At 41.5% G+C, this 72,089-nt stretch overlaps 1 long non-coding RNA gene and 1 pseudogene across 3 annotated transcripts; both read right to left on the reverse strand.

Moving 5' to 3' along the window:
* Nucleotides 1-22,530: 22,530 nt before the first annotated feature.
* Nucleotides 22,531-32,907, reverse strand: LOC131919341 (uncharacterized). 3 transcript variants are annotated; one of them, XR_009381230.1, is made up of 4 exons: nt 32,822-32,907; nt 29,712-30,470; nt 26,626-27,905; nt 22,531-24,435 (listed from the first exon to the last, which is right to left on the reverse strand). It is a non-coding gene; the product is annotated as an uncharacterized LOC131919341 (long non-coding RNA). The 3 variants fall into 3 exon arrangements; XR_009381224.1 differs by having other exon boundaries at nt 26,626-27,908; XR_009381229.1 differs by having other exon boundaries at nt 22,531-25,863; nt 26,626-27,908.
* Nucleotides 32,908-47,085: 14,178 nt separating this feature from the next.
* LOC131902313 (ubiquitin-conjugating enzyme E2 N-like) lies at nt 47,086-47,567 on the reverse strand (annotated as a pseudogene).
* Nucleotides 47,568-72,089: the final 24,522 nt, after the last annotated feature.

Below are 72,089 nucleotides of genomic sequence, written 5' to 3' on the forward strand. Positions count from 1 at the left end.
TTGGCCAGCCAGCCCCCATGGTGGCTCAAGGACAAAGCCTGGGACTTGTGCTGGACTGCTCCCAAAGTAATAAATTGTAACCACCAACCAGTAAATTCAAAGGTTATGTACCCTCACCCAATTAAAAGAGAACAGAGATGAAAATAAACCCCCTGAAGGGCTTGTGGATTTTGCCTTTAAAAAGCTAGCCACACAAAGAAAAAGCAAGTTCCTCCTGGCCTCACGGTTACTATGAGTGAGTGCTTTGGATCAAGCTTCCCTGCCCGCGGCTTGTGAACAAACAGAAATAAACCATGCTATTGCATTCTGTACTTAAGGTCTGTGGTGATGTCTTTGGGGTCCTAATCTGGGCATAACATTTGGTGCGTTGGCCGGGAACCCCAGAGACCCCACCAGGACCCTCAAGGGTCCAGAGGTTTATTGACATCTACCGGTAAGAGCGCTCTCTGTCTTGTCTGTGTCTGTCATGTTACTTTTGTTTTGTACCGGTCGATCGATTTGTACTTTGCAGGCTTGATTTGTACTGTGCAGGCTCTCACTGGGGCAAACGTGTCAGGACAGTGAACCTGGAGGCAAAGGGAGACATCCCAGAGCCCTAAGGCCACCTCAGAGGTGACCATTTGGTTTAGGAGCATCTTTGGGTATCTTCCCCCATGGTGGGAGGAAGTGCCACTTTGTATTTTGTCCTGGGAATTTGTCAGAGCCATTTTGTGGGTTTTTTTTGTATGTGTTTTGTTGTGATCATTGTTACTTTACTCTCTCCTTCTCTTCCAAGAAAAAAAGGTGCATGTCTAACTAACAGGGATATGGAAGCCCCTGATGTCTGTTTGATCAAGGACAGAGATCCTCGAGTCTGGATTGTTTTTGATGTGATTGAGCCTGGAGGGTCACTCCCCCCAGAGCACATCAGGCTGTCATTGTTCTTGGAGCTTTGTTGGTTGTCTTGTTGGGGCAAAGTTTTTTCATGTGCCCTTGGTCTTGTATGTAATATGTTAACTGTTCTCATTGTTGACTTGACTGTGATGGACGCTATGGGACAGTTCCCTTCTTCTCCACTAGACCTTTGCCTAGCCCACTGAAAGGATGTGTGAGCCACAATAGAGGGAACTGGGTCCCCCACTCCCACTCCCCGACTGAACTGAGATAAACAGGTAGCTCCTGCCAGGTGGGGCTTGCATACTGCAAGAGGGGCTCACTAGCTGTGAATGAGGCCATCGTCTCAGTGCTGATGTTCTGGTTCTTGGATTGTCTGTGTAAATGTTATTTGTTTCTGTCTACTAACCTCCCTATTTTCCTAGAGGAAGAGGAGGAGAGAGAGGCATAACAAAGGCCACCTCCCTCCCTCCCTAGCTCTCTTGCTATCAGGACTGCAGCCAGCTGGCTGCTCTCATGAGGGTGGGGGTGTGTGCTCTCCGTACAGGCGGGCAAAGACAGGAGCTCTGGACAGGGCAATGGGGACTGCCTGCAATTGACAAAAACTGTGTGAACACTGAGCAGAGAATCTGACTTTAGTCAGAGGAGTTAACAAAAACTTTTTTTTCAGGAACACTGGCAGCCAAGGACACACTCTAGGCCCACTGCTCCCCCTCCCTTCCTTTACTGTGATAACTTCAAGGTCTCTTCTGCTGGCCAGCAGCTTCTCTTGTTAACCCTTCTCTGTCCAGGTATTGCTTAAAAAGAAATGTTAAATTACCAGTTCAAGATACTGGGAAAATTATGCTTTTTTTTTTCCACAGGAAAAATAAAAATTTACATGGGTTTTGGTCGTTTGAGTTCAATGGGTTACAAATACTTGCCATCATTTAAGAGAATTGGTTTCAAATTATTGTTGGTTTGTAGCTTAAGTTTTCCTGCCTGGCCCACAGTCAGGGCAAATCTCTCTCACCCTCCAGCCCCACAGCCTCTCAGACCCGACCAAGTAAACACAGAGACTTATGTTGCTTTCAAACTGTATGGCCGTGGCAGGCTTCTTGCTAACTGTTCCTATAGCTTAAATTAATCCATTTCCATTAATCTATGCCTTGCCACATGGCTCGTGGCTTACCGGCATCTTCACAAGCTGTTTCTCATCGTGGCGGCTGGCAGTGTCTCTCTGACTCAGCCTTCCACTTCCCAGCTTTATTCTCCTCCTTGCCCCGCCTATACTTCCTGCCTAGCCAACGGCCAATCAGTGTTTTATTGATTAATTAGCAACACATTTGCCATACATCCCACAGCACTTCCTTTTTTTTTTTTTTTTCAAAAAGGAAGGTTTTAACCTTAACAAAGTAAAATTACATCTAATTTGGGAATTTGGGCGTAGCTTCTCTTACTACTTCCTGCTGGAAGGGGGCGCTGTATCTTATGGGGAAACAAAGAAAATTTTAGAATTATGGAATAGTCCATGAGGCTGTATCGTCTGAGCCAGATGCCTTCAAATCGTTCTGGATGTTGGATCATCTGGGCCATGGTGTCATCGGAGAACTTTCAGGGGGTCTTGGCTGGTCAAACCTGATGTATCTTAATCTTGAACAAATCCATAGCCTCTGGCTTTCTGTGGAAACAAAAGAGACTCTTTTCCAAAGCAACATATCCTTATATCCAAATTTTGAAGTCAAGGTATCTTTAAAATATGCATATTGGTTTAACTCAGCTTCCTTTACAATCAAATATCTCTCTGCAGTTAAGAATCCCAAAGACAACACAATCCAGATTCTCTGTGTAATATTCATCTTTACGTGGCTTATTTTTTATACTACCTTTACTGTCTCTTTAAAGACTTTATTTTTTAAAACTATGTATTTGTTTCTATAACTCTATATATCACCTTTTTTGTCTCTTTCAAGCCTACGTATATTTTACACACATTGTAAACTATTACATCTGAATCTGTCTTATTGTGAATCTATTGCTTTAAACTGCAGCAGCTGTGGCTGCTGGCTCCACCCACAGCTTCTCAACATGGCTATGTTTACCACCAGCTCTGGGAGCTATCGGGGGTCTATGCTTTTAGCCAAGCAGCATGTAGCCCAGAAACCTCCTTTTTTGTTTTGTACTAGCAATGTCTAAATCCACCATGCAGCTTAATGTGCCACTTGCAGAGGCCTGATTCCAGCCATACTGCAGGTTGAGCATGCACGCCAGGAACCCACCAGTAGCTCAAACCAGCAGCTGCCACTCATTTGAGAGAGACAATTAGGAAGCTGTTTTTAGCTCCGTTTTAGAATCTTTTTTCTCAGTTTTTAGGTGGAAACTCTTGCCACCACGTTGGACGCCATTTGTAGATGTAACCAACCTTCTTATTTAAATAAGAAACACAGAACCAATGCAAAGAAGAAAGCCAAGAGGTCAGAGCTAAGAGCTAAAACCTTACCCTTCCTCCTGCAGTGGTCCTACCTCTCAGAACTCACTACCCCTGTGTTAATGTCTTTATATAGTGTTCCTGTTCTGCCTTCTCATTGGTTGTAAACCCAACCACATGACTGCCTCGTCACGGCCTGTCTGTATAGGCCTCCAGGTTTTCCTTGCTTGGTATTGAGATTAAAGGCATGTGTGTCCAATAATGGCTGTATCCCTGAACACACAGAGACTTACCCAGCTCTGCATACCAAGTGCTGGGATTACAAGTATACGCCACCACTGCCCTGCTTTCCTATGGCTTGCTAATAGCTCTGACCCCCGGGCAACTTTATTTATTAACATACAAATAACATTTTAATACAAATAAAATATCACCATATTGGTTAAGATAAAAAAGTTTTAAAATATAATATTTTTATGAAAATACGAAGGCTTGAGGTGTGAGGATAAAAATTTAAATAAATGATTTTTTGGTTTGAGAAAGCAGTTTAAGATATAAAATTTAAAGGCTTAAGCATGTCATGAGGGTTTAAATATATGATATTTTGGGCCTAAATAAATAGTTTGAGATACAAAAACATAGAACTTTAAAGTTTAACTTTAAAGTTTAAATAAATTATGAGATTTAAATAAAGTTTATATAGGATATAAGATATAAAGGTTTTAGATATAAAAATAAAAAAAGTTTTAAAAAATAAGTAAAATGCAAGTTATCAGAATATGTAAAAGCAAGGTACAAAGGTCTGAGGATAAAACGGCTTAAATAATGATTTTTAAAAAAATGACTTGAGATATATAAAAAAATGAAACATGTTTCACATTTCTTTGTCTTGCTATTCTGCTGTTACATTGAGACTCCAAAGGGTCATAGTTGTAAAAATGTCTGTCTACTCTACAGGTATGAATGAAAAATGTGGCCACATGTATGTTTGGTTTTGAATGTCTGAGTTTGCATGTCCTTTATGTTAAGGAATACAAGTTAATACTAGTCATCTGGCTATTCAGATACTAGTTTAAAGTGTAAACTGTTCTATTTAAATAAAAAAACTGAGAGGTGTATTTGACTAATATATCTATAGGAGAACAAATTGGCCTGATTATTGTTACTCAACTTAGAGATATTTTCAAGATTAGGCCTAGATTTGTTTGGCTCAGATAAATTTAATAGATAATGGTCCTCAAACCTGTCAAAGATCTGATGAATATGGCATTTACATTATTTGATAAAAAGCTTACTATATCAAACAGAGACTCCGAGCTCCCCACCTCTTAGCAATGACTCCCAAGGTCTCCAAAGAAGATATGGAACAATGACAAGAAGATGCCACCTGAATTGTGGACAACACCGACCACTGGGCAAGACGTTATGACTCAACACCTGCTGCCAGGGATCCGGCATAGAAGAATGGACAAATGAGACACTGACAAGATAAGATCAGTCTTTCTCCTCCACAGGGAGAATTTCACATTATGGACCCAGCAGCCAAGACTGATGCTGTCCTGACACCTGTCCTGCCAACACTATGAAGACTATAGGAGCCTGGGATGATGGCAGTCTGGGTAATGGATACTCTCTGTTGTTTTTTAAATAGATTTAAAAGTCTACACTCAGGTAAAGTTTATCCTTCTCAGATCTTTGATGACATTGATGACTGGACTAGCTATAGCTTTCTCAGCTTAGTAATTGATTGATCAATGGATTAATTAATTAAAGCTAATAAGTCTCTTTAAAAAAAGATAAACAGGTTCTAAATATAGACTGACAGATGCTTTTCATTGGGCCAAAGAAATTTCAGTCCAATCTATACTTGGCTCTCTAGATAGAAAAGACACTATGGATTTCAGGGCAAATTGATAATACTACAATTACTAAGACTATGGGTCTAAAAGTTCCAAATAAGTTCATAAGTTTTAACTTCTGTTCCTAGTTTGTATCTGTCTCAACAGGTTTCCACTTGGCTGACAGATACATCCAAGCATCATTTGCTGGAGACAACCTACTGCAAATGACTGTGAGCCCTGAACTTGCTGAAAGCTGATATGGACCAATTCAGCTGATACGCATACCATCTCTTCAGCTGGTCAATAAAACGTTCCCTCTTGTCTTTGACTAATATTTTGGCTTTCCAGGGCCCTGACAACAATGTCCCAATGTCAGCAGGAAGTAATTACAGAAGAGAAAACATCGCCCTTGTCCCCCCGCCCCCGAATGTTAGATCAAAAGGGAATTTCTTGTCATAGGGAACCTGAGATAAAGTTCCAAGTTCCTTGAGGATAAGGAACTCTGTCAGCCATCACAAGGCTTTTGGCCCTTGTGCTTCTGCTAATTATTGTTGGCTCTTATATCACTGATGTCTTATTCGTGTCTGGGTACCACTAAACTGAGGATGCTAGAATCCCAATATCCACCTCTAAACCCATGACACACTTGCAGATGGCAAAAACTGAATAAGGGGAAGCTCACTTTGCCATTGATAACGGAAAAACTCTTATGTTCTGGTCCAATTAGTCTCCGATATGATCTACTACCCTGCTGATAAAGTCTTTTACCAAAAAGCAACATCTCCATGATTGGAGATGATATACAACTCAAGGGGGGAATGAAAGGACCAAGCAGATGCCATAACAGGCTGCTCAGTCTTCTCTCAGAGATCAGGCCTCAATTTCAGTTTCCTGAGACTTGAGCAAGCAGTTTCTGGGAGGGCCATGAACAAAAGACATAGTCCTTGCAGTAGCTCCCTTTCTGCACACACTCTGACTGCTCAAAGTTCAGCCAGATGTTTACTGTCTGGGGTCCCTTACCAACTTAGAGTTATGTGCAGTACGTGCTTGGCCAGCCAGCCCCCATGGTGGCTCAAGGACAAAGCCTGGGACTTGTGCTGGACTGCTCCCAAAGTAATAAATTGTAACCACCAACCAGTAAATTCAAAGGTTACATACCCTTACCCAATTAAAAGAGAACAGAGATAAAAATAAACCAATCCGAGTTGCACCCATGCAAAACTCCCCCAAACCCTCTGAAGGGCTTGTGGATTTTGCCTTTAAAAAGCTAGCCACACAAAGAAAAAGCAAGTTCCTCCTGGCCTCATGGTTACTATGAGTGAGTGCTTTGGATCGAGCTTCCCTGCCCGCAGCTTGTAAACAAACAGAAATAAACCATGCTATTGCATTCTGTACCTAAGGTCTGTGGTGATGTCTTTGGGGTCCCAATCTGGGCATAACACCTGCAAAGCAGGAGGCAGGGATTGAGTTCCTAAAAACCTCTCTAAGCTCTCTCTGTCTCTTCAAGCTAATAAAAGACATTGGGTCAAAGTCCCCTGAGGGAAATGCTTGGAAAAGTATGGGTGAAAAGCCATAAAGGGGAGGAAACTATTTACCTGAGAAAAGCAAAAAAAGCAAAAAAGCCAAGCCTTTCAGTTACAGCTGAGCTGAGGCATCAAAGGTTTTGTTTGAGTGAGCATCTATGAAAACATGCTCCTAATCATTCTAACACAAAGATCCCCTGAAGCAATTCAAACTCTCTGTTAAGCGTTTTATTCTTGCTTCCAATCAACAACCGAGAAGCAGCTAGCCAGTACCTCCAAGTCTGAGTGCATTCCAGGGATACTAGACTTCCTGCAGTTGTGAACAAAGTCCTGGAGCCAGCGCTGAGGCAGGAAGGTGCAGGATGCAAAGGGGGGGAACAGCTAATGAACAAACAAAGCTAAAGCCAACAGGAATGGCACAATCCCCACTTTACTACAAGTCTCGGGTTGATAGGTCCACAGCTGCAAAAAGAAATCTGAGAAAAGCTTTCTTATCAGAGAAAAGACCATTCTGGGAAAGCAGTAAAGCTGAACTGCATTTGCAGTTGTGTTGCTGAGTCAGGAATGCTGTCTAGGGAAAGAGCACAGCCAAGGCAGAATGGAGAACTATCCAGGAGTAAATCTTTCTTTTCTATCTCAGAAAGCATCTTTATGAGAAAAGCTTTATTTTCACTGACTCTCACTGAGATGAGGGAGCATAGGGGTGGTTGCCTCTGGCATAAACTCTATCCTTGAGCACCTGGACAAACAAACACAAAAACTATGAGGGACTGGGCCAGGTGAAGGCCTAATGAGACAAAACACCTGTCCTAATGTGAGTTTAGAGATGGCAAAACCTCCCTTGTTAAAAAAGCAGAAGGTTGATTTTCAATCTGTACCCAAACCACACAGACCCTGAAAACAGAAACGGACAAAAAGCCCCTACCTTCAGTAGCAGGAAAAGACACCACTTTAGTGTCAAAAATGTTTCTGGGGCAGGGGATAAACTGAGACCAAACTGGGAACTGTCAGGGAGAAAGACTCTGAAGAAATGGAGAAGGGACAAATTCCTCCCCAGAAAATGAAAGCTGCTAAGAGTTTGAGGCAGATTTTTTTTGGTAGGGGGGGGATGTCCCTACCTCCAAAGGCAGCTAGCAGAGGAGCAGAGCCACAGCCTGAGATGTGAAGCTCTGCATCTGGGTGGGTGGGGGGGAAGGAACAAGCAAAATGAGATAAAGATCTATCAGTGGGAGAAAATCTCGCTGAAGGAGCTATGGAAAAGTTGTTGTAAATGCTTTTGTTTTTCACTGATTGGCTAAGGCAAACACAAGCCCCAAGGAAAGTTGTTATCAGAAATGCCTGCCTCAATGCAGGCTAACAAAGCAGATGAGGTTCTGATCCAGGGTTGGTGTGTCCCATAAAGAAGAGACATCTGTTGAGGCCAGCTCTGAGAACAGAAATCTCCAGATGTCCCGTAATTGAAAACATGAAAAACTTGGTTCAAATCTCCCGGGCAAGAACTTTGAAAGCAAGCCCAGTAAAAGAGAACCATAAGTTGACTTTCAGACCTGAAAAGAACTATGGGAAATGAAGTCCATAAACTGCCAATAACAGTGAGCTGATGAAGAGAAATGCATTCTGGAAAATGTAGTTTTTCAACTAAAGATGGCTATACTGTCCAAAAACTTTTCAGCTCAGAATGAAATTTCTTTCACAGCAATGCTAGAAAGCTTAATCTTACCTCTTGAAAACTCAGATCAGACAAAAAGCTACCTATAAGAGCAAATAAGCTACTTTAAAAAATTCTTAAGAAAGCAACAGAAAGAAGTTTATACACTGGACATTGTTTTAGGTATGAAGAAACTTATGTGAAATTAAAAAAGTTCTTTGCCTTTTGAACAAACAACCTGCAATGGAATGATTCCTTTGCAAATCTAATAAGAAGACAAGGAAACAGACATTCAAAAAGAAATGACTGATTTGTAGATGGGAATAAACTTCATAAAATCTGTCTTAAAAAATAGTTGCTTCACACCTGAAAGTTCCTTATAAAAAATCTATGCTAAACATCACAGCTAACAATAACAACATCAGGGTTAAAGCTAATGAAGTGAAAGGATGAAAATACTTTTTCCCAGAGTAAGCTAATGAAGGATATGTTTCATGAAAGAACATCTATGTTCTTGACTCCTTTGAATAGCAGCAGTTTTGATAAAAATATTGGGCTAATAAAAATCTATCAGAAACATCACCATTGTTAAAGAACTCATGGCAAATACAGCTTTAAAAAATTAAGAAGAAGGAAAATGTATCAGAGTTTGAGTGTAAAAAGCAACTAAATCAATTTTTGTGATATTCAGGTTACCATCTTGCAGTCTGGGGATAGTAGGAGTATAAATAAGCTTCCAGACTGCTGACTAGTTTAAAATGTTTCAGCAATGTTTTCAGACCTGCTGAAAGCTGCAGGTCTGGAACCCCACTCCAATTTAGACAACTATCTTCTCCTGCTGGGAAATTGGCTGTTAGGGAATGACTGACTAAGCAATTGAGAAACAGAATATTCCTTACAAGGTTTTTCTTCTTTTTTCTTTCTTTTTGGGTTTGCTGTAACCTGAGATAGATCATAATAGAGCTGTTATAAAATATCTGAAATGCATGAAGTAGTTTAGCAACACTCATTAAATCCCAGATCTGAGAGAGCTATTAAAGGATTATACTTGTTTCAATCTATCAAGAACTTTTAGAATGATAAGCTCTGAATTTTAGAAATGATGTGTGTACTTCCTGTCTAGTTAAGAGAATCTTTCTGATAGAGATAATGATAACAATTAAGAGTAAGAAGTAGAAAAATATTCTGTCTTGTTAGAAAATGATAAATCTCTAAATGTTACAAAATATTTAGGTATTTGCTAAGTTAGATATATGCTAATGGTAGCCCTGTAGAGTATGCATAATAGTTCTTATGAATATAAGTTTGTAAAATAGATCTATAAAGTTTCTTTAAGAATATAAGCTTGCAAGAAGTATCTAAGGTAGTCTTAATACATGTAATAATAGCTTGTAAGAAGTAAAAATGCTAGTTGCAAATGTAAGTTTAAATAAGAATATAGAATGTAAGAAGTAAATAAGAAACATATTTGCTAAAGTAGTTCTATAGTTTCCCTAAGGAGTATAAATAAGTAAATATTAATATGTTATACATGAGTTTGTTAAAAAGTGTAAGTGTTGAATGTGAGTCTAAATGCTTTACAAGATATGTTATATATGAGTTTGTAAAAATGTGTAAATGTTAAGTGTTAGTCTATCCTTAATGTATATGGTTAAAAAAACCCTGAGATACAAAAGTTAGTGTCCTAGCAGACTGCAAAGCAGGCAGTCTGAGCTGTTTTCAAAAGCTCCAGAAGCTGCTAAGAAGCTAAAAATGGTGGATGCCAGAACCAGCAGAACAAGGCATCTGCAGCTGAGATGCATGGGAAATCAATGCAACACAGAAAAACCTGAGCTAACAGCAAAAAACGGTGCAGTTTAAAATATTACTGTAACTAAGAAGGTCTCTGGCTTGAGAATGAAAGTTGCAGAGATGTTTGTTTGAACTAAAATTGTTAACTGCAAAAGTTTTGATTGTAAAACATCTCTTCATATTTGGAAGTGGAAGTCTGATACCAGAATTTATTTTTTGAACTTTTTGAACTTAAAAAAAGAGATAAAACTACAAAAGACTTTGGTTATGGATTTCTTTATGTTTGGAAGGCTCGTACCAGAATTTATTATTTGAATTTGGGGACTTAAGAAATGAAATGAACAATAGTGATTTCATTGCAATGGGACAATTTTGAGTTTATTTATAGTGATGACCTAGAAACTTTTCTGGAATTATTTGTGTTAAAAATGGAACTGTTTAAATGAAGAAATTTATTGTTTCTACTTAGACTTAAGATGCAGTTTTGTGTATGCATATATGCTGGTGATACATGGATTATTTTGTGTTAAAAATGGAACTGTTTTATGGAACTGTTTATGTAAAAATGGAATTACTTGTGGAACTGATTTTGTGTTACAAATGAAACTGTTTAAATGGAAAAGTTTGAGTTTCTAACTAGGCTTGAGATTTTGTTTAAAAAAATTATAAAGAAAAGGGAGAAATAATATTCCTTACTCTATTTAATTTAAAAATTCTTATTTGAGTGGATTAATGTTATGTTTTATTAGTAAGAAATGCAAATGGGTATACTAAGAGATTAAAGTGTAAAGAGTTTTATTAAGAAACTGCTTTTGGATGTTTTGCTAAAAGTTTTCAAAGTATTAATGGTTAGATTGAGAATACTGTTTTTCAATATGGGTTTGTAGGAATTTAAGTTTGGGTTTTTCTAGCTAGGTTTGAGATTTTGTTTAAAAAATTATAAAGAAAAGAAGGAATTATGAGTGTACTAAGGTTGAATGTATGTTTGCAAAAATTATGTTAACCTATTGTTATTAACACCCTGGTTTGAAGATACAGAAATATTTAAGTTTGATGGAAATCAAAAGTTTTTCCTGTGTTAGTACAAAATTCAAATGGTTCTATTAAGAGTTCAAGTTGTAAAACTGAGAAAATTGTTTATATATAGTACCATTTATGTTCATTCAAATGGTTCTGTTAAGAGTTTCTTTTGAGATGTAAGACTGAGAGAATTGTAACTATGTATAGCAATATTTGATAACCTGTTAATAGTAATGATGAAGCGAAGGGATTCTTTAAGTTTGTAGTTGCCTTAAGAGTTCTTGGTTTAGAAAGGGCTTGATCAGCTGAGACTGCTGTAGTCACCTTGGACCTAATCCAAAAGAGAAATGCCATCTTTATCATCATCTACTCCCATACTGGGTGGTGTAACAGCTATGGAGATTGCTGTAAGCTATTAAAAATGAGTTATTTTTATATATTAAGAAAGGAGGACATGTGGGGGCCCATTTTCAGGTTCCTCGTGGCTTCACCCAGCAGGTCTACATAGAGAGGATGATTTGACCAGGGGCCTGAGTGCAGGTGTCTGAGATGGTCTGCACTTGGGCAGTGCTGGGGTGAGGTCTTTTGCTCCACCCCTTGATGTTTCTATAAATACCCTAGGGCAGAGACAATCAGGGCTCATTGTAATAGGTTCCAGGCCCTCTCAAAGCTATCCTATATTTTCTATATGTTTATCTCCACATTCTAAATCCTTCTATCTAATATTTCCTGCTGCTCACGCTCAGGAAAACTCTGGGGAACTGTGGGATTGGTGGGTAAATGCTCCGCAGTGTAAGAGCTCTGGCTACAGCTGAACTTCTTATATGTGAGTCAAAGTAGTTAACATTTGGGTCACCCATTACTGTCCTTTCTCCTCACCACCTGTCACACCTTTTAACGTACAAGAGCCTTCAAGCATTACCTCCCTCCCAAGTTCTCTTCCTTCAGGTAACAATGGTAGAGGACACAATACTGACTTTTCAACCATGCACACCTCATAATTTTCAAATCTTCTCTCCTAACCAGTCCTGGAATACCCCCATCATATTCATGCATTGAGACTCTAGAAGAGTTACTGCCCTGTCTGATACATATGCAGGAGGGAGCACTACCTCAGGCCACTTATACATGGTATACAGATGGCAGCACCTTCCTATATGAAGGAGTACATGAAGTAGGATATGCAGTCATCTCAGTTACCATAGCTGTCAAAACACAAGCTCTTCCAATCCATACCATAAATCAGCAGGCTGAATTGATAGTTCTAACCCATGCCTGTCAATTAGCAAACAGACAATCCCGAAAAATACATACAGATCACTAGGCTGCCTCTGGTCTCAGAATGAGACCTCATCAACCTGTCAAAGCTTATGCCCCACCCTATCAGGTTGTGCCCTACCTCTTCTCCATCTACTTCTTACCACTCACTCATATTGCTAGCAAACTCTGCATTTGGAGATTCAAGGTTCAGGAGACATATGCCCAGCAGTTCAACCAGACCACTCATGTGGTAGGGTCTGGAGACTGCTGGAAACATAATGCATATGCAGGAAAATACTTTGCCTGTTGTGAAGAATGGGGAATCTTTTACATTCTGATTAAGGACCCATGACACCTCAACTGCAAAGTGGGAGTCATTGGGAAACTTTACTATAGCATCTATCAAACCTGCTCAACAGATATGCTTAAAATTAGAGGGCACACATTCCACTCTCTCAGCCCCTAGGAATAGATACAGTAGAAGTGGTCTAAGCTCTTCAAAGGCTCTTACATCCTTAATGTCATCCTTTTCTGATTCCATCTCCTTGTCACACCATCTCTTGTTTCAGACCTTAACTACTGCATATCAGCTATTGAATAATGCTCAGGCTGGCCATTTTGGAGAATTCTGGTTATGTGTCTCCCCCAGGGTCAAATGCTTACCCACTATTTGTGGTATCACCCATTGTCCTATTAGATTCCCTCATCTTACCATTTGTTAATTGCTCTAAGCCAAATGTTACCACTATCCCTTATCTCTCTCACATTACTCTCTTTGGCATTACCAACTGCTTTAACTCTTCAGAAATATACTTTGTGGGTTCTCTAAATTCTGCAGACTGCAATAATACCATTATCCTTGATACTATCACCCACCCCTATGTCCAAACATTCACAATACCTCTGTTCTCTGTAGTACTCAAGTTTATCACTGCTTACCTGCTAAGTGGTCTGGGACTTGTGCCCTGGTATTCCAGTTTCCTAAATTAGGGGTGGTACCTGGTGAACAAATCTTGCCAATTCCCATTGCCAAGTTCATAAGCAGCAAGGCATGATAAATGAGCCATCAAAATAATACCTGTTCTAGCAGCTCTGGCCATAACGGCAGGTTAAGCCACTGGAACAGCCAGACTAAACACTTCCCTGACTATTTACCATCATTTTTCCTCACAATTCACCCAGGATTTCCAGTGGGTAGCTCAGACTATCCTTGCTCTTCAGGAACAAATAGATTCACTGGCCACTGAGTACTACAAAATCAGAGAGGATTAGACTTATTAACAACAGAAAGAGGTAGTCTTTGTCTATTTCTTGGGGAAGAATGTTTCTTTTATGTCAATCAGTCAGGGGTAGTGAAAGATAAGATCCAACAACCCCAAATGGATCTTCAATCTCAGAAACAGCTTGATACTTCTAGACAGTGGATCACTAATAGTCAGATATGGAAATGGATGCTACCCTTCTTATCCCTATCTTCCTTCTCTTAACCCTACTAATTGCACCATGCCTCATAAACCTTTTGGCTAGATTTCTTCAGCAAAAGATCCAAAATATTTCTAACCAAATTCTGAACCAGTTAATATTACAGGATTACCAGCCCCTATCAACAAAGCCAGAGATCTGCAGAACCTAGATACATCCTGAGGAGGAAGAACAAGATTGTCCCAAGAACCTTGATGCCCCAATTCAGCAGGAAGCAATCTAATGATAACTTTGCCCCCTTTCCAACCCCCAACTGCTTATTACCCTATCCAACCCCCAGCTGCTTATTACTAAACAAAAAAGGGGGGATGTAGGGAAAAGGGGCTGGCTAAAGAAACCCATCCTGACCCTGGAGCCAAGAACTAGGGAAAGATGGCTCAGATAAGGGCAGTGAAAGAAACACAGTTTGGCTCAAATCAGAGCAATCTCTGCCCCTGGCCAACAGACTTGTAAAACCAACCAATCATAGAGAAGGAAGGTTGCACCCTGGTCTTGGGACCCAGAACAAGGGAAAGAAATACAGCCTGGCTTTGGGACCTGAGACAGAGAAATGAACCAAGGAAACATGCCTTGATTCTGAAACCAGTACCAAAGAAACACTCTTGGTCCCTAGAATCAGAGTCAATGAAAGACATGTGCCCCGGCCTTAGAATAAGTGTCAAAAAGCTAAGTAAGGCCAGTGAATGAAACACAGTTTGGCTAAAATAAGAGCCATCTCTGTCCCTGGCCAACTGACTTGTGAAATTAACCAATCACAGAGTAGCACCCTGGTCCTAGGCTCAGTGAGATCAGAGCCATCTCTGACCCTGGCCAACTGACTTGCAAAACCAACCAATCACAGAGCAAGACAGTAGCACCCTGGCCCTGGGGCCCAGGACCAGGGAAAGAAACACAGCCTGGGTTTGGGACCTGAGCCAGAGAAATGAACACTTCATCCCCAAACCCAGAACCAAGGAAACATGCCCTGATTCTGAAACTAGTGCCTAAATAATGCTCTTAGTCCCTAGAATCAGAGTCAATGAAAGAAATATGCCCTAGCCTTAGAGGCAGTGTCAAAAAGACAAGAAAAGCCAGTGAAAGAAACACAGTTTGGATCTGAAATCAGGGCCATCTCTGTCCCTAGTTAACAAATCTGGCCAATCCCTGGACAGAAAAAAACTAACCAGTCATTAGTTGAATCTGCCCCCAAGACATCCTATATAAACCTCCCTGCCTGGTCACTTGTGGGCTGTTATTTCCACCCTTGTTGTAGGGGCAGCTACTCTTCTGGACTCCTCCTTCTCAAATAAATTTCTTTCTCAAGAGTTTTGGGTGTGAAGATCTTCATTCGCTGGCCTAGAGAAGATCCTTGCTAACACATCCCTCAGTGGACAGAGCAAGGAGGAGCTGAACAGAAGATCCTTGCTGAGACATCCCTTAGTGGACAGAGCAAGGAGGAGCTAAACAGAAAATCCTTACTGAGTCATTCCTAGGTGGACAAAACAAGGAAGAACTGAAAGAGCTGAAAAAGTAACACTTTTCTCTGGAGCCAGATGAAATTGCTACATTTCTGCAATTTCTTAGGCCAGAGAAGCAGAGCTCTGCTAGGAAGCCCCCTTAAGTGGTGGCTGAGCAAAGCTCATGTGTATTGGCTGTCTAGGAAAGGAGCAGGATTGCTATATCATGTGGGAGACCATCCCCCACAACACCAAGTATAGCCTGACTCTCCCAAACAGTCAGGATACCCTTTTCTGCAGAGCTACTGGCAACTCCAGGCCTGACTTTCCTGAACAGTCAGGATACCCTTCCATGCTGAAGCTGTTCCAGGCCTGACTCTCCCAAGCAGTCATAAAAACTTCCTTTCCAGGGCTGAGCTGTCTCTTTGCAGCTCCAGTTGTCAAGCTGTCCTAAGCAGCTCCAGGTTTCTGGGACACTTCCAGGGGAGGGCTTCTTCAAGCAGCTGCAGTTGTCCTGTGTAGCAAGAGAGCTTCTCTCCCAGGTCCCACCAAGCCCCCGCAGTCCCACAACCCATGTATAAAATAATCACTTAGATGCTTATATTACTTATAAGCTGTGTGGCTGTAGCAGGCTTCTTGTTAACTGTTCCTATATCTTAAATTAACCCATTTAAATAAATCTATACCTTACCACGTGGCTTGTGTCTTACCGGCATCTTCACATGCTGCTTGTCATGGCAGCGGCTGGCAGTGTCGCCCTCTGCCTTCCTGTTCCCTCAATTCTCCTTTCTGTTAGTCCTGCCTATACTTCCTCTCTGGCTACTGGCCAATCAGTGTTTATTTGTACAGAGCCATATCCACAGCACTTCCCCTTTTATTCTTTTTCAAAAGGGAAGGTTTTAACTTTAACATAGTAAAATTACATATAACAAAACAATTATCGAGCAAGAATTACAGTTACAATATTAAAGAAGATATCCTATCTTATATTGGTGAGTTTAAGGTTTTATATCTAACTTATCTTTTATTATAACTAAGGAAAATTGTAACTATCTAGCTTCAACTACATCAAAGACCTCAGAAGGATATACTATTACCTGAGAAATGGGAGAAGGATGCAAGCAACTTTTGGGAGTCTTGTAGGGTAGACAAAGACAGCTGGCAGCCTGGATAGTCATCCAAAAATTTTTTGTAAAGTTGGGGCATCTGTCTTTAGCCCAGAGGTCTAGAGTCTCTCAGTCACTTTTTTTTTAGTGTCCTGTAGAATGTCTGGCAGTTTCCTCTGCTAAGCAGGAACCTGAAGGACCATTTTGTCAAGCAAAGTTCAGTGGTCACCTTTTTATGGGTCCTGCATGTCCAGTTGATCAAGCAGTCCAGGCAAGAACAGTTTCTTGCCCAAATGGCTATTTTTGCCAAGAAGAAGATAAATTCCATATAGAGTGTTTTCAATGCCCATCCTCCTCTCTGAAGTAAATCCGGTGCTGCCAGGAGCAGACATGTCTCACTGTCCAGAAAGTCTAAATTTTTAAAACATTTTAAATGCCATATTCTGTAGGTCTTTGAAGTATTTGAAGATTACTTATCTATCTGAAATATATCTATTTATACCTAGAAGACTTACTAACATGCCTACAAGTATGATTATCATAGATGACTAATTATTAATCTATTTCTTAATTATCCATTACAATTTTAAAAGAGTTGTACAAACATAATACCTTAAACAAGAGTAGAAATATATACACAATATAACAAAATTAACTTTAAATTTGTATCAATAAACTAAAATCTATACCAATGAAAAACTTTAAACAAGTTTTTCTTTAAAATAGGTTCAGCAATTTACCCTTTTATCTTATCATATCTATATCATATCCCCTTTTCTTCTTTAGAAAGAGATTATATTTATAATCAACTTGTTCTAAATAAAAAATACTGTTTTTTTTTTGTCCCACACCAGAGGGCTCTTCTGATTTGGGACACAAGAATCTCTTAACCTTTTTTTTTTTAGCAATATGTCTGGGTTTAGAGAGGGAGTGAGCCGATTCCATCTCCAAAGCCAGCTTGGTATATTTGGGAATTTGGGCGTAGCTTTTCTTACTACTTCCTGCTGGAAGGGGCCGCTGTATCTTATGGGAACATAAAGAAAATTTTAGGATTATGGAGTAGTCCGTGAGGGTGTATCATCTGAGCCAGTTGCCTGAAACCATTCTGGATGTTGGATCATCTGTGCCATGGTGTCATTGGAAACCTTTCAGGGGGTCTTGGCTGCTCAAACCTGATGTATCTTAATCTGGAACAAATCCATAGCCTCTGGCTTTCTGTGGAAACAAAAGCAGAGCCTCCTTTACAAAGCAACATATCCTTATATCTAAATTTTGAAGTCAAGGTACCTTTAAAATATACATTTTGGCATAACTCAACAACTTTTACAATCAAATGTTTTTCTTCAGTTATGAATATCAAAGAGAACATAATCCAGATTCTCTGTGTGATAGCCATCTTTACATGGCTTATTTTTTATACTACCTTGAACCTATTGCTTTAAACTGCAGCATTCTAAGACTGAAACGGTGATGTGGCTGCTGGCTCTGCCCACTTTAGCTTCCCAACATGGTGGTGGTATGTTTTCCACCAGCTCTGGGAGCCATCAGCTCTCAGAAATAGTGAGTCTATGCTTCTATCAAAGCAATGTGTAGCCCAGAAACCTCTTTTTTTCTTTTGTACTAGGAAAGGCTAAATCCACCACACAGCTTAATGTGCCACTTGCAGAGGCCTCATTCCCACCATACTGCAGGTCGAGCACATGCCAGGAATGCACCACAGTAGCTTAAACCCATGTTTTGTGGCATCTAGCTGCCCATATGAAACATGAAACAGGAACCTGGTTTTGGCTCTGCTAAGAATTGCTTATTAAATATTGTCAGGTTTAACGTGGAAATTCGAGCCATTGGGCGCCATTTGTAGCTGGAGAGCTTCTCTCCAGGTCCCTCCAAACCCCCATAGTTTCACAACCCACGTATAAAATAATCACTCAGACGCTTATATTACTTATAAACTGTATGGCTGTAGCAGGCTTCTTGCTAACTGTTCTTATATCTTAAATTAACCCATTTCTATAAATCTATACCTTGTTATATGGCTCGTGGCTTACCGGCATCTTTACATGCTGCTTGTCATGGCAGTGGCTGGCAGTGTCACCCTCTGCCTTCCTGTTCCCTCAATTCTCCTCTCTGTTAGTCCTGCCTATACTTCCTCTCTGGCTACTGGCCAATCAGTGTTTATTTATACAGAGCAATATCCACAGCAGTCCTGGATACCTCACCCTCCAGGGTTGATCTGTCTCTTTGCTCAAGTAGGGATTGTCCAGCATAATCTCAACTACATGTCTCCATGTCATAAAATCAAAGCATGTGGTGTCTTCAGCAAAAAGGTGTTTGTCTACTTCTGGGATGCCTCCAACAGAAGTGGCAGTAGCATTTTAGTATTTGGAGCTTTGAGGACCTCCTTGGCTAACAACTTGTCTGCTACTGAGAGTTAAATTTGGCAACCTAGTGGCTTCTGGGAGTTCCCTTTTCATATGTGCAGGGTTTCCTCTGAACTTAAAATATTTGACTGCTTTTTCTTTTTTTGCATTGTTTACTTTTTAATTTTTGATTATATGTGTGTGTTTGAGTTTGCTTGTGCATTTGAGCATGAATGCTTCTGGTGGAACCTGGGCCTTCTGATTCTGTGGAGACAGTATTACAGGCTGTTATAAGTCTTAACATGGGTGCCAAAGTTGGAAATTCTGCAAAGCAATGTATACCTGTAGCCTGAATCATTTAATTAGCCTGTTTAGTTGCTGATTTAATAATACATTCTTCCTGGACACTAACCCAGTTCCTTTAGGGTTGTAAATCATGTCAAAATACCATTGGTATTGGTTATTATCAGCCCTGTTCTGCACATCTGTGTCTGTGAAATGATAACCCTAGTAAAATTTATGGGCACCTGTGATAGCTAGTTTAAATCAACTTGACACTAGCTGAAGTTATTCTGGAAGAGTCCCACCATTTTTGCCAGTGGGCATATCTGAGAAGATGTTTTTCATTGATGATGTTTGTTTCTTCACCATTCCTTTGCATCCCGAGGACAGTCCTCGCTTTGCTTTTAGTGTTCCATCAGAAAATCTCAAAGAACCTTATCAGAGATATCAGTGGGTGGTCTTGCCCCAAGGAATGGCCAATAGTCCTACTATATATCAAATTTATGTGTCTTTGGCCATAGCTCCAGCTTGAAAAGCTTTTCAAGATGCTTATATAATTCACTATATGGATGAGATTTTATTGGCTGCTAAAGATAAAAAACTTGTTTTTGATGACTTTTCTCTTTTTATTTGTTTTTTTGAGACAGGGTTTCTCTATGTAGCTTTGTACTTTTCCTAGAACTTGCTTTGTAGGCCAGGCTGGCCTCGAACTCACAGAGATCCACCTGCCTCTGCCTCCCGAGTGCTGGGATTAAAGGCGTGCGCCACGACCGCCCGGCTTGATGACTTTTCTAAATTACAAGAGGTTCTTAGCCTGGCTAATTTACAATATAGCCCCAGAAAAAGTACAGGTATCCTTTCCCTATCATTATTTAGGTCATGAATTGTTACACATAGGCATACGTCCACAAAAGATTACTCTGAAGATGGATCAGCTATGCATGCTTAATGATTTCCAAACCTTTCTGGGAGATATTCAATGGCTTTGGCCCACTTTAAAGATTCCAACAGGTCAACTTCATCCTTTGTATGATGTCTTAAAGGGTGACCCTGATCCTTTATCTCCTTGTGAATTAACATCTCAAGGGCATACAGCCCTACTACATGTGCAAGAGGCCCTGGAACAGGCTCATGTGCGATATATAGATCTTTCTTCTCCCTTACTGTATTTGATTTTTTGTTTTTCTCATTCACCTACTGGAGTGTTTTGGCAAACAGGTCCTATTCTATGGGTACATTCCCCAGCTTCTCCAGCAAAAACCATTACTCCTTATCCTCAGGCTGTTGCTCAGATTATATTTAAGGGAAACAAGATCAGTGTTTAAACTTTTGGTTAAGGAACCAGATATTGTGGTGACCCCATACACCCAGTCTCAAATAGCATGGTTGCAAGATAATGATAATGATTGGGCCATATTGACATGCTCCACGCAGGGTCAGTTTGATACTCACTACCCCTCCAATGATGTGTGTCAATTTTTAAAATTGCATCCTGTTATATTTCCCAAGATAGTACAGATGACTCCTATTCTTCAGGCCCGTGTGGTATTTACTGATGGCACTTCATGTGGTTTTGCTGTGGTAGTTTCTGGTAACATAGTGAAGAGAATGAAAGTCCAGGGCACTTCCTCCCGCATGGTGGAGGTACAGGCACTGTTGCTTGCTTTACAGATGTTTTCTGATGAGTGTGTAAATATCTATACTGATAGCCAATATGTGGCACATGCAATTATGCCTTTGGAGACAACAGCCTACATACCATCCATCTCTCCCATTCATGAATATTTATTGCAAGTGCAAGGACTCATATGGTCCTGTTCACATAACCTTTATGTGGGCCATATTAGAGCTCATAGTCAATTGCCTGGACCTCTAAGCGAAGGTAATCACAGGGCTGATGCCATTACTCATATGGATGTCACATTAATTTGTTCTGCCTTTGAAAAGGCTACTCAGTTGTATCAATGTTATCATCTTAATGCTGCATCTCTTCATCATCATACAGGCATACCCGGGAACAAGCCACCTAGATAGTTAAATCATGTCCTATTTGTGCTGAATTTTTACCTGTTCCTCATTTGGGAGTTAATCCCTGAGGACTTTTACCTAATCATGTGTGGCAGATGGATGTCACACATGCCTTCCTTTGGAAAATTACAATATGTCCATGTGTCTATTGATACATATTCCTCTCTAATTTTTGCCTCTGCCCATTCAGGTGAGAAGGTTAAGGATATAAAGAATCATTGTCTTCATGCTTTTGCTTATATGTGAGTGCCAAAATGCATAAAGACTGATAATGGTCCCGCCTACAGCAATACGGGATTTTCAAAATTCTGCCAAGATTTTTTTTTTTTTGCTAATAAGACTGGTATTCCTTATAATCCTCAAGGACAGGCTATAGTAGAATGCTGCCATAATACCTTAAAAACATATTTTGCTAAAGTAAAAAGGGGGAGCTAGGGGCTCATCTCTCTTCTCCACATTCTATTCTTTCCCTTGTTTTATATATTTTAAATTTTTTATCGGTGGATTTTGCTGGAGTATCCACTGCAGATAAGCACTGGAAGGCTCCTGTTGTAAATCATCCTCTGGTGCAATGGAAGGATCTTTCTACTTGCACTTAGAGGGGACCCGATCCAGTGTTGTTATGGGTCCGGGGTTCTGTTTGTGTCTTTCCACAGGACAATGAGGTTTCTCTTTGGATTCCTGAGTGCTGTGTGTGCCCTGTGACTGATGCTGAATCCCAACATGGCAGAGTCCTATTTGGCCTTCCTGAAAAACCCTCCCCTTCTGATGCCAATGGGGATTGAGAGCCCAATACGGCCGGCCTTGGCAAGCATTAATGTAAGCCTAGAAACTGTAGCCATGCAGTTGGATTCTTCAGAAGGTAATGTATGGTAACTGCTTTTTCAAGTATGTTTGAGAGCCTGTTACCCAGGCACCTTGGAGATTAAGGATAACCCTGAAGGTCACTGACCTCCATTTGTTAACAGTACCATGCCAGCCTAGCCTTTTCATTTTTACAGTCCTCTTCAAGCTGGTGTAGTACCTACCTTTTCAGGAGTGGCTCTGTGCAACATTTATTGGCCTCCTGAAATTCATCTGTCTGCCTTTGAAGATACCTTAAAATTTGTGAGCCTGAATGTAGTCATTATGAGACCATTAGTTCTGCTCCTTGTGTGCTATCTGTTTTTTCTTTATGGTTCTTAGTTGTTCTTTTGCAGAGCTGCCAGCTTAAGTCATGCTGGGATCAAGAAAAATGGGCCTTGGTGGTTCATGTTCCTGGAGTTGTGTCCATGCCAGTGGACCATGGCAATAAGACACAGATGGTGCTCACATGCTCCAGAAGAGAATTTGACATCACTGCTGCTGTTGTTGCTATTTAGCAGTGGCAGCCACCATTGCTACTGTTTCTGGGATTGCCATTTCATAATTGGTTACTACAGCTAGCACAGTAGAGACCCTGGCAACAAAAGTAGTTATGACAATTAATTAATCTTTCATTCTATTGGGCATGATAAATTTAATTCAGCAGTTACATACATTTCAATTGGCTTTGAAAGTTATAAAATTTATGAAACTCAAGTTCTACTTGCTTTTGGGATACCATCTTATGATGACTCCAATTTGCAGTAAGGCTCATTAAGGAAGGGAATGGCTCAATTGCCTTTAGCCTACTGGCTGTGGGTGGGTTAGGACTTCTGTTGATCTTTTCTGTGTCAAACGCACAGATTGCAAGCCCAGCACCACTTTGAGATCTTTAGCAGTAGTTAATTCTACAGCTCACACATGGTTGAGCCTGTATGGTAATGAGTATTCTGAGACGGGTAATGTCTGGGGGGGCACTCACCAACCTAAGACAGAGAGCCTGTGTGGCCCGGGCAGGTGTCTCCATGATGGGTAAGGTGACCTGCTGATGTCCCATGCAATCTAAGTCAGAAGCTCATTTTTTTTGGTAAAAGGGGGGACATGTAGGGCCCTGGCCCCCTGTTTTGGGTAGCTGTTGCCTTGCTTGCTGACCTTGACCTTGATGTCCTCCCTATGCTAATCCCCTGCCAGTTTCCTCCCTCCTGAATGCTTATGGGAGGTTCCTTGTTTGTGTATCCTGCATAATGGGCATTAACAACTAGGATGCATGAATGTAAAATATCTGTAGTGAACTTCTGCCCTCCAGGGTTCTCCCACTGTGCTGTAAGCCTGTATGTATTTAAGGCCTTTTCTCTCCTTCAATAAATGGCATTCTGCATTCTGCTGAGATGAATGACCTGCTGTCTTTTGTCTCTGTTTTTTGATCCACGGCCCCTCGCTCAGACATGGTGAACTGGTGGTGGTAGCATGGGCGTTACCAATATAGGAGATGCCAGTTTTCTTTTCATCATTCTTCTGCAGTGGGTAAAAGCTCTTTACAGCCCCTAGTATGTACATGCTGATATGGGTTTCAGGCTTAAAGCAGTCATGGCTGAGCTCAGGTAGATACTTCTTCTTCTTGGTCTTGGGGTTGGTGAGCTTGTCCTCTGCTTTGACTCTGTTCATAGAATTCTTCAGTTCCTCTGTTTTCTTGGAGTTGTTTTCTCTGGTTCTCAAGGTCTTGTCTTGCCCAAGAGCCCTAGCCATATTGGGATTGATTGATTTCTTTCTGTTTGCCCTCCAAGTGCTTGGCCATGTTGTCAATAGACATTTCACTGGCCCCAGCCACTTATTCCTTCACCATCTCCTGGTGCTGGATTCTGGACTGAGGAGCTCAATGAAGCAGATCAGAGTCTTTCTGATCCTTATTCCTCACCTGGTCAAAGGGCCCACTGATGACACTTTATCTTTACTGGGCCTGATTGATTCTGATGACTATAGAGTCTTTGGATTGAGTTGCTGTGGGATCTTGAAATTGGCTTAGTTCAGTGAGGGAGTTGACGATTTAGAAAAGGTGACTTTATGCCATCAGTGTAGTAATGTCTGCAAAGTCCATGCTGGAGCCTATCACACTCTACACTCCCCAGGCACATTCTGACCAAGGCTGCTGCTTACCAAGGTGACACTGTCAGAAGCAAGCTTCTGCCTTAGGCTACCAGTGTCAGTGAAGTTCAGGGGCTGCTGCATGTCAGGGTATGCTAAAGGGAGGAGTGGTGTGTCTTGGTTTTCTTTTGTGCCCTCAGAGGCATTAAGAGCCAGTGATAGATTGGCTGTCATCTCATGTAAGTTGTTGTTCTCTGTTTGTTCCAGACCTGGAGCTGGTGACAAGGCAGGAAATTCTGAGGGACTGTGGATGGGCAGTTAATGACCTGTCCCCATCAACCGGTGGTGTCCTCATCTGGGAATCCTGTGTGCAGGGGTAGCAGAGTTCTGGATTGCAGCTGATAGAATGTCTGGACTGAGGTGTCCATCCCTGGGACTTCTCCATTTCCACCACTGTAAAAGAGTCAAGGAAGAAGTCACTGCCTGGTAAGTGCTAAGCTCCCTTCTTTTCAGTGCAACTCTCAACTTAGGCCCCTAAAGCGGTGGAGAAGGAGTTCCTATGGTCTCTGCTTAACAGCAGATTTTCAGAAAAATGAATCTGAGTTGAGCTCCAATTGTAAACACATTCAGTTAAGTCTCTTTTAGTTCTAGGTAGGTACCAAAAATGCACCTTGGCTTACACATAGCCTCTTCATCACATCATGCTGGGAAACCTAGATATGCATATGTACAGAAAGAAACTTGATTCCACCTGGCTTGTTCGAGCATTCCTTTGGTGACAGCATTCTTGAGGCAGGGACACAGGCAGAGGAAGAAGCAGAAGCAGGCAAATCTTTGTGAGTACAAGAGTAGCCTGATCAACATATTTATTTCCAGATCATAAAGGGCTGTGGAGAGAGATCCTGTCTCAAAAAACTAAAAGTAAGTTAATAAATAAATGAATTCCATTTCCTGTGTGTCACCCTATAAAAAGTCAATGACAAATGCCTCCAAGGCCAAAGTGTAACAAACTGTGAAAGTAGCACATAGAGTTGAAGGTTCAGGGACAAGCCTGGGTGGAGGAAAACACCAGCCATTCAAGAAATCCTGGCAGTAGTTGACAAATAGTCCCTCAGCGAAGTAAAAAGTGCATTGCCAGAAAAGAAGCTGTTATTTGAGGGGATGTCCTAGAGAACCAGATAAAAATCTTTGCTATTGATTCCTCAGTTAGAGACTTAATATCTATATTATTTAGAATGAGATAAAATAGATAAATTGTTAGAGAGAAGGCAACACATTTAGTAAAGGGCAAATAAAAAGATAGTCCTCACAGATTTAATAAAAAAGGAATGAGCAGATACAAATGTTCAGATTCAGGGTGAATCAGAGTAATTCATAGTGAACCTCCAGTAGATGCCATCCAAGGCCAACGAGAAAAGACATGACAATACCACTGAGGAAGTTAACAGAAATGAATGCTATACACTGCTGGTGTAATGTGAGAGCGCAGGGTCCTGAAGCCAAAACCCTGGCCCACCCCAGGGTTCATGCATACTTTTCCAAAGAATTCACTATATTAGAGAGGTACTTGCCCGTCAGTCTTGATTGCAGCACTGTCTGTAGAACTTAGGGAACCAAGCCTGGTGTCCATCAGCATTGCCATGGTTGAAGAAAATGTGATGTACATACAAAGTGAAGTCTTTTCATCCATAGAGCAAATGAAGATATGTTGTTTGCAGTATGTGGATTCAACATGTGTTCGATGAGGGGGCTCAGTAATTAAGAACACTGGCCTTTCTTGCAGAGTCCCCAGGTTGAATTCAGAGCACTTCATGGTGGCTTTCAATCTCTCTTAATCCCAGACCCCAGAGACCTGTTGACCTCTTGTGGCCTTTGTGGGCACTCCACACATGTGTTACACAGGAATTCATATGGATCACACACACACACACACACACACACACACACACACACACACAAAGTTAGTTGTAATATTAAATGGATGATTTCAATGATGGATAAACTTGAGATAAACATCATAATCAGATTAAGCCCATCTCAGAAAGATAGTCAACCTTGCATATTTTCTCTTCAAGGTGGGTGCTTGATTGTATATACATGGATTCCTAGAATTCATTTCATGAAATTGCAGAAGGAGCTAGACTACTAATGATTAAAGAGCTGGCATGAGAGGTTCATAATGGGAGAAAAGCAGGATTTTGTTCATTATAGAGTATACACTATAGGGAACATACATGTTCTGTAATCAGTATAATGAAAATAAAAGTCAAGGAGAATAACTTATTGTCACTACAGAATTTGTCTAATTGCTTAACATTAAATAAACACTATCGGAGATTTATAACAAGATATATTTATGTAACATATATTATTACTTTGGCAACATAAATTAACAGCAAAGAAATGAAGAAAACATCAAAGCCCTCTATATACACTCATGAATGAGATAACTGACTTAAGTTTTTCCAGTTAATTTTAGTGTCCTTAAATATTTGCAAGTCTACAAGCAATGTCTGTCCATTTATACATAAATCCATATATGTACATTTTAATCTACATGTCTACATATGTACCCACATATCTACACATTAATCTAAGTCTTTAAACTCAATGTATACATGTACATCTGTATCTATATCTCACCTTGTCTGTGTTGAATAGCACTGTGTTCCAAAGGCTTGGCTAGCACTTACATTGCATAGCCATAATATATAGAGATTTCCATATTCTTCTCCCTCTGAAGGAAAAGCTGCAGTTTGCCCAGAGAGATGTACTTGGCAGCATTTCCTCTCTCCTCTTGAGTCCACCTTTTCATGAACTCCCTCTGTGGCCTCCACTCTTCTGTGATGGGCTGTGAGATGACTGGCCCTGGAATGTCAACTTTCCTCCATGGAATTGGTTGGCAGCTGAAGTCTTGCACCAGATATTGGGTTTGAGGTTTGGGAGGTAAAGAGGCCTTGTTCCTGGCAAAAGAAACATACTCTCTCTGGAGTGAAGTGTGAGATGATGCTCTGCACAGTGCAGGCCTGAGGCAGCTGGCTGAAGCCCAGTGCAATATTGGATGGAGTTGATTATATTAAGTCATGTGACACTGTGGGTATTTGTCAGAGCAAGTATGTCACAGAACAACAAATATGTGCCGGCAGAAGCTCTTTGCTGTGAGTGTGGTAGGCTGAGCAGAGTGGAAATGAAGCCTCACAGGGTAAGCTTCAGTTGGCCTGCATGAAACCAGGGTGAACAGCTTTCTAGAGATAGGTCTGGCTTGAGGCTTGTCCAGGTCTGGGAAAGGCAGTGGTGCTAACTGGACCTTTCTAGGTAGGGGAAGCTCATACTGGGATGGAGATGGAGACTCCTTGTGAGCACTCTCTGGTCTCTGAGTGTTGCTTGGGGTTTTATGAGGACCTTGGCCATCCCATGGCACATCCAGCAGTGATGTGGTGGCTGGTCCTGTACTGGGATCTTTGTTGCTGCTGAAGTTCAGCAGGGCTCAGGAGGAAGAGATGCCAGTTTTCTTCTCACTCTTCTCCAGTGGGTGAGAGATCTGCACAGCCTCAGTGTGTACACGCCAAGGTGAGTTCGAGGATTTTTAAAGTTATCATGGCTGAGCTCAAATGGATTTCTCTTCCTCCTAGTCTTGGAGATGGTGGGTTTCTTTTCTGCCTTGACTTGATGGCTTCACCTCTTCTGTTTTCTTGGAGGTGTTTTCTCTGGTCCTCTTGGTTTTGTCTTGCCCCTGCACCTCAGCTACACAGACCTGCTGGGTACAGAATCCTGAGCTTTGCCCTCCAAGTCCTTGTCATGTTGTCAATAGTCCTTTCACTGGCCCATTCACTGGCCCCAGCCTCTTCTCCCTCCATCAGGTCCTGGTGCTGGATTCTGACCTGAAGAGCTCCACGAAGCAGATCAGAGGCTTTCTGGTTTTCCTGCTAACATAACAATATAGTTCCATGATGATGCTAGAACATTCCTAGGCCTGATCCCTCCTGATGTCTACAGAGTCTTTCACTGGGTTGCTGTGGGATCTTCCAATTGCTCTATGTCAATGATGGAGTTTAAGAGTTGAGGAAGGTGAATATCTGACACCAGAGTAGCTATGTCTGCAAAGTGAATGCTTGATACCATGACACTCTGAACAGTCACTGGCTCTACAAGACCAAGGCTACCTCTACCAAAGGTGGCATTATCAGAAAAATACCTTCTGCCTTAGGCTCCCAACATCAGTGTAGTTCAGGGCCTGCTGCATGTCAGAATGTGTTAAAGGGAGGAGTGATGGGTCTTGGTTTTCTTTTGTGCCCTCATAAGCATTCAGAGGTGATGATTACTCAGCAGTCATCTCATCTACCTTGTTATTCTCTGTTTGTTCCAGGCTTGGAGCTGGAGACAAGTCCAGGAATTCTGAAGGGCTGTGAATGAGGGCAGTTAATGATCTGTTGACATCAACAGGTGGTGTCTTCATCTGGGCATCCTGGGTGCAGGCTTGCAGAGGTTTGGACTCTGCAGGAGACAGTGTGTATGGCCTGAAGGTGTCAATCTCAGGGCCCTCTCCATTTCCACCACTTAAAGAGTCAAGGAAGGAGTCAGTGCCTGGTAAGAGAGATGCTCCCCTCCTTTCAGCACACCTCAGCACTCAGGTTCCTGCAGCAGTGGGGTAGGCATTCCTATGAGCTGTGCTTAAGTATCAGGGGCAGCACCTCTCTTTGGAGACATGTAGTAACTACTCAGTTGTTTCTGGTGACCATACAATATCGTGTTTTCTTGTGTCTGCGTGTTCCTTTCTGTTTGTGCAGTGTGTGTATGCATAGTAATCATGGGAGAGGTTAAAGAATTCCTTTGGCGTTTGGTCCTCTGTTGCCCTCCCTTTTGTTTTTGAAATAGTGCCTCTCATTTCCTTTGGAGTTTGATATTAGGCTGATTGTCTAGCCCATAATTTCAAAAACTCACCTATCTCTGCCTGCTTCTTTCAGTTTATGGCATTACTCATAAGCCCCCAGAAGCTTGGGTTTTTATGTGGGTTTAGGGATCCAAACCCAACTCCTCACAACTGAAAAGAGTTCAAGAACCTTGACTTTCCCTGAGCCCCTATTTCACAGACTTTTTATAAGTGACATGAAAAGTAGTTTAAGAAGGTGAAATCTTAAACTTGAGTGATCCTGAACTTGGGTCATTGCTGAAGAACCACAGAGAAAGAGAAAAAAAGAAAAGAGAGAGCAAGAAAGAGAGAGGGTGGCTCTGCCCCCTCTTAGCAATATTTTCTGGGTCCATCAGAATCTTACCACAATTTTAAGTGTCAGAGAATGTCACAACAGACACTTGGAATATGGGAAGAACATCTCTTCCAGGACAGATTCAGAGTTGTATTGCTCTGGAGTCTGATTTCATCTCAGGAAAAATCAAGTGTTACCAAAACATAAAATTCTTGCTGTCCTCAAGAACCCTGAGGAATAGATTAGGAAGGAGGTGATTGTATTGTATTTGTGCATGGGACTGATTAGCTTGGGCAGTGACACGTGTGCCTTTGGTGTGCTCCTTGGACATGTCTTAATGAAGGAAGGGTGTCACTCGCTATCTTGCATTGTCTCTCATTATAGAGATTGAGGATGAGGATGGTGATCCACAGCCAAAGCTAACCTCCTAGGACTCCCATTCTTCCTATGTGTGAATGTCTAAAAGATAGATCTGTGTCTCTTTTGAGTGCTGATCTCACTCCTTCTCCTCCTGGCTTTACTCACCTTGAAGACTGCTGTCTGGCATGGCTTGAGCAGGTGTGGGATAGTAGATGGCAGAAGTAGAGAAATGGTTTGAACATTCATTGGCTGCATCTCCTTTAGCACCATCATTATCTCTGGTTGTAGGGCAGAGCCCTGACTCCCAGTGTAGGACATAGAGTCATAGGCCTGTAGGCACTGGCCGATTTCTCTAGCCATCACGGGTCCCAGACTGTTGTGGTCATAGTAATAGAGCTGACTGCCCTATTGGTAGGAAGAGGCCAGGCTGTATCCTTGATTTGGTACCTGTGGTGGTGTACCTGGACAAGGCTAGCAGACAGCGTTGGATAGGAAAGGACTAAGGAATTGGGATCTAAAGTATTATCACACGGGGCTGCTATAGATAGGCAGGGAGAGTGGTATTCTGGTCAATGATAGTTACAGTGAAATCCAGGAATGTAGCTTCCCTCCTGCCAGTGCTTCCTGTGACAAAACCACTGGAGAATACCTGAATAGAAGAGCATCAAGGTAGAGATCAGGCTCTGGTCAGTCAGTGCAGTCACTGTGGTCTCGCCAGCTCCTTGTTAGGGGTAGGTACTATCCACGTGATGCTGGCAACAAGTGCTGGAGTCTGGTGCCAGGAGACATGCTAACTGACAGCTGGGTTCAAGACCCTAAAGAAGTTACACACACTTCCCGCTGAGAGTGTGTCACTGATCCGTATAGACACAGAGGGCTGCAGAGTACATTCTGTCCCAAAGAAAGGTGCACTTTGGAAATTGTCTGTAGGAAACAAGAGGACAATGGGGAAAATGATGAGATGGAAGCTTTGTAGCTTCTGGTAACAAGCTGTGTTATCTCTAGTTTTATGGTCTGGGAGAGTCTAAGACCTATGTTTCCTCATAGGTTTTGTTTCCTGAAACAAAACGGTTCAGAATGATTCTTGGTACTGGATAGGATGACACTCATTTGATTAGTTGTCTGTTCTTCCTGTGTGGGCATGGAATTCCTAATTGATCCACTTGGACCCTTGCTCTGATCTGGACACTGCCCTTCTTTGCCCTGAGTTGCCTTGTTCTTATCTCTGCTGTGACACTGCCTCAACTGTGTTTACAAGCAGGAAAACAGAAGTGTTTAGAGCTAGGAGAACCTTAGACAGCTTCTCATGCCCGTGCCTTCAGCCTGTTCTGTGCAGATCTTTCTCTACATAGAGAGATAGTTTCTCTCTACCTAGACCAGTCTGGCCTGGAAATGACACAAACTGCCCTGCCTCTGCCTCCAGAGTGCTGGGGCTGAAGGTATATGTCATGCCCACCAGATTGTCACTACTCTGAAATGATATATCAGTAATTTCATAGATAAGTACTGTACTTAACTAATTACCCCTTCCTCCTCTAACTACTCCGGTTCCATTCCTTGTATACTTTATGACCCCTTATTATTTATATAACTATTGAACACATATACATATATGGCTTCATGAAAACAACCTACTGATAACATTTTTTTCTTTATTGCACCTGTTTTCTGTGACCTCTTGAGATTGCTAATGTATTTTGGAGTTCATCTCTGAATAAGATTGATTCTTAATTTAACTGTTAGTTAAAATTGTTCTTAAAGAGTTTCTCAGTAACTGTTGATTTTTTTAAACTCTTCTAGTAAGTAATCTAGTAAGGAACTGCCTACACACAATGGCATGTCAGTTGTCCTTGTGCAGACATCAACTGACTATGGAGTGTCCAGCCACACTTGATAATATCCAACACCACCAATGCATATAAGACATGGGCAATGCTGTGGAAGATGGGCTTCATGGAGTGTGAGAGCCAGAGATCACAGTAGGATATTTTTTTCTATATTTGACAGGGAACCTTTGCCCAGACTATTCTTAACAGTATGGTTGCCTAAACATGGCTTGGGAAATGACAATGCCTTGTGCCTTTGATTTAAAATCTGCTGTTATCTAAAACATTCTGTTCCAAACTACCTTTGTGTACCTCCAGGGCATCTCTACAGTGTGTCTTCTTGTACTTCTATGTTTTCAAACCCCATGTACTAAGTTTTCTTCCTTCCCCCACTTACTCTGGGTCTGTCTTTCATGTAACTCCCTCAATATTTCTTCCACTACAGCAACTGCCTTTTTCAGAACCCATAGCCATCTTAATTTCTCCCATTTTCCTTTTTTCATCCAGGGAAGTCCAAGTAACTCCAAAATATGGCAGTCATTCTCTTTGTCTATTTTTAATGATTATTTGGTGATTATGGAGACAGGCCAGTGTAGAATATCTTAGATTTGAAGTGACCTTCATCCCTTCAAGCTCTACATGCTGTTATTACAGGTGTGTGCCACTATTCCTCGTGTTTACATTACTTTTAGAACAGCCCTGAATTTGACATAATAAGAGAAAACAGTAGTGGAGGGAGACTGTCCCTTTCTTGATATTAAGTGCTAGATATCTGCATACCTTCTTCATGTTCCTGTCTCTTGAGTTTAACACCATCAAAAAGGGACTGATTTTACCCTATGTTCACTTTCCTCTTAAGACTCGACAGTTGCCGGGCGGTGGTGGCACACGCCTTTAGTCCCAGCACTTGGGAGGCAGAGCCAGGCGGATCTCTGTGAGTTGGAGGCCAGCCTGGTCTCCAAAGCGAGTTACAGGAAAGGTGCAAAACTACACAGAGAAACCCTGTCTCGAAAAAAAAAAAAAAAGAAAAAAAAAAGACTCGACAGTATGGAGTCCTGAACAAGGTGACACTGTTATCTCCCTGAGTTGAAGGAAAAACACTTGAGAATAAACTGTCTGTCCAAAATCACATATCTAGTAATAACCAAAGTTAAATCTGACATTCAATTCAAGATATCTATATAAAAATCAATAGTATCCACATTAAACAAAGATTTTAAAAATAACTGGGAAAAGTGAACCAAAAAACTTTTTTCTTTTGATGTTTTCCTATTAAGAAAAGTTTTTCATTCGTTTTACACACCAATCAAAGATCCCCCTCTTCCCTCCTCCTGCCCAAAAAACTTTTGTGAAGTTTCTTTCCTTACAGGACATGGTCAGGGGGATAGTATCAACAATCCACAGTACAATGGAGAAAGATTATTGGTCCTCCTTGTCTCATCAGCCTACCTCACTGGCCAGTGTGTTCAATATCGGACAGCACTCACTGGTCACTGGTCACAGGTTACTTGTGATGATCCAAACCTGTTTACAGGCATCACCATAGAAACAGAAAGATTTTACCAGGTGCTGGTAGGGTTAAAGGGAGAGTGATGTCATAAATCAGGCAGCAGCCAATGGCAAGTTCAGATTCTGAGCTAAAGGATGGAGAGGATGCCAGGTTTTTAGCAAATGTCCTAAGGATTCTCTGGATTTCCCAGTTGTCTGTTGATATGTCCCACTGTTTATTTTGATCATTTCTTACAGATTACTCTCTTGGGTGCTAGCATGGGATATTTCCATTTTCTAGGCACTCACTGCTATGAACATTCCCCTTAGCACCTCTTTCATTGTGTCCTAGAAGTTTTGGTATGGTTTGTATTCCTTTTCCTTGAATTCTAGAAAGTCTTTAATTTCTTTCATTCTTTCTCTCTGTCTTTACTCCTTTCTTTCTTCCTTTATTTCTTCTTCCTCTCTTTCTTTATTTCATTCTTTCTCTCCAATGTTTTGATCCATTTTTCATTCAGTTAAGAGTTGTCCATTTTCGCCGGGCAGTGGTGGCACACGTCTTTAATCCCAGCACTCGGGAGGCAGAGCCAGGCGGATCTCTGTGAGTTCGAGGCCAGCCTGGGCTACCAAGTGAGTCCCAGGAAAGGCGCAAAGCTACACAGAGAAACCCTGTCTCAAAAAACCATAAAAAAAAGAGTTGTCTATTTTCTATAGGTTTGTAAGCTCTCTGTTGTGTTTGATCTCTATCTTTATCCATACTGATCTGATAGGATGCAAGTTGTCCTTTCACTTATCTTGTATCTGTTGGGAATTGCTTTGTGTCGGACTATGTGGTCAGTTTTGGAAAAAGATCCATTAGATACAGATAAGAACATATATTATTTTTAAAATAAATTTAAAATATACTTTATTTGATATATAGTAATGCAAAGTACATATTAAATAGTACTAAAATAAAATGATTTGATACAGTTTTACAATGGCAAATCAGGTTATAGAACCCATCCTCCCACCCAGATCAGTTAAAATAACAACAACAACAACAACAAAACCCCAGTTTTTTTAAGTAGGCTAATGTAGCAAATGCATTCAGTGACTAGTCTTGTCTAATTCTTATTGCATTAATGGTCAATGGGATTAAAAAAAATCCAATTTTCACAGTCACAGTCTTAAAGCAATAACATGTTAGTTTCTTTTGGAAAACAAATATGGTTCTTGCTAATTCACTGCACAAAAAGTTGAATTCATATATTCTTTTTATTTGCATGAAATTTTGTAAAAATGTGTGTTAGGTCCATTTGGTTTGTAACATCTGTTAGGTCAAGTTATTTCTTTGTGTAGTTTGTATCTAGATGTCATGTATACTGGTAAAAGTGGGGTATTCAAGTCTCCCATTATCAGTGTGTGAGTGTAAATATGTAATTTCAGCTGTAGTTGAGTTTCTGTTATACAATTGATTTACTTTTGTTTGAGGAATAGTTGTTAAGAATTACAATGTCCTCTTGGCATTTTTTTGACTAGTGTTTTAGTTATCTTTTTTTTTTTTTGCTTGGAAGATATACTATGAATATGGCACCTTTTATGTAAGAAAACATTTAACTGAGACTGGTGTACAGTTCCAGATATTTATCCCATTATTGTCATGACTGAAAGCATGGAGGCATGCAAGCAGACATGCTGTTGGAGAAGAAGCTGGGAGTTATACTTCTAGATCTAGAATCAGCAGGCAGAGAACTGGCCTAAGCTTTTCAGAAGTCAAAACCCACCATCTAGTGAAGTATTTCTTCCAACCAAGCCAAAATTCTCCATCGGCTCCTAAATATGCCATTCCCTATGAAACTATAGGGGCCATTTTTAATCAAACCACTACATCGTACTCACTGGCCGCATAGGCTTGTTCCCTTTTCATAATGCAAAATGTATTTAGACCAACTTCAAAAGACCAATGGTGTCTGCACTGTTTAAAAGTGGAAAGTTCAAAGTCTCTTTTGAAACTCACGGCAGTCTCCTAATTGAAACCCTTGTGAAATAAAAATGAAACAACAGATCACACACTTCCAAGACATAATGGCACATAATGTATATTACCATTCCAAAAGTGACTAAGGTGAGGAAATATTCAATAAAAGCATGAATGAAAAACTAAACTCTGCACCTCTTTGTTTGTTGTCAAAGTGCTCCTGAGATCACCAACTCCTTTCAGCTTTATTGACTGTACCACACTTCTTTCTCTTAGCTTGATTCCACTCCTAGTTAGCAGTTTTGGTAAGCAGGAATCCCACAGTCCCAGCATCTCTAATATCTTGGGGTGTTCAAGGCAATCCAGGCATCACTTTCATAGCTTCACACAGTGGCCTCTCCAGTCCTTAATTCAAGGACACTCCTGCAACATGCCTGACCAATTTCTTAGCTGCAGGGGGAGATTCCATAAACTCTTTCACCTATCCTTGACCATCCAGAATCCAGACCATGTGGCCTAATCTGTAAACTGCGTTCTGGGCCTGGAACATGGCTCCCTAGTTCAATAACATCTTCATCAGCTTTTTGTTTTTTTTAATAAATATTTTTATTTTATAATTAATTTAATTTTATGTATCAGCCACAGATTCCCCTGTCCTCCCTCCTCTCACTCCCCAGCTTTCCCCTCAAGTCACTCCCCCAATCCCACCTCCTACAAGGCAAGGTCTCCCTTGGGGATTCAGCCCAGCCTGGTAGATTCAGTTGAGACAGGTCCAGTCCCCTTCTCTCTGCACCAAGGCTGAGCAAAGTGTCTCAGTATAGGCCCTAGGTTCCAAAAAGCCAGCTCATGCATCAAGGACAGGTCCCAGTCCCTAAAAAGTTCAAGCTCATCAATTATCTCACTTATCCAGAGGGCCTGGTCCAGTTTCACGGAGGCTTCTCAGCTATTGGTTCACAGCCACTAGTTTGGCTATTTGTCCCTGTGCTTTTTCCAGTTATGGTCTCAATATCTCTTGCTCATATAATCCCTCCTTTCTCTCGCTGGTTGGACTCCTGGCACTCTACCTGGGGTTTGGCCATGAATCTCTGCATCTGCTTCCACCAGTCACTGGATGAGAGTTCTGTCATGACAGTTAGGGTGTTCGGCTATCTGATCACCAGAGGAGGTCATTTCAGGCAGTCTTTCAACCATTGCCAGTAGTCTATAGTTGAAGTATCTTTGTGGATTTCAGGGGACCTCTCTAGCACTCTGCTTCTTTCTATTTCATGGGGTCTTCATTTATCATGTTGTCTCTTTCCTTGTTCTCCCTCTATGTTCCTGATCCAGCTGGGACCTCCCGTTTCTCTAAGCTCTCTTTCCCCTGACCCTTGTCCTCCATTACCCCCCCTCACCCCAAGTTTGCTCATGTAGATCTCATGCATTTCTCATCACTGGGCAATCCCTGTGTCTTTCTTAGGGTCCTCTTTATTAGGTAGCCTCCCTGGAATTGTAATTGCAGTCTAGTTGTCCTTTGCTTTACATCTAGTATCCACTTATGAGTGAGTACATATCATGTTTGTCTTTCTGAGTCTGGGTTACCTCACTCAGGATGATTTTTTCTAGATCCATCTATTTGCCTGCAAACCTCATGATGTCATTGTTTTTCTCTGCTGAGTAGTACTCCATTGTGTACATGTACCACATTTTATTTATCCATTCTTCAGTTGAAGGGCATCTAGGTTGTTTCCAGGTTCTGGGAATTAAAAATATTTCTATGAATATAGTTGAAAATGTGTCCTTGTGGTATGATTGAGCATTCCTTGGGTATATGCCCAAGAGTGGTATACCTGGGTCTTGAGGGAGGTTGAGTCCCAATTTTCTAAGAAAGTGCCATACTCAATTCCAAAGTGGCTGTACAAGTTTACATTCCCACCAACAGAGTAGGAGTGTTCCCCTTGCTCCACATCCTCTCCAACATAAGATGTCTTCAGGGTTTTTGATCTTAGCCATTCTGATGGGTGTAAGATGGTATCACAGTCATTTTGATTTGCATTTCCCTGATGATGAAAGATGTTGAGAAATTCTTTAAATGTCTTTCAGCTATTTGAGATTCTTCTGTTGAGAATTCTGTTTAGCTCTGTAGCCCATTTTTAATTGGACTGTTGGGTATTTTGATGTCTAATTTCTTGAGTTCTTTATATATTCTGGATATCAGCCCTCTGTCAAATGTGAGGTTGGTGAAGATCTTTTCCCATTCTGAAGACTGTCTTTTTGTCTTATTGACTGTGTCCTTTGCACTACAAAAGCTTCTCAGTTTCAAGAGGTCCCATTTATTAATTGTTTCTCTCAGTGCTGTACTACTGGTGTTATATTTAGGAAGTGATCTCAAGTACCAATGCATTCAAGACTACTTCCTACTTTCTCTTCTAGCAGGCTTAGAATAACTGGATTTATGTTGAAGTCTTTGATCCACTTGGACTTAAGTTTTGTGCACGGTGACAGATATGGATCTATTTGTAGTCTTCTACACATTGACATCCAGTTGTGCCAGCACCATTTGTTGAAGATGCTTTCTTTTTTCTATTGAAGAGTTTTGGCTTTTTTGTCAAAAATCATATGTTCATAGGTGTGCGGATTAATGTTGGGGTCTTCAGTTCAGTTCCATTGGACCACACATCAGTTTTTAGGACAGTCCCAAGCTGTTTTTATTACTGTAGCACTATAGTAGAGCTTGAAGTAAGGGATCGTGATGCCTCCAGAGGCTGTTTTATTGTACAGGATTCTTTTAGCTATCCTGTTTGTTTTTGTTTTTGTTTTTCCATATGAAGTTGAGTATTGTTCTTTCCAGGTCTGTGAAGAGTTTGTTGGTATTTTGATGGGGATTGCACTGAATCTGTAGATTGCTTTTGGTAAGATCGCCATTTTTCCTGTGTTATTCCTACCTATCCATGAGCATGGGAGATCTTTCCATCTTTTGACATCTTCTTCAATTTCTTTCTTCAAGGACTTGAAGTTCTTTTCATATATGTCCTTTGATTGCTTAGTTAGAGTTACCCCAAGGTATTTTATATCATTTGTGGCTATTGTAATGGGTGATGTTTCTCTGATTTCTTTCTCAGCCCATTTGTCATTTGTATATAGGAGGGCTCCTGATTTTTTTTTTGAGTTAGTCTTGTATCCTGCTGCATTGGTGAAGGTGTTTATGAGCTGTATGAGTTCCTTGGTCAAATTTTTGGGATCACACACATACACACACACACACACACACACACACACACACACACACATATATATAATCATGTCATCTGCAAATAGTGAAAGCTTGACTTCTTCCTTTCCAATTTGCATCCCTTTGATCTCCTTATGTTGTCTTATTTCTCTAGCTAGGATTTCAAGTACTATATTGAATAAAAATGGGGAGAGTGGACAGCCTTGTCTTGTGCCTGATTTTAGTGGAATCACTTTGAGTTTCTCTCCATTTAATTTGATGTTGGCTGTTGGCTTGCTGTAAACTGCCTTTATTATGTTTAGGTATGTTCCCTGTATTCCTCATCTCTCCAAGACCTTTATCATGAAGGGGAGTTGGACTTTGTTAAAGGCCTTTTCAGCATCTAGTAAGATGATCATGTGTTTTTTTTTCTTTGAGTTTGTTTATATGGTGTATTACATTGACAGACTTTCGTATGTTGAACCAACCTTGCATCTCTGGGATGAAGCCTATTTGATCAGGGTGGATAATTGTTTTGATGTGTTCTTGGAGTCTGTTTGCCAATATTTTATTGAGTATTTTTGCATCAATGTTCATGAGGGAGTTTGGTCTGTAATTCTCTTTCTTTGTTGCATCTTTGTTTGGCTTGGGAATCAGGGTAATTGTACCCTCATAGAAGGAGTTTGGTAATGTTCTTTCTGTTTCTGTTGTGTGGAACAATTTAAAGAGTATTGGTATTATCTCTTCTTTTAAGATGTGGTAGAATTCTGTGTTGAAACCATCTGGTCCTGGGCTTTTTTGGATTGGGAGACTTTTAATGACTGTTTCTATTTCCTTAGGGGTTACTGGACTATTTAAATAGTTTATCTGGTCTTGATTTAACTTAGGTATGTGGTACCTATCCAGAAAATTATCCATTTCTTTTAGATTTTCCAGTTTTGTGGAGTAGAGGTTTTTGAAGTATGACCTGATAATTCTCTGGATTTCCTCATTGTTAGTTATTATATCTCCCTTTTCATTTCTGATTTTGCTAATTTGGATGCTCTCTCTCTGTTTTTTGGTTTGTTTGGATAAAAGCTTGTCTATCTTGTTGATTTCTCAAAGAACTAACTCTTTGTTTCATTGATTCTCTGTATTGTTCTCGTTTCTATTTTATTGATTTCAGCTCTCAATTTCATTATTTCCTGTCATCTATTCCTCCTGGGTGACTTTGTTCTTCTTGTTCTAGAGGTTTCAGTTGTGCTGTTAAGTCACTAGTGTGAGATTTCTCCAACTTCCTTATGTGGGCGTTTAGTGCTATGAATTTTCCTCTTAGCACTGCTTTAATAGTGTCTAATAAGTTTGGGTGTGTGGTATATTCATTTTCATTGATCTCTAGGAAGTCTTTAATTTATTTCTTGACCCATTGGTGATTCAGTTGACCATTATTCAGTTTCCATGAGATTGTAGGCTTTCTGTAATTTTTGTTGTTGTTGAAATCTAACTTTAAGCCATGGTGGTCCAATAGAATGTAGGAGGTTATTCCAATGTTTTTGTATCTGCTGAGATTTGCTTTGTGGCCAAGTATGTAGTTGATTGTAGAGAAGGTTCCATGGGGTGTTGAGAAGAAGGTATATTCTTTTTTGTTAGGATGGAATGTTCTGTAGCTGTCAATTAAGTCCATTTGAGTCATAACATTAGTTATATCTCTTATTTCTCTGTTAAGTTTTGATTTGGCAGATCTGTCCAGTGGTGAAAGTGGGGTGTTGAAGTCTCCCACTATTAATGTGTGGGGTTTTATGTGTGATTTAATCTTTAGTAATGTTTCTTTTACATATGTGGGTACCTTTGGGTTTGGGGCATAAATGTTCAGAATTGAAACTTCATCTTGGTAGATCTTTCCTGTGATGAGTATGTAATGTCCTTCTTGATTTCTTTTGATTGATTTTAGTTTGAAGTCTATTTTGCTGGATATTAGGATGGCTACACCCGCTTGCTTCTTAAGACCATTTGATTGGAAAGACTTTCCCCAGACTTTTATTCTGAGGTAGTGTCTATCTTTGAAATTTAGGTGTGTTTCTTGTATGCAGCAGAAAGATGGGTCCTGCTTTCATATCTATTCTGTTAGCCTGTGTCTTTTTATAGGTGAATTAAGTCCATTGATATTAAGGGATATTAATGACCAATGATTGTTAGTTCCTTTTATCTTTTGTTGGTAGTGTGTGTGTACTTCTCTTCTTTGGGGTTTACTGCTGTGGCTTTATCAATTGCCTCTGTTTTTGTGGGTGTATCTCACTTCCTTAGGTTGGAATTTTTCTTCTAGTGCTTTCTGTAAGGCTGGAGTTGTGGATAGGTATTGTTTAAATCTGGTTTTGTCTTGGAATGTCTTGTTCACTCCATCTATGATGATTGAAAGTTTTGCTGGATAGATTAGGCTAGGCTGGCATCCATGGTTTCTTAGTGTCTGCATTACATCTGTCCAGGTCCTTCTGGCTTTTAAAGTCTCCATTGAGAAATTGGGTGTTATTCTGATGGTTTGTCTTTATAAGTCACTTGGCCTTTTTCCTTTGCTGCTCTTAATATTATTTCTTTATTCTGTATGTTTAGTTGTTTAATTATTATGTGGCAAGGAGACATTTTTTTGGGGGGATTAATATGTTTGGTGTTCTATAGGCTTCTTGTACCTTTATAGGTACTTCCTTCTTTAGGTTGGGAAAGTTTTCTTCTATGATCTTGTTGAATATATTTTCTGTGCCTTTGAGTTGGTATTCTTCTCCTTCCTCTGTCCCTATTATTCTTAGGTTTGGTCTTCTCAAGGTGTCCCAGATTTCTTGTACATTTTGTGTTATGTCTTTTTTGGCTTTTGGTATTTTCTTTGACTGACGAATCCATTTCCTCTATTGTATCCTCCACACTAGAGATTCTATCTTCTATCTCTTGTATTCAGTTAGTTATGCTTGCATCTGTGTTTCCTGTTCGTTTACTCAGATTTTCTATTTCCAGCATTCCCTCTGTTTATGTCTTCTTCATTGTTTCTATTTCCCTTTTTAGATCTTGAACTGTTTCCCTCACCTGTTTAGTTGCTTTTTTATGATTTTCTTTAAAGAATTTACTGTTTTCTTCCATTTTTTATTTGTCTTTCCCTCTATTTCTTTATAGATTTCTTCCAATTTTTTGTTTGTCTTTTTCTCAATTTCTTTATTGATTTCTTCCACTTTTTTGTTTGTCTTTTCCTTAATTTCATTTTTCATTTTTTCTTGAAAGGCCTCTAGCATCTTCACATCGCTATTCTTAAGGTTGCTTTCTTCTGCTTCTTCTACCTTGTGATGGTCAGGTCTTGCTGTTCGAGGAGAGCTAGCTTCTGGTGATGCTGTATGGCTCTTTATGTTGTTGTATGTACTTCTGCCTTTATGTTTGCCCATTTCCTCCTCTAATGGGTATAAGAGGTGCCTGTGTTTGAGTGAGTTGCTGTTGGTCCACTCTGTGCTTGTGTCTGTGTCTCAGGGGGCCCATCTGGGTCCTATCTTAGCTCTTGGTCTAATTGGAGCAGGCAGATTTTGTGTCTCAGGGAGCTTCTCTTGGGTCAACCCAAGCTAGTTGATTCTGTGACTCACTGATCAGCTCTTGGTCTTGTCAGGGCTCTTGGCCCAATCAGAGCTGACAGATTCTGTGTTTCAGGAAGCCTCTCTTGGTCCAATGAGAGTTGGCAGATTCTACTTCTCAGAAAGCCACTCTTGGTCTAATGAGTGCTGGCAGATTCCCTGTCTTCTGAAGTTACTCTTGGTTTAATGACAGCTCCTTGTCCAATGAGAGCTCTCTCTAGGCCTGATGAGAGCTCTAGATCTGAATAGAGCTCTCAGCCCTGTGAGAGCTGGGGGTTGGTTTCCAAGCCTCAGGAAGAGGCTAGGGTCTTGGGTGGACGGGTTTGGGGGCAGGGCATGTAGATTGCAGGTCAGATGGGAGGTCTTAGTGAGGGAGGAGCCTTCCTGCAGGAGCCCTGCCTGCTGGGCAACAACTGGGGACAAGTTTGGTGGGTGTTCCCGAGGAACAGCTAGGACCCAGGAATAGGTCTTAGGGGCAGGGCTCACTGGGTATGAACAGTCACTCACCTCTAGGCCCGATGATAGCTGGGGATTGGTTTCTAAGCCCCAGGAAGTGGCTCAACTTTCTGTTTTTGATTCTTCCATTATTACCAAAGTTTGTATATCCTGAAACTTGCTCTGTAGAACAGGATAGACTTGAACTAGAGAACCAACTCCTTCTGTATCACTTTTTCTGGGATTAAAGGCATGTGTCATCCCACCAGACTCTGAGCTTTTCTTTAATTCTTTTTCAAAACTTGGAAGAATAGCTGGGTGACATCTTACCCTGAGGTCACCACTCCTTTCATTCCATTTAATATCAGGATTTTCTTCAATCTGTTTATGTTTTTGAGCACACTTCTTGAAAGAGCCCCCTTTATCCTTAAGCTGGACATTTTGTATTTTCCCTTGCCCAGCTTGTTTCTTATCATTGTAAATCTGCATAAGATTCAAAACAAATAACCATATAACAAAGTCAATACTAGGCTGTTTTGAGACTTCCTTTGCCAAAGGAATTAATCCCAAACTCTTCATTTTGGCCTCAGGCAAATGTTTTGGACAAGGGCAGTAGGCATCCTCATTCTTCATCAAAATATCACAAGAACTGTCTCTCATCCACATACTAATGTTCTTTAACACTGAAATCTCTAGAGCCAGGCCCTCATTGTTAAAATCACACTCAGTACTACTGTCTTCCATGTCCTACAAGGATTGTACATTAAGCAATAGTTAAAGCATTCAACTGCTTTTCTAATTTAAAGTCCCAAAGCTCACATTCCTCCAAACAAAATCATGGTCAGGCCTGTCATAGCAATACTGCAGTCTCTGTTAACCAGTTCTGTGTTAATTAGGGTTTCATTACTGTGAAGAAACACCATGACCATGGCCTTGCTTTGCTTACCAGCCTGAAAATGCTTTCAATACATAGATGAGATATGCTGACCTATGAATTTTTAAGCATACTTACAAAAGCATCTAAAAGACATACATTTGCATCTAGAGGAATAAGAATGGGAGATCAATCCACAAAAGGAGCAAGGACCAATATCAGCCTGAATATTCTGCTCCAGTTTATACTTTACTTAGGTATGACAATATGACCAAATTATTGAAAAGGATCCACAAAGCTTTTACTTACAACTGGAAGAGAGCTGAAGTTATTTCCATGGCTATTGGAAGATTGTCATATGTTTACTTTGTCCAAATTGACTGTCCTCTGTAGAACATGATAAGGTGAGGTGACATGGTGAATTGATATAAAAATTCTCAGGGGGGTTTGCATACACTGAGACCCCAGAAGGATAAACATCTGTGTGCCCCATTGTCGTAGTGTTCTTTCCTGTTAGAAATCACCAGAAACTAAAAAATGGATAGCTGGAGGCTATAGCAAAACATATCAGCAAACAGTTCCACGGAGGTTTTTTTTTTTTTTTTTTTCCTCAGTTTTGTACACACTGCTAGCACACCACAATTTTCTGTATAGAAAGCATTAAACCTAGCCGGGCAGTGGTGGTGCACGCCTTTAATCCTAGCACTTGGGAGGCAGAGCCAGGTGGATCTCTGTGAGTTCGAGGCCAACCTGGTCTACAAAGCGAGTTCCAGGAAAGGCGCAAAGCTACACAGAGAAACCCTGTCTCAAAAAAAAAAAAAGCATTAAACCAGGTGAAGCCACCATCAATAGTCTCACTTAATTGTTATATATTGGCACTGTTTTGGGGTTTCTATTGCTGTGATAAAAATGCCATGACCCAAAGAAACATGGGTAAAAGGGTTTATTTGGGGGAATGCTGCTTACTGGCTCCCTCAACATGGCTTGCTTAGACTGCTTTCTTAAGGATCACCAGCCAAGGGGTGGCATTACTCACTGTCAATTGGGTCCTCCAACATCAATCAATGAAAAACATCTCAGACGTGCCCACTGGCAAAAATGGTGGGACTCTTCTCAAATAACTTCAGCTTGTGTCAAGTTGATGTAAACTAGCTATCACAGGTGCCCATAAATTTTACTAGGGTTATCATTTCACAGACACAGATGTGCAGAATAAGGCTGATAGTAACCAATACCAATGGTGTTTTGACATGATTTACAACCCTAAATGAACTGGGTTAGTGTCCAGGAAGAATGCATTATTAAATCAGTAACTAAATGGGCTAAAGAAATGATTCAGGATAGAAGTACACAATACTTTTGCAGAATATCCAACTTTGGTTCCCAGAATTAATGTTAGGACTTGTAATAGCCCGTAATGCTGTCTCTACAGAATCAGAAGCCCCAGGGCCATCCAGAAGCACCCATGCACTGCCAGGGATGGTATATAAGATGGCTGACATGCTGCCAGCAGAGACTGGAGAAAAGGGGACCCGAGATTGTGAACCATCAATCCTCCATGTGTTTCCTTCCAGATCTTCTGCTTAGCATGACTCTAGAGGGCCAAGGCAGAAATGCCTACATGTCCCAAAGTCATGCCTTATGGTGTGCACATGTCATGCCCTCTTCCATATAAATACTTCTTGTAATACTAGTCTTTTTATTCTATCTGATCTTCATGTTCTGTGTTCCTAGATCAATGGTGATTTCTGTGATACAGGAAAGGAGCGAAGTAAATTTCATAGGAAATTATACAGAGATGATCACTTAGGCTGGGGTTGAGGCAGTTATGCAGTTCATGGAAAAGAACCTGCAGCCTGGAGAAGCTTTTTAGCCTTGGATAAAATGTACCAAATGTGTGGTCAACCATAGCCCATGGTATGAGGTGTATCAACACACTGGACTTAAATTGGCCATGATGAATAATTCAGTTTCTGAGGATATTCCAAGGGCATTGTGTAAAACTTGAGATCCTAAGGGGTATTGGCTGAAGACTATGGATGGAGTAACATATAGATGGGATGACAAACTAGAAGTGTGGAAACCTAGAATAGGAAGAAAATAGTGCCCTCCACCAAGAAAGAGAGATGGCAATTTTAATTCAGATATTTTTTATTCATCCTGAAGGAGTGTAGAGATAATGTAACAATTGATGGAGTGATTGCTACAAGCTTTGTTGGGTTCCTAGATTGAAAAGAGCTGCCAAGAAAGGTGAGCTTCCTTTCATAGAAGCTCTATAATTTAGATTAGGTCTTTCTTGGAATTGTTGGATATAGAAGGACAGAAGTTGCTGACTTTCAGGGGCAGATTTCTTGTCTGAGGTCATTGTGGCCCACCAGTCATGGGGCTTGGTGTTTGCAGAGGGCTGAGGAGGAACTTAGGTGGCTACAGGGGTCTTGAGGTTGGAGCAGGCTGTGTGAGAAGGAAATGACTGTCTGGTACATTGACCACTGTTCTTATTTTTACCTTTTTTTTTGCAAAATTACATGTTGCTAGCCTTTGGGTCAAGTGCTCAGAACATTGTATAATCATTAATAATAAAAATAGATTATGCTTGCTTTGGTGTTAAGTCTGGGATAGTTCCTATGTTTAGTAAAAGATGATGAAGAATATATTAGAGATTTTCTAAGAATAACCTTTGGAATCATGAAAATATTTTGTATTGAGTGATTTCCCCTTTTCTTTCTGTTCCTCCTTTTCTTATGATAATAAAAGACTGAGGTCACCAGGGCAAAAGCAGAAGCTAAACTAAGAGAAGCTAAGAGAAGTTAGAGAAGCTAAGAGCAACTAAGAAAAACTAAGAGAAACTAAGAGAAGCCAGGGAAGAAAAAGAAACTTAGCAACTGCAGAAGCCCGAAGTGACCTGTCAGCTTGCACGGACAGTCTCTGAGTCATTATTGCACCTTCCAGGTATCCCATACTTCAGACCCCCGAAACTGCTGAGGCTGGTCCTCGGCAATGCACAAACGCACAAACAAACTCAAACACACACATATAATCAAAAATTAAAAACTAAACATTGCAAAAAAGGGAAAAACCATCCAAATACTTTAAGTTCAGAGGAAACCCTGCACATATGAAAAGGGAACTCCCAGAAGCCATTAGGTTGCCAGATTTAAGTCTCTGTAGCAGGCAAGTTGTTAGCCAAGGAGGTCCTCAAAGCTCTACATACTAAAAAGGCTACTGTGACTGCTGTTGGAGGCATTCCAGAAGTAGACAGTGGCACTATTTTGCTGAAGACATCACATGCTTTGATTATGACATGTAGACATGTAGTTGAAATTATGCTGGATACTCCCTACTTGAGCTAAGAGACAGCTCAACCCTGGAGAGCAAGGTATCCTGGACACCTCAAGCTACTTGGGGCAGCTCTGCCCTGGAGGTGTCCAAGACAACTGGAGCTGCTTAGGACAGCTGTGACAGCTGGAGCTGCAAAGAGACAGCTCAACCCTGGAAAGGAAGTTGTTTTTTTTTTTTAAGGAGAATAACAAAAAATACTTTACTAAAACATAAGGTTTACAGAAGTTCCCAGACAAGCCATACAAAATGGTCACAAGCTTTTGTTTCTTCTTGGGGAGGCAGAGAATCTACACTCAACAGCAAAGTCACAATGTTATTAGTGAGGGCTGTGATGTTTATTTAATGTTCCCATTTTGGTTCAGACAATCAAGCTTGTCCATCTACAGCATCTAAAGTTAGACTTGGCCAGAGAGCATATTCTAAAAAACTGGTTAGCTGCATTTAACCACTGTAATTAGATCCCATAAGAGGGGGAGGGGAAAAGGAGACCATAAAATTAAAATAAAACTACTTTCCCCCAAAAAAATAAAATAAAAACACCCATACCCCTGGCAGCTAACCCTGACAACTACCTTCATTCACAGTGCTTTGTACTTAAACCGTGATGGGGAAATAAATCCAAGCAGAGTCACTGCTTTCAACATTTCACAACAACCCAGATGATACTTGTAGCCTCTGCTCATGCTTTACAACAGTGAATCAGGACAAGACAGAGATTTGTTAATGTGCGTGTAATCACCAAAGATGAGGATGCCTGGGCTTTTATTCTGTAATGTTTCTAAGACTGTGTCCATTAAATGCAGACAAAAAAAGGAAGAGTCTTGGCAGAACAGGAGAAGTGATGTATACTCTATGATCTGATCGACTTAAATATTATTCATGGCATATAGCCTAGTCCATACTCTCGCTGTTTTTATGGCTTGGGCTTCATTGGTCTTCCACTGCTCAGCTACATCATTTGCTAACAGATCATCTGGATTAGGAGCACTTAACAAAGCCTGGATTGATAGCAGAACTGTGCGGATCTGAAGTGCTGGGGACCACTTATCTTTCAAAATATCTAAACATATTCTTCCCAACTTGTCTACATTAGGATGATAAATTTTGGTCATGAAACGTACTTTAGGTGCTGCCATTGGGTATTCTTCTGGAAGAATTGTTCAAGTTTAAAAGTCCCTCCCTCAAAGGGGGAATCCTGGGGGCCAGCAATGACCACATGGAAATAACGGGCGTTGCTCTCATCTGGTTCTGCTTTAATACCAGGAACTGGTTCAGCCAGCAAATGCTGGGTTTCCTTGATGATCCTGCGGGGCAGCCCGGACATCTTGTCAGATCCCAAGTTCGACTTCTGCTCTTGTCTCCGGCTCCGCTCGCCTCACGCACGGGTGGAAGTCTGGAAAGGAAGTTTTTATGACTGCTTGGGAGAGTCAGGCCTGGACCAGCTTCAGCAGGGAAGGGTATCCTGACTGTTCAGGAAAGTCAGGCTATACCTGGTATGGTGGAGGATGGTTTCCCCACAGGATATAGCAATCCTGCTTCTCTCCTACAGAGCCATTACAGCTGAGCTTTGCTCAGACCGGGCTTCCTAGAAGAGCTCTGCTTCTCTGACTTAAGAAATTGCAGAAATGTAGCAACCTCCTCTGGCTCCAGAGAAAAGTGTTACTTTTTCAGATCTTTCAGCTCTCCCTTGCTTTGTCCACTGAGGGACATCTCTGCAAGGATCTTCTATTCAGCTCCACCTTGCTCTGTCCAGTGAGGGATGTCTCTGCAAGGATCTTCTATTCAGCTCCTTCTTGCTCTGTCCAGTGAGGGATGTCTTAGCAAGGATCTTCTCTAGGCCAGTGAATGAAGATCTTCACACCCAAAACTCTTTTGAGAAAGAGATTTATTTGGGAAGAAGGAGTCCAGAAGAGTAGTTGCCTCCATCAGGGTGGAGAGAACAGTCCACAACTAAGCAGGCAGGGCAGTTTATATAGGATGTTGTGGGGGCAGAGGCAACCAGTGATTGATTAGTTTTTTTTCTGCCCTGGGATTGGCCAGTTTTGTGGGCTAAGGACAGACATGGTCCAGATTTCAGAGGCAAACTGTGTTTCTTTCACTGACCTTTCTTGTCTTTTTGACACTGCCTCTAAGGCCAGGGCACATTTCTTTCATTGACTCTTGATTCTGGGGACCAAGAGTGTTTATTTTGGCACAAGTTTCAGAGTCAGGGCATGTTTCCTTGGTTCTGGGTTTGGAGATGAAGTGTTCATTTCTCTGGCTCAGGTCCCAAACCCAGTCTGTGTTTCTTTCCCTGGTCCTGGGCCCCAGGGCCAGGGTGCTACTGTCCTGCTCTGTGATTGGTTGGTTTTGCAAGTCAGTTGGCCAGGGGCAGAGATGGCTCTGATCTCACTGAGCCTAGGACCAGGATGCTACTCAGTGATTGGTTGATTTCACAAGTCAGTTGGCCAGGGACAGAGATGGCTCTTATTTTAGCCAAACTGTGTTTCTTTCACTGGCCTTACTTAGCTTTTTAACACTAATTCTAAGGCCAGGGCACATGTCTTTCACTGACTCTGATTCTAGGGACCAAGAGTGTTTCTTTGGTACTGGTTTCAGAATCAGGGCATGTTTCCTTGGTTCATTTTTCTGGCTCTGGCTACAAATCTAGGATGTATTTCTTTCCCTTGTCCTGGGCCCCAGGGCCAGGTTGCTCCCTTCCTGCTCTGTGATTAGTTGGTTTTACCAGTCAGTTGGCCAGGGGCAGAGATGGCTCTGATTTGAATCAAACTGTGTTTCTTTCACTGGCCTTATCTGAGCCATCTTTCCTTAGTTCTTGGCTCCAGGGTCAGGGTGGGTTTCTTTAGCCCTCCCCTTTTCCCTACATTTCCCACTTTTTTGTTTAGTAATAAACAGCTGGGTGTTGGAAAGGGGGCAAAGTTCTCTTTAGATGGCTTCCTGCTGAATTGGGGCATCAAGGTTCCTGGGGCAATCTTGATCCTCCTCCTCATCAGCTTCCTGCTGAATTGGGGCATTGAGGTTTTTGGGGACAATTTTGATCTTCCTCCTCACGATGTAACCAGTTTCTGCAGATCTCTGGCTTTGTTGATAGTGGCTGGTAATCCTATAATATTAACTGGTTCAGAGTTTGGTTAGAAATATTTTGGATATGTTGCTGAAGAAATCTAGCCAAAAGGTTTCTGAGGCAGTGTGCAATTAATAGGGCTAAGAAAAGAGGGGGGAAAGCAGGGATAAAAAGGGTAGCACCCATTTCCATAGCTGACTATTAGTGATCCACTGTCTAGAAGTATCAAGCTGTTTCTGAGATTGAAGATCCGTTTGGAGTTATTGGATCTTATCTTTCACTACCCCTGATTGATTGACATAAAAGTAACATTCTTCCACAAGAAATAGACAAAGACCACCTATTTCTGCTGTTAATAAGTCTTATCCCCTCCAATTTTGTAGTACTCAGTGGCCAGTGAATCTATTTGTTCCTGAAGAGTAAGGATGGTCTGAGCTACTCGTTGGAAATCCTGGATGAACTGTGAGGAAAGCTGATGGTAAAGAGCTAGGGAAGTAGTTAGTCAAGCTGTTCCAGTGGCTATACCTGCTGTTATGGCCAGAGCTGCTAGAACGGGTATTATTTTGATGGCTCCTTTGTCATTCCTTGCTGCTATGAACTTGGCAATGGGAATTGCAAGGGTTCTTCACCAGGTACCACCCCTAATTTAGGAAACTGGAATACCAGGGCACAAGTTCCAGACCACCTAGCAGGTAAGCAGTGAGAAACTTGAGTACTACAGAGAACAGAGGCATTGTGAGTGTTTGGACTTAGGGGCTGGGTGATATTACCAAGGATAATGGTATTATTGTAGTCTGTAGAATCCAGATTACCCACAAAGAGTATTCCAGAAAAGTTGAAGCAGTTTTTAATGTTGAAGAGAGGAATGTGAGAGAGATAAGGGGTAGTAGTGACATTTGGCTTGGAGCAATAAACAAATGGTAAGGTCAGATAATCTAATAGGACAATGGATGAGGCTACAAATAGTGGGTGAGCATTTGACCCTGGGGGGACATACAGCCATCATTCTCCAAAATGGTCATCCTGAGCATTATTCAATAGCTGATATGCAGTAGTTAAGGTCTGAAACAAGAGATGGTGTGACAAGGTGGTGGGATCAAAAAAGGGTGACATTAAGGATGTAAGAGCCTTTGAAGAGCTTGGACCACTTCTACTGTATCTATTCCTAAAGGTTGAGAGAGTGGAATGTGTGCCCTCTATATTTTGCACAATCTGGTGGGCAGGTTTGGTAGATGCTATAGTAAAGTTTCCCAATGACTCCCATTTGCAGTTGGGGTACCATGCATTCTTAATCAGAATGTAAAAGACTCCCCATTCTTCATAACAGGCAGAGTGTTTTCCTGCATATGCATTTTTTTCTAGCAGTCTCCAGACCCTACCACATGAGTGGTCTGGTTGAACTGCTGGACATATGTCTCTTGAACCTTAAATCTTCAAATGTGGAGTTTGCTAGCAATATGAGTGAGTGGCAAGAAGTAGAAGGAGAAGAGGTAGGGCACAACCTGTTAGGGTGGAACATGAGCCTTGACAGGATGGTGAGGTCTCATTATTCTGAGACCAGAGGCAGGCTGATGGTCTGTATATAGTTTCTGGGATTGTCTCTATGGTAATTGACAAGGGTGGGTTAGAACTGTCAATTCAGCCTGCTGATTTGTGGTATGGGCTGGAAGAACTTGTGTATTGACCGCTGTGGTGTCTGAGACAATTGCGTATCCTACTCCACATACTCCTTCATATAAGAAGGTGCTGCCATCTGTATACCATATATAAGTGGCCTGAGGTAGTGCTCCCTCCTGCATATGTATTGGATAGGGTAGTAACTCTTCTGGTGTCTAAATGCATGAGTGTGATGGGGGTACTCTAAGACTGGTTGGAAGAGAAGATTTGAAATGTTAAGAAGTGGACATGGTTGAAAAGTCAGTGTTGTGTCCTCTACCAATGCTACCTGAAGGGAGAGAACTCGGAAGTGAGGTAATGTTTGAAGGCCCTTGTAGGATAAAAGGTGTGACAGGTGGTGAGGAGAAAGGACAGTAACGGGTGACCCAATTTTAACTACTTTGCCTCACATATAAAAAGTTCAGCTGCAGCCAGAGCTCTCAGACAAGGTGCCTAACCTTGAACAGTCTGATCTAGTTTTTTTGATAGGTATGCAACAGGTGCCAAGGAAGGTTCCAAGTGATGACCCAAGACCCTCAAGGGCACATCCCTCCTTCTCCATAACATAGAGAGAGAAGGAGTGGGTTAAGTCTGGATGGTAAAGGGCTAGAGCATGGAGAAGGGCTTGTTGAAGCTTATAAAATGGCTTGGTAACAGGGGCTAGAAGAGGTTTGTGTGAGGGGCCAAGGCTGCTTTATATAGGGGATGAGCAAGAAGAGAGAAGAAAGGAATCCAAGAGCATAGAAGCCTGCCATTACTAGAAAAGACAGGGTTTCATCCTTTATAGTAGAGACTGTGAGTGAATAGAGTATTTGCTTTCTGTCTAGGGAAATGGCCTTATGAGTTGGAGTAATGGTTAATCCTAGATATGTAACCTGAGGAGGGGATAGCTGAACTTTAGAGGGTGAGACCCTGGATACCTGACTGGATAGAAAGTTTAATAAAGTAGAGGTGTCTACCTGACTGGACTACAGGGATGGACTACAAAGGAGAATATCATCTACATATTGTATAAGTTTGGATTTAGGAAGAGGCAAAGAAAGTAAGTCAGATCTGGACAAGAGGTTCTGGCCATTGGGCAGGATCCTTTCCACCTTCACCAGGAAGGCTCCCCTTCTCCAAGACCTCCGGCAGACCCTGCAATCTCCATTTGTTGAGACCCCAGCCACTTCCTGAGACTTAGAGACCAGCCCCCAGCTCCCATCCTGCCCCGGACTTCTCATCTGGACAAGAGGTGAGTGCCTGGGCTCAGCCTAGATCCCATCCCTGGGCACCAGCCATTCGGGGGAAGACCTGCCAAACTTGGCCCCAGGTTCTGGCCATCAGGCAGGATCCCCTTTACCCCCACCGGGAAGACTCCCCTTCTCCAAGACCCCAGGCAGACCCTGCAATCTCCATGCCCTGTCCCCACGCCCATCTGACCAAGACCCCAGCCACTTCCTGAGACTTAGAGACCAGCCCCCAGCTCCCATCCTGCCCCGGACCTCCCATCTGGACAAGAGAGAGAGACTTCCTGAATCTGTAAGCTCTGTCTGGACCAAGTATGCTGATAAGACCAAGAAAGAAATCACAAGGAGATGGGCAGAGGTCAAGGCAGAAGTACATACAACAAAATGAAGAGCAATACAGCATCACCAGAACCTTGCCTTCCTCCAACATCTGACCTGAACAACAAAAAATGGAAGAAGCAGAAGAAAACAGCCTTATGAATAACATCATGAAAAAGGTAGAGGCTTATATAGAAGGAATCACAAATGAAATTGAGGAAAAGACAAACAAAAAATGGGAAGAACACTATAAAAACTAGAGGAAAGGACAAATAAACCAGAAGAAAACAATAAAACCCTGGAAGAAAACAATAAAGCCCTGAAAGAAAAATCATGAAAAAGCAATGAAACAGATGAAGGAAACAGTCCAAGGCCTGAATAGGGAAATAGAAAAAATGAAGAAGACACAAACAGAGGGAATGCTGGAAATAGAAAATCTGAGTAAACGATCGGGAACTTTAGATGCAAGTATAACCAACAGAATGCAAGAGATGGAAGAGAGGATCTCTGGCGTTGAAGATACAGTAGAAGAAATAGATTCATCAGTCAAAGAAAACACTAAAGCCAACAAAGTCATGACCGAAATGTCCAAGAAATTTGGGACACCATGAAAAGACCAAACCTAAGAATAATAGGGATAGAGGAAGGAGAAGAATACCAACTTAAAGGCACAGAAAAATATATTCAACAAGATCATAGAAGAAAACTTTCCCAACTTAAAGAAGGAAATGCCTATGAAGATACAAGAAGCGTATAGAACACCAAACAGACTAGACCCCCTAAAAAAGTCCCCTCACCACATAATAATTAAACAACTAATCATACAGAATAAAGAAAGAATATTAAGAGCAGCAAAGGAAAAAGGCCAAGTGACTTATAAAGGCAAACCCATCAGAATAACACCCAATTTCTCAATGGAGACTTTAAAAGCCAGAAGGACCTGGATAGATGTAATGCAGACACCTTAGTGACTTAGACACTGAACTTTCTGCTGCATACAAGAAACACGTGTCTCTTAAGACCATGGATGCCAGCTTAGACTAATGTACCCAGCAAAACTTTCAATCATCATAGATGGAGTGAACAAGACATTCCAAGTCAAAGCCAGATTTAAACAGTATTTATCCACAAACCCAGTCCTACAGAAAGCACTAGAAGGAAAATTCCAACCTAAGGAAATCAGATACACCCTAGAAAACACAGGCAGTAGATGAAGCCACAGCAGTAAACTCCAAAGAAGAGAAGTACACACACACTACAACCAAAAAATAACAGAAATGAACAATCACTGGCCATTCATATCCCACAATATTAATGGACTTAATTCACCTATAAAAAGACACAGGCTTACAGAATGGATATGAAAGCAGGACCCAACTTTCTGCTGCATACAAGAAACACATCTCAAATTCAAAGACAGACACTACCTAAAAATAAAAGGCTGGGAAAAGACTTTCCAATCAAACGCTCTTAAGAAACAAGCGGGTGTAGCCATCCTGATATCCAGCAAAATAGACTTTAAACTAAAATCAATCAAAAGAAATCAAGAAGGGCATTACATACTCATCACAGGAAAGATCCACCATGATGAAGTTTCAATTCTGAACATTTATGCCCCAAACACAAGGGCACACACATATGTAAAAGAAACATTAGTAAAGCTTAAACTACATACAAAACCCCACACATTAATAGTGGGAGACCTCAACACCCCACTTTCACCACTGGACAGATCTCCCAAATCGAAACTTAACAGAGAAATAAAGGACTTAATTGATGTTATGACTGAAATGGATTTAATCGATATCTACAGAACATTCCATCCTAACAAAAAAGAATATACCTTCTTCTCAGCACTCCATGGAACCTTCTCTAAAATGGACCACATACTTGGCCACAAAACAAATATCAACAGATACAAAACAATTGGAATAACCTCTTGAATTCTATCAGACCACCATGGTTTAAAGTTAGATTTCAACAACAAGAAAAACTACAGAAAGCCAACAATCTCATGGAAACTGAATAATGCTCAACTGAATCACCAACGGATTAAGGAAGAAATAAAGAAATTAAAGACTTCCTAGAGATCAACAAAAATGAAGACACCCCATAACCAAACTTATGGGACACTATGAAAGCAGTACTAAGAGGGAAATTCATAGCACTAAATGCCCACATAAATAAGTTGGAGAAATCTGATACTAGTGACTTAACAGCACACCTGAAAGCTCTAGAACAAGAAGAAGCAAAGTCTCCCAGGAAGAATAGATGCCAGGAAATTATCAAAGTGAGAGCTGAAATCAATAAAATAGAAACAAAGAGAACAATACAAAAAATTAGTGAAACAAAGAGTTGGTTCTTTGAGAAAATCAACAAGATAGATAAGCCCTTATCCAAACTAACCAAAAGACAGAGAGAGAGCATCCAAATTAACAAAATCAGAAATGAAAAGGGGGACATAACAACAGACATTGAGGAAATCCAGAGAATTATCAGGTCATACTTCAAAAACCTCTACCCCACAAAACTGGAAAATCTAAAAGAAATGGACAATTTTCTGGATAGGCACCACATACCTAAGTTAAATCAAGACCAGATAAACTATTTAAATAGTCCAATAACCCCTAACGAAATAGAAACAGTCATTAAAATTCTCCCAATCAAAAAAAGCCCAGGACCAGAAGGTTTCAGAGCAGAATTCTACTAGTTCTTCAAAGAAGAGTTAATACCAATACTCTTTAAATTGTTCCACACAATAGAAACAGAAGGAACATTACCAAACTCCTTCTATGAGGCTACAATTACCCTGATTCCTAAACCAAACAAGGATACAACAAAGAAAGAGAACTACAGACCGATCTCCCTCATGAACATTGATGCAAAAATACTCAATAAAATATGGGCAAACGGACTCCAAGAACACATCAAAACAATTATCCACCATGATCAAGTAGGCTTCATCCCAGGGATGCAAGTGTGGTTCAACATACGAAAGTCTGTCAATGTAATACACCATATAAACAAACTCCAAGAAAAAAAACCACATGATCATCTCACCATATGCAGAAAAGGCATTTGACAAAATCCAATACTCTTTCATGATAAAGGTCTTGAAGCAATCAGGAATACAGTGAACATACCTAAACATAATAAAGGCAATTTACAGCAAGCCAACTGCCAACATCAAATTAAATGGAAAGAAACTCAAAGCTATCCCACTAAAATCAGGAATGAGGCAAGGCTGTCTGCTCTCCCCATACTTATTCAATATCGTACTTGAAGTTCTAGCCAGAGCAATAAGGACATTAAGGGGATACAAATTGGAAAGGAAGAAGTCAAAGCTTTCCCTATTTGCAGATAACATGATAGTATACTTGAGTGACCCCACAGATTCAATGAAGGAACTGATACAGTTTATAAACACCTTCAGCAACATAGCAGGATACAAGATCAACTCAAAAAAATCAGTAGCCCTCCAATATACAATTGACAAACAGGCTGAGAAAAAAATCAGAGATACATCACCCTTTACAATAGCCACAAATGACATAAAATATCTTGGAGTAACTCTAGCCAAGCAAGTGAAGGACCTATATGACAAGAACTTTAAGTCCCTGAAAAAAGAAATTGAAGAAGATGTTAGAAAATGGAAAGATCTCCCATGCTCATGGATAGGTAGAATTAACATAGTAGAAATGGCAATCTTACCAAAAGCAATCTACAGATTCAATGCAATCCCCATCAAAATACCAACACAATTCTTCACAGACCTGGAAAGAATAATACTCAACTTCACATGGAAAAACAAAAAACCCAGGATAGCCAAAAGAATCCTGTACAATAAAACACCCTCTGGAGGCATCACAATCCCTGACTTCAAGCTCTACTATAGAGCTACAGTAATGAAAACAGCTTGGTACTGGCATAAAAACCAACATGTGGACCAATGGAATCCAACTGAAGACCCTGACATTAATCGACACACCTATGAACATATAATTTTTGACAAAGAAGCCAAAACTGTACAATGGAAAAAAGAAAGCATTTTCAACAAATGGTGCTGGCGTAACTGGATATCAACTTGTAGAAGGCTGCAAATAGATCCATATCTGTCACCGTTCACAAAACTTAGGTCCAAGTGGATCAAAGACCTCAACATAAATCCAGCTACTCTGAACCTGCTAGAAGAGAAAGTAGGAAGTAGTCTTGAATGCATTGTCATAGGAGATCACTTCCTAAATATAACATCAGTAGCACAGACACTCAGATAAACAATGAATCAGTGGGACCTCTTGAAACTGAGAAGCTTTGTAGAGCAAAGGACACAGTCAACAAGGCAAAGCGACAGCCTACAGAATGGGAAAAAGTCTTCACCAACCCCACATCTGACAGAGGGCTGATAAACAGAATATATAAAGAACTCAAGAAATTAGACATCAAAATGCCCAACAGTCCAATTAAGAAATGGGTATAGAACTAAACAGAGAATTCTCAACAAAGGATACTCAAATGGCTGAAAGACATTTAAGGAATTGCTCAACATCCCTAATTATCAGGGAAATGCAAATTAAAATGACTCTGAGACACCACCTTAAGCCTGTCAGAATGTCTAAGATCAAAAACACTGAAGACACCTTATGCTGGAGAGGATGTGGAGCTAGGGGAACTCTCCTCCACTGCTGGTGGGAATGCAAGCTTGTACAACCACTTTGGAAATCAATATGGCGCTTTCTTAGAAAATTGGGAATCCATCTCCCCCAAGACCCAGCTATACCACTTTTGGGCATATACCCAAGGAATGCTCAATCATACCACAAGGGCACTTGCTCAGCTATGTTCATATCAGCATTGTTTGTAATAGCCAGAACCTGGAAACAACCTAGATGCCCTTCAACTGAAGAATGGATAAATAAAATGTGGTACATATACACAATGGAATACTACTCAGCAGAGAAAAACAATGACATCATGAGGTTTGCAGGCAAATGGATGGATCTAGAAAAAAATCATCCTGAGTGAGGTAACCCAGACTCAGAAAGACAAACATGGTATGTACTCACTCATAGGAGGATACTAGATGTAAAACAAAGATGACTAGACTGCTACTCACAACTCCAGGAAGGCTACCTAGAAAACAGGACCCCAAGAAAGACACAGGGATTGCCCAATGACAGAGAAATGGATGAGATCTACACGAACAACATAGATGTGAGTGGGAGTAACGAAGGGCAAGGGTCAAGAGAAAGAGAGTTTAGGGGAGCGGGAGATCTTAGCTGGATCAACAACAGAGAGGGAGAACAAGGAATAAAAGACCATGATAAATGAAGACCATATGAGAATAGAAAGAAGCAAAGTGCTAGAGAGGCCCACAGAAATCCACAAAGATACCCCCACAATAGACTACTGGCAATGGTCAAGAGACAGCCCGAACTGACCTACTCTGGTGATGGGATGTCCAAACATCCTAATTGTCGTAGTATAAACCCCATCCAATGACTGAGAGAACCTGATGCAGAGATCCATGGCCAGGCCCCAGGTGGAGCTCCAGGAGTTCAATTTGCGTGAAAGAGGAGGGTTTGTAAGAGCGAGAATTGTTGAGACCAAGGTTGCATAAAGCACAGGGACAAATAGTCAAACGAATGGAAACACATGAACTATGAACCAATAGCTGAGGAGCCCCCAACTGGATCATGCCCTCTGGATAAGTGAGACAGTTGATTAGCTTGATCTGTTTGGGAGGCATCCAGGCAGTGGGACCGGGTCCTTTCCTCAGTGCATGAGTTGGGTGTTGAAACCTGGGGCTTATACAGGGACACTTGGCTCATCCTGGGAGGAGGGGAGTGGACCTGCCTTGACTGAATCTACCAGATTGAACTCAATCCTCAGGGGAGTCTTTGCCCTGGAGGCGATGGGAACTGGGGATAGGCTGGGGGGAAGGCGGGAGGGGGGCAGGAGGGGGAGAAGAAGGGAATCCGTGGCTTATACGTAAAATTAAATTAAATTATAAAATAAAAAAATAATTAAAAGAAAGTAAGTCAGAGGCTAAAGCCTAGCCAAATAAATATGGGCTGTAATGCAACCTTGGGGCATGATAAGTGAGTTGGGTAGAGATGTGGGTATCTGGGTCAGTCCATGTGAAGGCAATGATATTTTGTGACTGGGGGTCCAAGGGAATTGAAAAGAAGGCATCCTTGAGGTCGAAGACTGAGAAATGGGAGGTTTCTGAAGGGATAGTGGAAAAGTGAGTATAGGGTTTGGGTATTACAGGATGAAGGGGAACTACTGCTGAGTTAATAAGTCAGAGGTCCTGAACCAAGCGGTAGGCTCCATTGAGGGTTTTTTTTTTCTTTCTGCCAATATAGTAGTGTTAAAGGGAGAGGAGGTGGGGCACAGATTTTTTTCTTAACAGGTCAGAAATAAGGAGCTTAACTCCCCTATGGCTTTGGAGAGAGAGTGGGTATTGGGCCCTCATTATATATTTGGTTGGACTTTGTAGTTGGATGATGATGGGGTTGATGTTTGGCTATAGAAGGGTTGTGGGTTTGCCACACCTTGGGATCTACCTACAAGGCTGGTAGAGGAAAAGGGCTATTAGATGTGGTTTGGAGGAGAAGTAGAGGAATGCCCTGTTGGCCTGGGGTTAGTCGATGAAGGAAGCAAAGGAAATAGAGGCTCCCATTTTGGTTAGAAAGTCCCTTCCTATCAAGGGGACAGAACAGTTTGGTATCACTAGGAAAGAATGGGTGAGGAGAATATCCTTAAAAATACAGCTAAGTGGTGGGTTTTGCTGGACTTGGTAAGGTTTTCCCCCTACTCCAACAATAGAGGAACAAGAGGATAAAGTGCCCCCCCCAAAAAAAATTTTGTCAGGACTGAAAAGGTGCCACAAGTATCTAGGAGGAAGTAGATGAATCCCCCTGATACTGTGATGACTAACTGAGGCTCCCTGTCGGAAATGGCAGCGGTCTGGCCAAGGGAGCCTGGGCCCCATCAATCATCCATTGCCAGACCCAGGAGGCTGGCTGGAGAGTGGTCTGTGCTTGATATTTGTGTGTCCCTAGTACAGGGGCAGTCAATACTCAAATGTCCTTCTTGATGGCATCTTGGACATTGTCCAGGTGGCTTATGAGGGTTTGGACAGGCCCATGCCCAGTGGCCCTCCTGGACACATCTGTAACAAGAATGTACAGATTGTTGGGTTTGGAGGCCAGGGAGTTTGAGCTTCTGCTTTTGTCCACTGAGAGACTTTAGCCATCATCAGGTATTTTTGATAATGGGCCTTTTCATGCTTTCCTTGATACGCCTTAAAGGCCATTGCTAAGGCTTCTGCTTATGGAGTCAGAGGTTCTTTCTCCAGATGTTTAAGTTTAACCTTAATATCTGGGAAACTCTGAGAGAAGAAATAGGTCATAAGGAGTTGCTTTCCATATGGAGTCTCAGGATCCAGGTTAGTACATTGTGAGAGGGCCTTTGTAAAGCAGTTGAGGAATTCAGATGGGTTTTCAGTTTTTTCCTGGATGGCCCTTTGGACTTTTTCATAATTTACTGCCTTGAGGGCAACCTTGTGGAGACAAGCTAGGAGACAAGTTGTAAATCTACTCCTAGCTGGCAAGTCTCCTAGGTTATTGTAATCCCACCCAGGCTCTTGATCTGGGACTTCCCTTGCCCCCACTGGGTAGGTATTATCCATTTGATGGAGTTCATCTGCATGGACTCTAGCCTGATCCCAGACTCATCTATGCTCTTCTGGGAGGAGATTGTTGGTAAGGCTCATACAAACATAGTGAAAGGTAAGGTCATAGGATTGGGTAGTGTACTGGAATTCATTAATAAAAGTGGAAGAATTGGAAATATAGGACCCTAACCTTTTTTCTATTTGGTAGAGCTCAGATAACGAGAAGGAGACATTTACCTTGACTAAACCATCCACCCCAGCAACCTCTTGCAAATGGAGAACTGGGGCTGTTTTAGGTCGGGAATGTACAGGAGGTCCCAAGGTAGACTGGGAATGAGTAGCAGGAGGACTTGGGCTGTCAGTGAGCTGAAAGTGGGTACCAGGGAGAGTTGACATAGTGGATGACCTGTTACTGAGGAGGGAGAAAGGGAAACTAAAGGGACTGGAAGAGAGGGAGCTGTAGGCTTTGGCTTTGATCAATAAGGGGGAGGCTCATTAGCTGGATCAAAAGAAATTGATTTATCCTGTTCTGACTTCATAGCTAGCAAGAGCTGAATGGGGGAACAGGAGGCACAGAGAGAAGGCTTGGAGAGAACGTTACAGAAGGCTTTAACATATAGGGTCTCTTTCCATTTCCCGATTGCTCATATTAGTTGTAAAGGTACCATATAATATTGGGATCTAGTGTGTTGTTATGCAGCCATTTAGATTGATTATCTAAAGGATAACGAGGCCAAACTATTGCACAGGCGAACAAGTTTAGGGCCTTTCAAATCAGGTGCCAAGTGCAAAGGCTTGAGATTTTCTAGGAGGCATCCCAAAGGGGTATGGGAGGGTATGGAGTGCAGAGGATAAGAGATGAAGGAAATAGTCACTGCAGCCTGTAGTCATGGGCATCCTCTGGACTCATGGAGGCCTGAACAGGGTCCAAGCCATTCAGAGGGTAGTCACCCAACTCAACAGGGGTCCAGCTTAGCCTAGCTAAGCCAATGGAGAGACTTGGGTGCCTGGTACCAGGGCTTCTGTAGAAGGAAGAGGGTGAGAGTAAACCAAGATCTGGGGGGAAGGAATCATCCAGAGGAAAGGGCTGAAAAAGGGAGACTTTTGTGTCTCCTTTTGTGGAAAGATGGGACAGCACAGGAAGGGATGCTTAAAACTGCCTGATTGCAGCTCTGAGGGTGGGGGTGTGGTCAGGCGAAGAAGGCCAGCTGTATCCTTAAAGACCATTGCTGGGGGTACTTCTGCTTCCAAGAGTACTACAGGGGTGCCAGGCACTCAATGGTCACTTCCTCAGACCCAGGGAAACATTTACACTGACCAAAAGGGGAACTCACCTAATTGCTGCTGTTGGATGCAATGCTGAGCAATATGTGAGTTGGAAGTTTGGTCCATTGCAGATGGACTGGAGAAAAGAGATAGAGTCCTAGTGTGGTTCGGACCACAAGTGGAGAGCACAGGCACCAAGGGAGTCTATCCCAGGTTTCAGCACCAACAATGTAAGTAAACTTGTTGCAACTCTGTGGGTTTGGTCCCAGGTTTTGGCACCAAAATTTGAGTTCTGCAACTCTGGGAAAGGTACCTTGACTACTTGGGGAGTCAGGCAATACCTTGACCTGCTTAGGACAGCTCTGATGTCTGGAGCTGCAAAGAGATAGTTCAGCCCTGGAGGGTGAGATATCCCAGACACCCCGAGCTGCTGAGAATAGCTCTGCCCTGAAAGTGTCCCAGACATCTGGAGCTGCTTAGGACAGCTATGATGGCTGAAGCTGCAAAGAAACAGTTCAGTCCTCGAGGGCAGGATATCCCAGATACCTCAAACTGCTCAGAATAGCTTTACCCTGGAGGTGTCCCAGACACCTAGAGCTGCAAAGAGACAGCTCAGCCCTGGAAGGGAAGTTTTTCTGACTGCTTGGGAGAGTCAATCCTGGAACTGCTTCAGCAGGGAAGTGTCTCCTGACTGTTTGGGAAAGTCATGCCTAGAGCTGCCATAAGCTCTGCAGGGAAGGGTATCCTGACTGGGAGAGTCAGGCTATACCTAGTGTTGTGGGGGATGGTCTCTCCACAGGATATAGCAATCCTGCTCCTCTCCTGGAGAGCCATTAGAGCTGAACTTTGCTCGGCCCCCACTTAAGGGGGCTTCCTAGAAGAGCTCTGCTTCTCTGGCCTAAGAAATTGCAGAAATGTAGCAATCTCCCCTGGCTCTCGAGAAAAGTGTTACTTAGGGATGTCTCAGCAAGGATCTTCTGTTCAGCTCCTCCTTGTTCTGTCCAGTGAAGGATGTCTTAGCAAGGGTCTTCTCTATGCCAGTGAATGAAGATCTTCACACTCAAAACTTTTGAGAAAGAGATTTATTTGGGAAGGAGGAGTCCAGAAGAGTAGCTGCCTCAACCAGGGTGGAGATAGCAGCCCACAACTGACCAGGCAGGGTGGTTTATATAGAATGACTTGGGGGCAGAGTCAACCAGTGATTGTTTAATATTTTTTCTGACCAGGGATTGGCCAGTTTTTTGGGCTAATGGCAAAGATGGCTCTGATTTGAGACAAACTGTGTTTATTTCACTGGCCTTATCTGAGCCATCTTTAACTAGTTCTGGGCTCTAGGGTCAGGATGGGTTTCTTCAGCCAGCCCCTTTTCCCTACAATGTGAGTTTCTAAAGGAGAATTACCATTAACCCTCCTGTGTGGCTGTGGATACAGTATGCTGCACTACCAGAATTTGAGGCAAGATATTCCTGTTTGTTCACAGAGGCCCAACTATTCTGTGTACCATCAGGTGCTTTCTGATTACATTTAAGGCCACTCGTCGGGACTGTTATAGTAGGGGAGTCACATCTGGTAATATAATTCAGGAAAGAAGTTTGTAGCTTGAAAGATTATTGATGTCAGTAGTGAGTCTTATGTCATTTTGATACATGGTTAGGCTGTGCCTCTCAAGCTGTCTTCTAAATATTTGTGCTTATGCTGTTGCTGTCATTTGCTACTTGTCCTGAAAGAAAACGTAACTTTTGCAATAGATGGTGTGCTTCGGAGACTCCTAATCACTGACATAGTCCTTGAGAACAGGTCATTGTTGTTGTGTCATACATAGGTATTTTTATAACTAACTCTAATGCTGAGAATATCACAGAAAAGAGGGTAGAGAGAATACAAGAATCCTCAAAGGAATGGAATGTAGCTATTCCTCTGAGTAGAAACATTGTGACATTGAAGAAGCTGCTGAGGCTCGGTAAGCAAACAAGCTTACAAGTTCTGGAGAGCTGAATCAAGATTGACAAGGCCCCCCTCATAGCTATGGTAGTAAACAACTTCTGATGAGGGCATTTTCTGGCTAAACTGCCTGGAGGAGATTGTCTGACCTGAAGAGATGCCAATGCCTGAAGAGCTCCAAGGATGCAGCTTTCACGAGTCACCACTCATGTTGAGGTGGACTCTCTGGTGATACAGCAACATCTGAAACATCTTAGATGAAGGGACGCTAGCCCACTCATGTATGTGGCACTAGCAAGCTTGTTCTTTCTCCCCAATTCCCTCTGTCTTGCTCAAAATGTTTGGATTGCATTCCTCACGCTAGCCACCAAGGTCCACTCTCTTATTGGGCCCCTACCTCCTGCTCAGGCTGACTACCAAGGTCTAGTTATCAAAGTATCAAAGTCCAGCAATCAAAAGCCCTCTTTGGTTCACCTAATTAACATGCCCCGTCAGAAATACCACCACCTCTTCAGAGCCCATTCTAAAGCCAACCTTCCCTTTTTCTCTTTTAAGAATTTATTACACCTGTGAGGTCATTTGCTGCTATTTATCCATGAGTTAGAGAGCAGCAACTCTAACATTTCTTCCTGGCTCAATAAAGGGTAGCTGTAGCAGTATGGTCACTACACAAGTGTGTGGGTTCACACGGATCCGTGGAATGAAGACACAGAGGCATTTTAAGAATGAATTCAGCCTATCATGGCTGCAGGGGAGTCCAGCCTGGAAGGACTGAAGCACTCTTCCCTTCGCCTAGGGCATATTTATTTACTCCTTTTTACAGTTTAGATAGTTAATTTCCATACCTTCAAAGCAACCCAAAAGGAGCTCCCAGAGACCAAAGGCCAGGTGCAAATTACTTGATTTATCAGGTACCACGGTTTTCTGGGTTTCCTGGACCAAGTTTTGCATAGGCCTTTGATCCTTGGGGGACTCTCTGATCCTTGACTTTCAAATAAGATTCACATAGGGTGATAAGATAAACAAAAGATAAGAGGAACAAAAGGTGTGATTAAACAAAGGAAGGATTAGGGCTAGGTGCTGCTCTCTGGAGCCAGGCCAGGAGCTCAGCAGGAATGCCACTACAGGTAACTCTTGAAAAGAAGTTTAAGATACGGTTTGTGCCTAATCCTGGGACTGACAGAGCACCTCCCTGTGCTGAGATCTCCTTCATTAGCTCCTGGGAGTAACCATGACAAACCTATTGGCTCCCTAAGCTGGACATGCATAGAACCATTATTTTGTGTATTATTGGACCTGGTACTTGGCAGGAGTAGATACATGTCCTGTCACCCAGGGAAAACTCTCACACAATGTTTTCATGTTTGTCTGTTTGTTATTTGTTTTTCATTTTTGGAGCTTAGTTTTTCTCCTTAAGTTTTGAAGCTAAAGTTAGTGAGGAGACTTGGCAAGAATTAACTTACAGCAGTCAAAACTTAGTTTTGTTTTTTCTTTATGTGACTTCAGATACAGTCATTTATGGTCCAAAAACAATTGAAAAAATAAAGAAATCATTTCCTTTCTTTCTTTCGCTCATTTGTTCATTCGTTAGTTCTTTCTTTCTTTCTTTCTTTCTTTCTTTCTTTCTTTCTTTCTTTCTCTCCTAATGCAGGGTGCCTTGCGAATGTACACCAGTGACAACTAGTGTTTAACAAGTTGACCCACCAGGTACGTGATTCCCTGTTTGGGGCCCCCACATGGCAAAGCCGTGGGGTTATTGACTGTGAATAACTAGTTGTTTTCTGTTCATTACTTTCTGTGGTACCACTGCTATACCTCCTTAATAAGAACAGCTGTGGGGTTCTTTCCACAGACCTTTGGTGGTGTATTTTATATTTGCTGGGCACACTTATAGCTGTGAATGGTCAGGAAGATGATTTCTGCCTATATTTTACATTACTCAGACTGACCTAGGATTCTCAGTTACAAAGACAGCCTTTTACACAGACAGCTAATTTTAGACTTCAGAGCACATTCAAAGTAAACTGGTTGCCCCTGGAGACAAATATCTGATTGGTCCTAGAGATAAATACACGAAGTTAATTTCCCAGGTGTTATTTGTTGCTTATTCAAGGTCTGTATTGAAGGAACTTTATTAGACGTAACTTTCTCAGTAATTGACTTTTTGCATATAGTCCCAGTCTCAGGCTCAAGGTTCAGCCAATAGTTTACTGTCTGGAATCCCTCACCAACTTAGAGCTACATGCATGGGTCATGTGACGTTACTAGCCTAAGAGAAACTATGTGACTTGTCTTGTGTTAAAAGTTTGAGGGGTCCCTGTCAGTATGATCAGGTCTATCTCCAGCGCATGAACTGGCTTTCTGGATCCCATTACCTCTGGTCAGATACTTTGCTCACCCTTGATGCAGCGGGGAGGGGCTTGGTCCTGCCTTAACTGAATGTAACAGGCTGAGATGTCCACCCATGGGAGAACTTACACTTTTAGAGTAGGGCATGAGGGGTTTATTGGGGAGGGAATATGGGGGTTTGGGAGGAGAGGTGAGAGGGGGATCTGTGGTTAATACGTAAAATGAATAAAAGAATTAAAAAAGAATAAAACAACAAAGATGATATCCAGCAGATTGAGAGAGAGAGAGAGAGAGAGAGAGAGAGAGAGAGAGAGAGAGAGAGAGAGAGAGTAGGGCCCTGAATATGTAACTAATAATTGTCCATAGTTTGGCTATAAGACAGCAGGAGCAGTGTAGAGAGAGGGGCTATGCAGAGCAATATGAAAGAATTGTGAAAAGAGCTGGGCAGAGGTGAGAGTGTTTGTGTGCTGAATGAGAGATGCAGCTGTGTGGAGAAAGAGAGAACTGGAACTGAAGAGAACTGGAACTAGAGAGAACTGGGACCAAAGGTTTAGAATAGAAAAGACTGGAGGGAGAGAGTGAGTCAATGAAGAGTGAGTGAATGATGCAGCAGTGTGTAAAGGGATGTAATGGAGTAGAGAAATATATAGCTGTATGTAAAGAGATGTAGCTTTATGGGCAGAGAGAACGAAGGAGAAGCGTGAGAAACAAAAGATTGTGAGAGCACGGTGAGTAAATGAGTGAGTAAAGAGTGAATGAATGATGTATTTAGTGAAGGAATGTGAGAGAGTAGAGAGAAGAAATGTGTAGATGTAACTGTGCAAAAGAGAATTTATGGAGAATATAACAACGTGGAATGTAACTTGGCTGTATGGAGAATTTAACAATGTGAAATGTATCGTGTGGAGATAGACTCTGAGAGAAAGAGATTTTGTAACATGTAGTAAAAGAGAAACTTACCATCAGAAAGTTTCCTTATTTTTTCCCTAACATAGAAAAGTCTAGCCCTAAGATAGGTAAGAATTTTTCCCTAGCCATCATCACCTTCATAGATTTTTTTACATACCCTAGGGGGTAGCTGGAGGAGCTGAAGGTATAGCTCAGAAGTTAAAGGCTTGACTCAACCAAAAATATAAGAGGTGAGTACCCAGCACTCATGGCTGGCCCCTCCAGCTTCTGCTTCATTTATCTATCTATCTATCTATCTATCTATCTATCTATCTATCTATCTATTCATTCATTCCTTTATTTATTTATGTCTCATAGACTCATTTAATATGAGGACCAGAAGTGATTTCCCTTGTTTAAGCAGTGAGGTAATATAATTCAATTAATAACCATTTGTTTACAATCACTCATATAATTAGAGACAACACACTTAAGTCTCCAGTCTAGAATAATTTAAATAACCACTGAAAAAATTCGGTTCTGTAAAGTTGATTACAATCTCCCAAAATACCGTTGATGTTTTAACTAGTTGATAAAATAAAATTCCATTATATATTTATAACTCATAGCATAGAATAATTCCATGGGAAGTAACTCATAGTCTAATATAATCACATTACCAGGAAATAGCTAAGGATATTCTCAAAACATGTACATACTGCCAAGATTATTATTTACTATTTTATATATTAACTGGCTCATTAGAGCATTTTTATGTGTAATGGTTTATTTAATAAACATCAATTACAGTTAGAATTTTTTAATTTTTTATGGTACTCAGATACAATTCACCCAGACCAGAGCTTCCCCTCTGTTGGCTCCTCCCTGTTTCCCCCTCACCTCCTCCTTTCTTTCTGCTTTCCTCCTTCTTGTCTCTCCCCAGGAAAAAACAGGCCTCCCTGGGACATAACGCAAACAGAACACAAGACCAACCACAAACCCTCACATCAAGGCTGGGTGAGGTGTGCCCAAGGAGGAAAAGAGTCCCCAGAGCAGGTAGAAATGTCAGTCACCCCAACTCCCACTCTGAGGAGTACCCCGGAAAGACCAAGGCAACAACATATCAGATATGCAGAGGACTTAGTGCAAACCCATACAGGCTCCCAGATGCAGCTCCAGGCTCTGTGAGTCCCCATGGATTCCTCAACTGTGCTATTCTGGTGTCCTTGACCCCTCCGCATCCCACAATTCCTACTCTTGCTCTTCCATGGGCTTCCCTGAGCTCCAAAAGCAGGGCCTGGATGGAAACCTCCAACCTGGACCCTCTCTTTGCTTTATGATTGGCTGTGGATCTCTGCACCTGCTCCCATCCACTTCCAGTGGCAGTCTGATTGATGACCATTGAACTGGGCACTGTTCTTTCAACATAGTATAGCATCATTAAAAATCATTTCACTGATTTTTTGTGAGTCTTCTTTGGTTAGGCATCATTGTACCAGAACATCACACAAGTAAGAGAGGTTGTAGGTCAATTGCTTATTGGCTGGGTTAGTGTCTCAGACCCAACTGACTGGAAGCCTTGTGCATTTATACAGAAGATGGATAGTTCAGGCTCTATATCCCCCATTACTAGGAGTACTCTCTAGGGTCGCCTTCAGAATGAATAGAGTAATCCCCATTTTAAAAGAAAAGCTGTTATCCTCATCCTTTAAGAATATTGCTTTCCATGAGGTTTTATGAATTTTTCTGTTATTAGAATTTTAACAGTCACCTTTTACAGTCTCAGCTTGTAGATTTTGAAGAGCGTAGATATTTGTGTTTTATCCTAAGACAATTCACAGACATTGATCCAAATAACTTAAGTTATTAGAAGTGTTACAGGGGATGGAATTCTGCTTTAGTTGTGATATCTGGGTTTCCTTTCTTTGTAGTGATGTTAATGAATACAGTATAATTCTACTTTAAATACGCTGTGTCGTAGTCATGTTCTTAATACTGTAAAATCTTAATTTAGGTTATATAAAATAACATTTTGAATAGTGCAAGTTATTAGAGAAATTTAAAGTAAAAATAAAACCTTAGTTTAATAAAGCATTGTGTACATTCCTCTGTCATGTGTTATTTTATTTGAATGACTGTGTCACTGGGTCACAAGTATGTACTTTATTTTATAGAAAAGAAAATTATGGTTGAGACATGATATTATATTTTTTGTGAACTATATTAGAACAAGGAGAGTGTAGAAGTCTTTTTCTGGATTCTCTCCAACCCCAGCACTGAGACACCACTACAGCTGTTGTTTAAAATCCAAGCCACTGCTCAAGTTGGCAGCAGAACTGGTCTTGCTGGCTATAGTTTTCAAACAGACAAAAAGACAGTGATCTAGCTCCATCCCTGTTGTTGTGATAACACACTTTGACCCCTGAAGAGGAGAGTGTCTATTTGGATTCCACTCGCACTTCCGTGTTATTAATCAAAATTGAGGACATATATGGCAAGAACTCAGTTGCAAACTAGAGAAGAATATGGCTTGCCAACTCTCACTCTGTCTTAATCACCTAGCTTTCTTACACAACCCAGGACCAATTCTCCAGGGATGATGCGACCCCTCCAACAGTGTGCTACAGCTTCCTCAGATCAATGATGCATCAACTCAATCCCTCACAGTCATGGCCACAGACTAACTTGATCTTAATAATTAGGTGAGACTCATACAATTTTATGCTGTGTCAAGTTTACAGCTCTAGCTAACTAGGATAGCAAGAGTTATAGAGACATGAAAACTTCTATTAAGATTTTGAGGAAAACCATGTTGTTTAGGTAATATGTAATAGGTTTCATACTGGCAGCCCAGAGTAGGCTATTGTGGTAGTTTGAATGTAATTTGGCCCCCATAATCTCATAGGGAGTGGCTCTATTAGAAGGTAAGGCATTTTTGGAGTGAGTATGGCCTTATTGGAGGAAGTGCATCACTATGGCTTTGAAGTTTCCAATGCTGAGGATAATGCCAAGTGTCTCAATCAACTTCCTGTTGCCTGCAATATATAGTACTCTAAGCTACTCATCTAGAACCATGTCTGCCTGCAGTTGACCTTTCTCTCCACTATGATGATAATGAAATGAACCTCTGAATCTGTGAGTTCCTTCACATAAATGTTTTTCTTGTAAGACAGTTGTTTGGCTCAAACTGTTTGGGGGGCACCCAGACAGGGGGATCGAGATCTGTCCCTGGTCTATGGGCAGGCTTCTGGGTATCTAGTGCCTGCAGTGTGATGCCTTGCACAACCTTTGTGCAGTGGGAAGGGCCTTGGACCTGCCTAGGCTCAGTGTGCTGGGCTCTATTGACTCCCCATGGGAGACCTCGATTTGGGGGATGTGGGGATGCGGGGTGGCTTGAGAAAGAGGGCTTGGGGTGAGGAAGGAGGGTGAATCTGTGGATGGTATGTGGAGTGAGTAGAAAATTTCTTAATAAAGAAAAAAATTCAAAATGAAAAAAAAAATGTTTTCCTTGTAAGAGTTGCTGTGGTCTTGGTGTCTCTTCACAGCAATAGTAAACCTAACTAAGACAGAATTCAGTACAACGAGTGGTACATTGCTGTGATTGGGCCTGACAATGTTTTTGTTTGAAGGAATATGGACCTTGGGACTGTGTATTAGAAAAGCAATTGAAAGCTTTTGTTGCTGCTTAATGGGCCATACCAGTAGGAGCATGGAAGACCTTGGTGTTGAATGTGATTTGATGAAATGGGGGGGGGGGAACTTGCTCATGAGTTTTCAGAAGAGAGGAATTTTAGTATGCTGCCTAGAGATCATTCTTGTGATGTTTTGGTGAAGAAAGTGACTGCTTTTTGCCCTTGTTTGAAAAGTTTGCCTGAAGTTAAAGTGGATAATTTTAAATTCTGTTGACAGAGGAAATCTCAAAACAGCCTAGTTAAGACTCTCTCATGTGGCTGTTAGTGGCAGCATTAATGAAGATTTATAATGGAAAGTAGCAAGCTGAACTGAGTAAATTACAAAATATACCATTTAAGGAGTAAAGGGTCACCAAAAAGTGGAAGGGATCTAAGTCCTGTGTTCAAGGATACAAACAGATTCAGAAAAGAAATTAAGGGAGTATTGATATCATAACAAGATCCCACCCAGGGTAAGTTTCCAATTTGTAAAAAGGAAATAAAAAAAAGCTTATAGCCAGGAGGGGTGTGGCACATTTTTATTCCCAGCACTGGGAATGCAGAGGTTGGCCGATCTCTGAGTTTTAGGCCAGCATGGTCTAGAGATCTAGTCTCAGGAGAGGCAAGCTTAGGAAGTGAAGGACAGAAAGCTGAAAATGATTTAAATTGAACAAGTGGGTCATGTTCCAGTCCCAGTAAGCAGCAGAACTCTGCAGATTTGGCCATATGGTTCTGGCTTTAGAGTTAAGGATAGAAGAAATGGGTTATATAATTTGCCTCCATACCTTAAGGGGCCAGGCATGAGTCAGGATGTCTCTGAATGGAGGCCTAGTAGAGGGGCCATTGTGTGAAGCTGGGAAGTTGAAGCCTAAATTTCCTAGGAGAGCCCAATGTTAGAGATGCTAGTGTCATGGGATACCTGCAGAGGAGAGCTGCTAATGGGGAGTGGAACTCAAAAGAAAGAAATGTGTTGCACTCACCAAAGCTGAATGGAGTTGGACATCTGAAGAGCTTTTTTTTAATTTTTTTTTATTTTATAATTTAATTTTACATATCAGCCATGGATTCCCCTGTCCTCCCCCCACCCCGCCTTCCCCCACACCACCCCCCATTATCATCTCCTCCAGGGAAAAGACTCCCCTGGGGATTCAGTTCAACCTGGTAGATTCAGTCCAGGCAGGTCCAGTCCCCTCCTCCCAGGCTGAGCCAAGTGTCCCTGCATAAGCCCCAGGTTCCAAATAGCCAGCTCCTGCACTAAGGACAGGTCCCAGTCCCACTGCCTGGGTGCCTCCCAAACAGCTCAAGCTAATCAACTCTCTCACTTATCCAGAGCTATTGGTTCATAGTTCATGTGTTTCCATTAGTTTGGCTATTTGTCCCTGTGTTTTTTCCAATCTTGGTCTCAACAATTCTCATTCATACAATCCCTCCTCTTTCTCACCACTTGAACTCCCAGAGCTTCACCTGGGGTCTGGCAATGGATCTTTGCATCCAGTTCCCTCAGTCATTGGATGAGATTTCTAGCATGACAGGGTGTTTGGCCATCCTGTCACCAGAGTAGGTCAGTTTGGGCTTTCTCTCAACCATTGCAATTAGTCTATTGTGGAGGTATCTTTGTGGATTTCTGGGGACCTCTCTAGCACTTTGCTTCTTCCTATTCCCATGTGGTCTTCATAAGGAAGTATTCTTGAGTGCATTGGCATAGGAGATCACTTCCTAAATATAACACCAGTAGCACAGACACTGAGAGAAACAATCAATCAGTGGGACCTCTTGAAACTGAGAAGCTTTTG

This window comes from Peromyscus eremicus, chromosome 1 (assembly GCF_949786415.1).
Source record: "Peromyscus eremicus chromosome 1, PerEre_H2_v1, whole genome shotgun sequence".
Lineage (NCBI taxonomy): Eukaryota > Metazoa > Chordata > Mammalia > Rodentia > Cricetidae > Peromyscus > Peromyscus eremicus.